We start from the raw sequence: 72089 nt of genomic DNA on the forward strand, positions 1-72089 counted from the left end.
CTGACCATTATGACCAGAGGACCGGCTGGTAGCTATGATGTGCACTGACCACTAGGGGGCAGATGCTCAATGCAGAAGCTGCCGCCAGTGTTCGGTATGCTCCCACAGCCAACCTGCTGCCGGCCAACCTCCCATAGTCCCTCCCTGCTGCCAGCCGGCCCCAATCTCCCCGGTCACCTGTCAGGCTGAGGGACCCCACCTGTGCACGAATTCGTGCACTGGGCCTCTAGTATATAAAAAGACTTGAGATTTAGGGGCTGTCTTAGGGGAGGATCTAAAAAAAAAATCATCAGCTTTCCAGGTGTGTCCTTTCAGGATTATGGTCTCCACTGATTGGTTGGTACCAGGGCAAGGGGTCTTTAGTCAATGTAGCTGGTCCTGATGTCAGCTATGGCATTGCTTGTCTGGTTTTACTGCTCCTCTGGGCCTGGAGCTGGAACACCACTGAGGCCTCGCTGTTATTCCTATTCCTGGGGGTTAATGCTTAAGGGAGTGTTGTGCAAGGGCCTGCATGGGCGTTGAAGTAGGCCACTCTTCAGCCCCTTGTTCCTCCTCCAAGGAGGTCTACCGCATGACTAGCAACATGCCAGGAGGAAAGGTCAGGGGAGAGTCCTAACCGCGTGACCAGCGATTTGCTAGGGAGGAATGATTATCTTGGGGTGAGGTCCTTGTTTTTTCAGTTTTTCCCATGCTGGACACCCAGGGCTTTCTGTCCTGGTGACCTTTCGTACCTGGCCGATCATCCTTCTCTGCCCATGTCTGTCTAACTGCCTACCACACAGCCACTCCCAAGGATGGATGAAGTTAAGGGAATAAATCTAATTTTAGGTCATCAGCATAAAGCTGATGAATATTCTATTGAGATCTTCCCCTAAGACAGTGGTTCTCAACCTTCTGGCCCTTTAAATACAGTTCCTCATGTTATGACCCGACCATAAAATTATTTTCGTTGCTACTTCATAACTGTAATATTGCTGCTGTTATGAATTGTAATGTAAATATCTGATATGCAGGATGGTCTTAGGCAACCCCTGTGAAAGGGTCGTTCGACCGCCAAAGGGGTCGCGACCCACAGGTTGAGAACTGCTGCCCTAAGACCTTCCCTAAACTCCCAGCCTTTAAAAACCCCCAAAATGAAGGAGCGTTCCCATTCTTTTCCATCCTCCTCTTCTTCACTCTCAGGTGTGCATCTCCTAAACTCTAAGGCAGTGGTTCCCAACCTTGCCTGGACATTTGAATCACCTGGGAATCTTTTTAAAATCCTGATTTCTGGGCCCCATCCTCCGGAAATTCTGTTTCTTTGTTATGAGGCGAGGCCATAACATTAGTAACAAAGAAACAGAATTTCCGGAGGATGAGGTCCAGAAATTAGGATTTTAAAAAGATTCCCAGGTGATTCTAATGTGCAGCCAAGGTTGAGAACCACTGCTCTAAGGTAACCCATGAGACTTGCAACAGGGGAGCAATGGGCAGATGCAGCTCGTCCAGGGCTGACCCCTGAACTTTTCTTTGACTTCTCAGTGAGGCAGAACAGCCCCATCTAGTCTCTCTCCCATAGCTTCTTCTATCCTAAGCCCTTCCTGTTTCACTGTCCCCAGCTTTAATAAATATACTCTCAAAATCTCCTGGACTCAAGTTGTGAAATCTTTCCAATACCAAATCAAGAACCCACACACTGCAGGCTGGCCAGAGGCAGACCCACTCCAGGCCATAAGACAACACTATCAATGTGCTCAAGCCAGGCCCAAGAGATGGCCAAGGGGCAATTGTTTGCATAGGATGTGATGGAGCTTGGAAGCATGGGCTAGGGCTTATGTGTGTGGGGGTGAGAAGGGTAGAGGTGGCCAGGGATAGAGGGCCAGGGATGGCTTCTTCTATTTGGCTATATTAGGCATAGAATTCTAAATTTAAACCTAGCTAGACAGGTAGTTGTGAAGGTATATTTGTCATGTCATGTCAGCATGAAACAGACAACCAATGGATCTGTGCTGCCTGTCACTAGTGAGCCAATTCAGCAGAGACAGGGTTGAATCATATGAGCGTTTATTCCAATACAGCTGACAGTATGGGAGAGCAGCAGGTCATCCACAAAAATCTACTCTGCAGCCCCCCCAAACCAGCTGCTTGTATAGGGTAAGACAAAAATTACATGGGGAAGGAGGGATTATAGGCATGGGGAAGCAGACTATGCAAGCTGGGGTGGGACTCTGTTGTTTGGGCAACAAGGTTGTTAAACTTTCCATGATAATAGGCAATTCTTGAATGAACATGGACCGCATTCTAAGGTTGACTCCCAGACAGGTTAGAATGTCCCAGGGAGAGGGGGATGGAACTCCTAGCCAGGTTAGAATGTCCTTTCTTTAACCAGAACAAGGCAGTCACAGTTGACAGAGCATGATGGATTTTGATCAGCTCTAGCAAGACATGAACATTGCCATTCTCACACCTTATGTTTGCAGAATACTTCTAAATTCTAAACAGGTAAAATGATTTTCATTGTCAATCCCTGGATTCCTTTCCTGGAAAGCACCCGTGGTAGCAAAAGCTGTGGTTTTTCTCCTCTTCTTTTCCATGCCTGCCCTCTGATGGTCAATCAAGAGAAATACAGTCAGATTCTTCTCAGTGTCCCATTCTGGCAGAGGCGGTGGCAAACTCAGCCACCTGCTGGGCCCAACAGGAACTGTAGAAGAATGAAGCCAGCAGGATGTGAGACTGGGGAGTAGTGAGGTATAGTGGAGAACTCAGGCCTCTTCTAAGAGGGAATGACCTATTCACTCAGGGTGGAAGGCTGCTTCTATAGGACTGTGAGTCTAGAACAGAGGTCATAGCCTGGCAGCCTGTACAGCTAGATGTCCTTTGTGTGGCCTTCACAGTGTTGATGCGTACAGTGACTCAAAATAGTTTCACTCATCAAAATGTTTTTATTTCCAGCTCTTTTCTAAATATCTGAATATTTGGCAACTCCAAGTTTACCTGGCGATAATCTGGCAACATAATGGTTGTTAGAGGACTTTTGAAAATGACACATGACATTCAAGAGCACGTTAGGATTTTCTCAGTCAAAGAAAGAATTATCTCTGTGATATCCCCAACAGATGTGGCCATATGCTTTATACTTTAGAAATTCCAGAAAATAGGAAATAAATTAATTTTACTTGCTTTTATTTTTTTATTAACTTTATTTGCTTTTAATTATTTATTATGTAATATTTCATATGAACAAAATCACACAAATACACACGTATTATAGGACATGTGAAATAATAAATGACCTTTGCTCCACCATCCATCATAAAAAATTGGACATTGCCAGAACTTTGAATGCTACCTGTGTCCTTTTCCCATGGAATCCTCTCTCTACCCTTTGAGGGTAAATACCATTTTGTTTTCTTTATCATTCGTTTGCTAAACTCTTAGTTATTCTGAGAATTATTCTAATAATTTATTGTTACTTTGAGATTTCTATGTATTCAGTCATTTCATTTGAGAAAATTAACTCCTATTTTTTTTTCTTTCCAATCATATCGCTTATTTGTTTTTCTTATTATACTGATTCTTCTCGAACTAATGTTGTTGAGAAGTGGTAACAGTAGGGAAATCCTTATTGTTGTTGTTATTATTTATGTAAATCCTCACCTGAGAATATTTTTCCATTGATTTTTAGAGAGAGTGGAAAGGAGGGAGAGAGACACACAGAGAGAAACATGGATGTGAGAGCGACACATCGACTGGTTGCCTTCTGCAAGCAGTCAGGGATCGAGCCTGCACCCAGTTATGTGCCTTTGAATGGGAATTGAACCCGAGACCCTTCGGTTCTCGGGCCAACGCTGTAACCACTGAGCCAAACCAACCAGGCTGTTGTCTTGTTTCTAATACCATAAAACAAGGTACATTTAGTGAAGTCTAGCTTCTGTACTATTCCAGACCATCTTTTTTTCTTCCTCCCTGCCCCCGCTTCCTTTTTTCCTTTTTTTTTTTTTTATTATATGACCATTTACTGTTAGGTTTTGGTTTATTTGTTAATTGCTGCAACGACTTCTGACACTAGCTACCGAGAGTTAGGCCAGACTTCATAGGTTAAGAGTACTGTGCTCCAAAAAAAGAAAAAGAAAAACAATAGTACAATGCTCCACAGACTGTCCCCACTTCAGACACCAGCCATAGGCTAGGGCAGTGGTTGGCAAACTGTGGCTCGCGAGCCACATGCGGCTCTTTGGCCCCTTGAGTGTGGCTCTTCCACAAAATACCATGTGCGGGCGCGCATGTACAGTGCGATTGAAACTTCGTGGCCCATGCGCAGAAGTCAGTATTTTGTGGAAGAGCCACACTGAAGGGGCCAAAGAGCTGCATGTGGCTCGCGAGCCACAGTTTGCCGACCATTGGGCTAGGGCATTTCCAGGGCCACCCTCACTTCTGAATAACTGGCTACAGATTTGAGGGTTCTAACATTAAATACTAGGGGCCCAGTGCATGAATTCGTGCACCTTGAAAGGAACTGTGGGCCAAGAGGCTGTGGTGGGCACAGGGGCGGGTCTCAGCCCATCCTTTGCCTCCTGCCTGTCCCCTCCTGTCATAGCCCCTTGACTCCCTGTCTGCAGGCAGCCCTGTTCCCACCACTGCCACTCCCATGTGCTGACAGCACCAGCCCCACTCACACTTGCTGCCGGCACCAGCAGCACGTGTGAGCAGGACTGGTGCTGTCAGTGAGTGTGAGCGGCGGAAGATGCCCCGATCACCCCTCAGGAGCAGGGGGAGGTGGAGAAGCCCTCAGGGGCGATCAGGGTTGGCAGCCGCCACTCGCACCCATTGACAGTGCCAAGTGATTGGGACCGGTGCCGGGCACCAGCAGTGGGTGCGAGCGGCAGCTCTGGCGCCGGCAGTGGGTGTGAGCGGGGCCATTGCTGACAGTGGGTGTGAGCGGCGGCACCTCAGGAGGTGGAGAAGTCCTGAGGGGCGATTGGGCCTGGCAGCCGCTGCTCGCACTCCCTGATGGCGCTGAGTGATTGGGGCCAGTGTCGGCAGCGGGTGTGAGCGGGGCTGGTGCTGGCATCAGGTGTGAGCACCTGGTGGGACCACGGCGCACGGGAGCAAAGCATTTTCAGTAAACACCAGAGGCTTGCCCGATGACAGCTACCAGTGCCCTGCCTTGGTCTGGCGCCCCCGCTCACCTGTTTCACCATCCTGCCACTGCTGAGGCTTGCCATGTGCCATGCTCTGCCACCTGCTGCAGGCTCCTGCCATGATCTGTGCGCACCCCCTAGTGGTCAGCGCATGTCATAGCGACTGGTTGTTTGGTTGTTCCACTGTTTGGTCTATTTGCATATTAGGGTTTTATATATATAGATACTTTGAATTCCTAGGATAAACTCAATTTGGTAATGAATATATTATCTTTTTCATAAATTGCTAGATTCAGAGGTTGCCAATATTTAGTTTATGATTTTTTTTTTAAAAATATATTTTATTGATTTTTTACAGAGAGGAAGGGAGAGAGATAGAGAGTTAGAAACATCGATGAGCGAGAAACATCGATCAGCTGCCTCCTGCACACTCCCCACTGGGAGATGTGCCCGCAACCCAGGTACATGCCCTTGACCGGAATCGAACCTGGGACCTTTCAGTCCGCAGGCCGACGCTCTATCCACTGAGCCAAACCGGTTTTGGCAAGTTTATGATTTTTGTATGTATGTGAATGAGTGCGATGGGTCCTTGGTTATCTTATCTATCTATGCTTTTGATATCAGTTACAATAATTTCAAAGAATAATGGTGGGGAGTTTAAAATATCTGTTCCCTGAAAGTTAGGTAGAACTCACCTTTACTTAAAAAATTTTTTTAAGATATATTTTTATTAATTTCAGAGAGAAAGGGAGAGGGAGAGAGAGATAAAAACATCAATGATGAGAGGGAATCATTGATGGGCTGCCTCCTACACACTCCAACCAACTGAGCCACACTGGCCAGGACTCTTTCTTGCAGTTTTATAACTTTATTTGATAATCAGCATTTAGTTCTCATCCACTTTAACTGTCAATTTTTGGAAGTGGTAAAAGGTACACAAGTGACCAACACACAGAACTTGTTTAGTGAATCTTCATCCTCATTATGTTTTCTGGACAACTGCACCTGGATACACTGTGGCCATTGCTATTCCTTTGGCCCAGACAGCTTTGCTCAACCTGGTGTCCATGCACACATCTGGAGTTCCCATCTCCTTCCTGGAAGGTTTCTGGATCTCTTTAAGTGCCCGAGGGGCCACACTTCGTGAAACCTGCTTCATGAATGTGCTTGTGAACATCGATGGTGTATTCTCTGCTCACTACCACGTTGATGGCAGAACGGCCCTTCTTCTTCTCGCTACCCTTCTTTGCAGGAGCCATTATGCTGGGCCCAAGTTGGAAAAAGTCTTTCTTTTTAAATCTTTTCCCCTTTGAATCATTTGAGAGTAAGTTTCAGGTATCATGCCCCTTCTAACCTCAGTACTTAGTATTTGTTTCTTAAGAATAAGGGCCCTCTCTTACATAACCAGAGGGAATTTAATAATTCAAGAAATTTAATATTTATCTAACGGTTAGACTCTTTGGCACAGTTCACATTCCACTTTTGCTAGCTGTCCCAATGTCTTCTATAGCATTATTTTTTTCTGGCCCATAACTGAATTCAAGCTGTATTTAGTTGTTATTGCTCTTAGATTTCCTTTAATCTGAAATAGTCCCTTAGAGATTCCTTTGTCTTTCATGACATTTACTAGTACATTTTGGAGACTATAGGATAGTTATTTTGTAGATGTCGCTCATGTTGAATTTGTCCTATGTTTCCTCATGGCTAGGCTTGAGTTATGCACTTTTAAAAAATATATATTTTATTGATTTCAGAGAGGAAGGGAGAGGGAGAGAGATAGACACATCAATGATGAGAGAGAATCAATGATCAGCTGCCTCCTGCATAACCCCTCCCCAGGGGATCGAGCCTGCAACCCAGGCATGTACCCTGACCGGGTACTGAAACATGACCTCCTGGTTCGTAAGTTGATGCTCAGGCACTGAGCCATGCCATCTGGGCCTGTTTGACGTTATGCACTTTTTTTGTAGGAGTACTACAAAGTATTGTCTGCATCTCAGTGTGTAACATCATGCGTCAACTGATGACAGTTTGTGATAATTATTTGATTAAGGTGATATCCAACAGTTTTCTCCACTGTAAAGTTACTATTTTACCATTTTTCACTTTAAAAATTTTTTCTTTATTTTACTATTTTAAGAAGGAATCCTGAGCCCTGTGTGGGAGTTGATGAGACGTGCACAGAAGCCAGCAGTCAGTCACCTTTACCTGGGGCCTTTGGGGATCACAGCCTGATGTCCTTCCTGAGTGTTTCTGCAGAGGCCTCCTGTCACCTGAGCCACTCTGCCAGGAACTCCCAGGGCCCCTAGATCATCCCTTTAGCCTTCCCTCTGGCGGGAACAGAACTGCCTTCTCTTCTTTCCATCTCCTCTTTCTGCCTTATCTGACCTGTATCACACGGACTTTCTGTCTATATGGGCAGGTGCCACAGCAGCTCCTAACCTGGACTCTACAGGTGCCTAGAGACTCCCAGGATGGGCTTTGGGAACCCTGGGGCCATACCCTGCACCAGTCCCTTTGCCCTGAGTGTCACTGATGCACAGCCCCTACATATTCCCTGTCCGAAGGAATGTCCCTGCTCTTTGATGCTCCATGACAAGAACTCTGTTCAAAATTCCTCCAAATGTCTGCCCCACACAATGGCAGGCTTGCTCTGACCAGACAAGCAACCCCAGGGAGAGATATCTGAGTAGGCCAGGCTGAGGGACCCCACCAGTGCATGAATCCATGCACTGGGCCTCTAGTATGCATATGAAATCTTTGGTTAATATCTCTTCCTGCCCTCCCCCCTCCTCCTTCCCTCTGAGATTCATCAGTCTGTTCCATGTTTCCATGCCTGTGGTTTCCACTCCTGCATTGAGCGTCTGCCCCCTGGTGGTCAGTGTGCATCATAGCTACTGGTTGAATGGTCGAACGGTTGCTTAGGCTTTTATATATACTGATGGGAGCATATTTATATATGTGGTCTCTCATTGACCAGAATGTCATTTTGCAGGGCCTGACTGTATATATGATGCACTCCTTTGTGTCTGCCTTTTTTCACTTAACATAATGTCTGTGAATTTTCAACCATGAATTGTAATGTAGATAGATATAGCCATAGTATGCTGTTTCTTATTGCTGTGGAGTATTCCATTGTGTGAATATACCTTAGTTTATTTTTTTATTGAAGGACGTTTGGATTGTTTCTAATTTGGAACTATTATAAATAAAGACACCTTGCACATTCTTGTAAAATCTTTTGGTGGATATGGCACTTACTTCCCTTGGTTTATGCCAGTCAAAATTAAGTACACAGCGCCATGAATTGTTGCCAAGTGCACACACCTGTTCAGCTCCCCAGCAGCCTCTGTCCTGTACTCTTCTGCCAGTACCTGCCCCAAAGGTAGCCACTGTTCTCACTTCTGTTACCACGGAGTGGTTTTCTCTGTGCTTTGATTTTATATACATGGAATCACATATTATGTACGAGGAGGAGGTGGAAGAGGTGGAGAGGAGGAGGTGGAAGTAGAGGATGGTGATGATGAGGTGGGGGTGGAGGTGGAGGAGTAAGAATTGAAGGAGGTGGGTGGAGAAAGAGGAGGAGGTGGAGGTTGAGGAGGATGAGGAGCATGAGGATGAGGAGGAGCAGAAGGAGGAGGAGGAGGAGCGGCAGGTGGAGGATGTGGCCGTATGTCACATGCTGGCTTTCCACCACCCTAACCTAGTATCTGTTGGATTTCTCTTTACACACCTGGTATCTTTTATTCCTGTCAACAATGGTGAGTTAGATATTATCTTTACGGATGTTAAAAACAAAGCTAAGAGAAGTGAAGTGATTTTCCACGTAATAAGTGGCAGAGCTGGGGTTTGAACCCACGGCTCTCATATGATGTTCTTTTCTTTGAATTTTGATTGAAACTCTAATAATGTTCTTTCTGTAATAAGTGTTACACTAATTTGGTCAAGGAAGTTCTCTGTGCCTGTTACTGTTTTTAAAAGATATTCATTCTCTCTTTGAACATTGATAGAACTGGCTGCATTGAAGAAATCTTGCCAGCAGATGGCGACCCAAAACCAGTAACTCAGGATACCCATCAAGGCTTTCTGCAGGGGGTCATGGATCCCTGCTGTGTCCTTGCCTGGGTCTGCCTTCACCTTGTGATTTCTGGGTTTCTGTATTCTCAGCCTCTGCTACCTGGAGGCTCACCCTAATTTCCTAAGGCTCTCAGGACGAAGTCCTCACGCTCTAGACCAGTGGTTCTCAACCTTGGCTGCACATTAGAATCACCTGGGAATCTTTTTAAAATCCTGATTTCTGGGCCTCATCCTCTGGAAATTCTGTTTCTTTGTTACTAATGTTGTGGCCTCACCCCATAACAAAGAAACAGAATTTCCGGAGGATGAGGCCCAGAAATCAGGATTTTAAAAAGATTCCCAAGTGATTCTAATGTGCAGCCAAGGTTGAGAACCACTACTCTAGACCCTTCTGGTCTGGTGAGTTTGAGTCCCTGCTTCTGTTGCCCTTTGTCTCACTCCCTGTCTGCTAATCTCAAAGAGCTCTGTGCGCTCCCACACTCCAAGCCCTTGTCCTTGCTGTTCACTCTGACAACCCACCCTAGAGGACCCCTTCCCCCTCCCCCAGTCTGGTTAATGCCTTCTCATTCTTGGGGACTCAGCTCAAGGATCACCCATTCTGCCCAGCCCCCTCCCCCCTCCTCTCACCCCCCCAACATGCCCAGGTTGGTGGAGCCCCTTCTCTGTGCTCCCATCTGCCACAGCACTGGTGGCCCTGGGTCCTACGCCTTTTGGCATGGCTGCCTTCTTCCTAGACAGTCCCCTTGAAGGTGGGCACTATGTCCTATTCATGAGGTTATTCCTAGTGCCAGGCATGGGGGAGGTGCAGAAAACAAACAAAAAAACCAGAACAAGCCTGTTGAGTGAATGAATGAACAAATGAGTGTTCACAGAGAGGGCAGTGGTCAGATCTGGGGAAATTCTGCCCAAGGGCCTCTGTGGAGCCCGGAGGGCTGAGCCTTTGTAGACACGGACAGGCATCACAGGGAGGGGGGCTCTTCCTGGCTTGCAGGGAACGGTATTTGTGTTTTCTGTTTGCAGCATTTCTTGCATCATCTCAACAGCCTCTTTGAATCTCCTTAAATACCTCCAAAGAAGGATGCATTTTCTGGAGATGTAAAAAAGAGTAATTTAAATAAGTGGAAGGAAAATGCATTTTAATTGCATTATTATACTAATTTATGTCTCGTGCCCCCCTTGAAAAAGCGCTTTTTCACAGTGTGGAAGCACATTAGGGTTGGGAGTTGAGACTAATTGTTTCAGATGGCTGCTGAGAGGAAATGGGCTTTGTTTCTACAGCTCTCAAAGCAGGTGGATAAACAGGTCTGTTTTATTCTCTCTTCAAGGCCAGACAGGGTTTCATGACCCTCAGGGATCACAGCTGCAATGTCTGTGCTCCAAGCACAGCATCTGGCATATAGTAGGCACGCAGGAAGAATTTGCTCCGTGGATACATGAATGGATAATAAAAAGAGGTGGGACTGAGTAACATTCAAGATGGTTGGGTCACTTCTGCAATGACATGCTGTGCCATCTGTTGTAGGGGGAGGAGGAAATGACTGAACATCTGCTGGACTCCTCTGGGCTGCTAGGTATGAGGTGGCCACTGGACACGTCTTCTTGCTTAATCTTCACAACCACCAAGTGAGGTAAGGCCAGTTTTCAGAAGAGCAAGTTGAGGTGCCCAAGGTTTCAGTTTGCAGAAGGCCAGAGTCCATATGAAGAATGGATTCCAATACTCCTCCCCAGTGAGGCTCTTTTAAGCAATAACCGTCACACATTGAACACCTACTATGTGCAGGCAATAAACTAGGCGCTCTCTATATTATCTCAGTATCTGGCACACAGAGGGTTACTATTAATAAGGATTCTCACAAAACCCTCTTGAAGAAGGTGTTGTTAACTTCCACGGTGTAAGCCAGTGCTTGCTAGACTTTAACAGAACACAGATTCTGGTTCGGTAGTTCCGGGACATGACCTGAGATTCTGCCTGTCTGACAGGCTTGATCATCTGGTTGCACATTGAGAGGGGAATGTAGGTAATAGAGCTGAGGCTCAGAGAGAGCAGCTGATTTGCTGAGGAAACCCAGTGGGATGCAGGAGAAAGCTCTCATCTTCTGCATCTTCGTTTCTGGTACAGGTGTCCACAGCCCTGAGGGTACACCTCCAGGGCCGTGCTGTCCACATGGTCAGGTCACTCTGCATGGGGGGCAGGCACAATTCCAGGCCAGAGCTGTCCATCTGCAGAACTGCTTCTCTGTTTTTGTCTGGTTGTTGTCTTCTATTATGTCACCATTTTTTTTTGGTTTTTCTTTCTGTTAACAGCTTTATTGGGACATAATTGACACACCACATCATTTACCTATTTATAGTGTAGGAGTGAATAATTCTTACAGAATTGTTCAACCACCACCTCTATCATTTTTAGAACATTTCATCACCCTGAAAAGAAACCCTGCATCCTGTCGCTGTTACCTTCCAACTCCTCTAGTTCTAGGGAACCAATAGTATACTTTCGATCTCTACTGATTTATACATTCTGGACATTTTCTATAAATGGAATGATATAATATGTGACGTATTGTGACTGGCTTCTTGCACTTAGCTTAAAGTTTTCAAGTTTCACCCATGCTTAGCACCAGTATGTCATTCCTTTTAATGATTGAGTAATATTCCATTATATGGATCTAACAACTTTATCCATTCATCTGTTAATGGACATTTCGGTTGTTTTCACTTTTTAACTATTATGAGTAATAATACTATGAATATTTGCATTCAAGTTTTTGTGTGGACATGTTTTCATGCTTTTGGGCATAATACACCTAGGAGTGAAATTTGTGTGTGAAATGATAACTGTATGTTTAACTTTTTGACGAACTTCCACACTGTTCTCCAAAGTGGCTACCCATTTACATTCCCACCAATAAGGAATGAGGGTTCTGATTTGTCCACATCCTTGTCAACACTTACTATGATTTTTTTTTAGTTGTAATCATCCTAGTGAGTGTGAAGTGGACATCACAGGATCTCAACTTTGAAATGTAAAAATTACTTTTTATAATAGCTGCCTTCAGGCTGCGCTCTCTTGACCTCCCCTTCTTTGCGGGTGTCATTCGCTGTCCCCTCATCAACATCTGAACTAGGTTATACAACTTTTCAGCTACTTGTACATACTAGAAGTATCTCACTTCAGTATTAAAGACTCAATCCTGTTCCCTTAAAAAATGCAAATTCATGTCTGATTCTAAACTCGCCTTCCCTCTCAGAGCTATGTTATTAGGCATAATGAGGGCAGGATAGTAAGAAGCTAGGAAAATTCCTTGGCAAATGGAGTGGGGAAACTGAGACAATAGGGAATTCAAACTGGCCTCATCCAGCACCCTGACTCACCTGCCTCCTTCTTCCTTGCACAGCCACCCCTTTACACATTAAGCCCTCAGGACAACCAGGTTCTGATCAGCATCAAATAATCTTAGGAACAAAGCCTCAGGTCTGTTGACCACAGAGACAAAGTTTTGGTCAAACTAGAGATAACATGTAGGCCTCACTTGTGTTTTCAGATCCAGCCCCAGAAAAGCAGCAAAACCAGATAGTGACACCATGGCTGACATCAGGACCAGTTTAATGGCCAATGACCCACTACCCTAGCACCAACCAATCAGTAGAGACCTCGACCCTGACCCTATATGCTCATTTTGATGCATCAGCCTATGAAAGGACACTTGGAAAACTGATGAATATTCTATTGAGTTACTCTCCTGAGACCTCCCCTAAAATTCCCATCTTGAGAACACAGATAAAAACCCTCAAGACAAATGACCCAGTGCTCGCTCTCCCTGGAGCATGCCCCTGCCTTCTTTTTTCATGCATGTATCTGCTTTCTTTCTCCTAATCTTTAAGGGTTCAGATGAAACTTGCAGTGGCAACTTATCCTGGGCTAACTTGTTGAACTTCTCTTCAAGGGCCCTTCTTTTGCCTCTATAACTTGTTTTCTGAGTCCATGCAGCCTAGCTGGCTCACTTCTTCTGACTCTGACTTTCTTTCTAAAAGGCCAAGGCAGCTCTCTGAGCAACCTGCTTGAATCTCCTCTTCAAATGTACTTAAACTTTGCATGCTAAATAAACTTTCCCTTGCACAGGAGTTCTTGGCCCTGAATTATTTTTTGGCTGATCTCAAGAACCAAGGTCCAACATTGCCTCTAACAATAACCCCCTCTTCTTTTCTATTCTAAGTTCTGGCTTGTCTGGTGGGGCATGAGAGGGCACCTGTCTCCTCACTTGGCAGGAAGACTGCAGGCCTTTCTGTTGGTCAGTGCTGGTTTGTCCATCCACACAACTGCTGTTAAGGCTTCTCTATGGAGAACACCCAAATGCAGGCTTTCTTGGGGGTGCATCACTGAGTCCTTTTGAGGACCTGAGGGATCTACTCACTGTACACTCCCTGGTGTTGGAGACCTGGCTCCACCTGATGGTTTCTGCCACCAACCCGGAGACCCTGCCCAGGCAACCCACCTCATAGCCCCTTCCTGTAGAGGCCTGCAGCTTTGGTCACTCCTAATAGAGTCTCCTCCCTTGGTCTCGAAGGGGTTCAGAGCATGTCTCCCCAAGATGTGCTACTTTGACGTGGATTATTTTGAGCTGAAAGCAATGGAGACCCTGCATGCCCTGATTAAATTTATTTATTTTTTTTAGTTTGTTAATCTTCACCTGAGGATATTTTTTCCATTGATTTTTGGGGAAAGTGGAAGGGAGAGAGGGAGGGAGGTAAGGAAGGGGGGGGGAGAGAGAGAGAGAGAGAGAGAGAGAGAGAGAGAGAGAGAGAGAGAGAGAGATATTGATTGAGATTGGTTGCCTGGTTGCCTCCTGCTTGAGCCCTGACTGGGGACTGGGATCGAACCTGAAATCTAAGTATGTGCCTTTGACCAGGAATCGAACTTGAGATCCTTTGGTCCACAGGCTGACGCTCTAATCACTTAACCACACCGGCCAGGCCAGATTAAACTTTTACCTCTCCCTTAAAGATTTTAAATTGGAGGCCTTGCCCATAATGAGTAATTACAAGAACTAACTTTTTATGACCTACCTATAGGGCAGGGAAAACTTCTAATTACTGAACATCTGCTCTTCTTATCATCCTGTGAATAACCTTCCTCCCTTCTGAAACCTCAGGTGCCTTCCCTCATATTTAGCTCAGCATGTCATACACAGCAGTGGGAAAAAGTAGGTTTACAGTTGTTTGACTGGAAAACAATACAATAATTAATAAATAGTAATACAAGAACATGCTGTGTTTCATGTTCACGCAGCTGTAAACCTACTTTTGCCAACCCCTATATAACTCATTTTACCTTTCTGTCTCTGAACCTCTCGTGTATGTGGGGTCTCCATCTATGTATGTGGGTTTCCCAAATGCATGTATGTAATTAAACTTGGTTATTTTCTCTTGTTAATTTGTCTCATGTAGATTTAACAGTTAGACCAGCTGAAAGAAGTTAGCAAGGTAGAGTAAAATCCTTCCTCTTCCCCAGTCTCAGCGCAGGAGATAAACGCAGAAGCTGGGGATGGATCGGCCTCTCTCTGTGATCACTGTGCATGTCCCAAAGCTGAGGACCCCACAGGTTGCATTCATTTCTCTTCTTCCACTGACTGGGTGTGGGTGCGGGTGGCAAGGGTGAGGTGAGTAGTGGAACCCTGGAACTGAAGGCCCGGTGAGGAATGCTGCCCCCACTGCCGAGACTTCCTGAACTGAGAACACGGGGAAATTTATTGTGTTTCCCATCTCAGTTTTGGATTTCAATGGTGAAACCAAGAGAAAAGAAAGAATCCCACCTTAACCTCATCACTTCCTCTTTGTGGGTCAGGGAGGAGGCCTTCCAGGGCAGCTGGGTGGGTGAGGAAGCTCTGTTTTCAGGAGACTCAGGCTAGGCCAGGGGTCGGCAAACCGCGGCTCGCGAGCCACATGCGGCTCTTTGGCCCCTTCAGTGTGGCTCTTCCACAAAATACCGACTTCTGCGCATGGGCCACGAAGTTTCAACCGTACTGTACGCGCGTGCCCGCACGTGGTAATTTGTGGAAGAGCCACACTGAAGGGGCCAAAGAGCCACATGTGGCTCGCGAGCCGCGGTTTGCTGACCACGGGGCTAGGCAAACAAAGTAATCAGTGACCTCCATCGTTGCAACTTTGAATGACATTCAAATGAAAATGCATGAAAAGCATTTCTTAATCGGGTATCATGAGTATGGAAGCAGACACAGAATGTTGGTACAACCACTCATCTTGTACCTTCTCAGAGCTTGCACACCCAGCCTGGACAGGATCTGTTTGCATTTGCTATTTCCTATACCATTTCTCAGGGTCCGAGCATGGGGCTAAGAGCAAATCCCTACTCTTTCTTTACTTGCTCTGGGACCTGGAGAGAGTTGCTGAATATTTCTAAGCTTTGGGGTCCTTGTCTGTAAAATGAGAATATTAATACTGCTGACCTAATAGGCTTGTGGGGACTAGAAAAAGACCATGTGTGTATGTTGTACCAAAATACCATATAAACAACAGAAATTTATTTTTCATAGTTCTGGAGCTAAAAGCCCCAGATCAGGGTGTTGGCAGATTTGGTGTCTGGGGAGGGCCTGCTTACTGGTTCATAGATGGCTACCTTCTCACTGTGTCCTCCCGTTGTTGAGTGGGGGAAGGAGCTCTCTGGGATCCTTTTTACAAAAGCACTAATCCCATTCATGAGGGCTCCATTCTCATGATCTAACAACCCCCAAAGGCCCCAACTCCTAATAACATCACATTGTGGGTTAAGATTTAACATTTGAATTTTGGAAGGATACAACATTCAGTGGCAATCTACCTTATTTGGAATTTATACAAGTTGAGTGTTGAATTCTTTCTCCCCTAACTTCATCAAAATTTTCTTTAAATGAATAATTTAAATCACTGCCTTCTCTAATTGCAGAATAAAAACTTATTTCCTGGTGTAGAGGAAGCCAGTCAGCAGTTGGGGAGAGAGACTGTGTGGAGAGGTGTGATGGGTACCCTCAGAAGCTTCTTGCCCTGGCAACCTATCTTCCTCTCCCACCATCACAGAGTCAGCCTTCCACCCAGGACCTCCACCCGACCACAGACCACACGGAAGGGGTAGAGATGCAGGAAGAGATCGCATGTTTAAAGCTGCCTGGTTTAGCGCTACATTAAAGCATTCAAATATAGCTCGAATCAGGCAGTAGAATAGTAACAAGAAGGACCTTTTTAACAAGCTCTGCGTTGTGTTTAGATCTAAAAAGTAGTGGAAGCACTCTTAATTTTGTTTAAATGTATGTAAACTTCTTCAGAAGGAAAGTCACAAATTATAATTACCCATTGCAGAAACGAAGACTGCTGGGATTTTATGGTTTGGAAAACCCAGAGAGTCAGGAAAAGAATTTTTAAATGTTCATTTTGAGTTAACATCTCAACATCTCAATTTATGATAAGTCATAAATGCAATTAATGAACTATGAGTATCTCCTACTCTTACAAATTTTATGGCATTCCACAACTTTCTTAAACAAGTTTCACACTTAGACATCTATACAGATAACGGCTGCCACTTAGGTGAGTAAAGATAAGCTCTGAAACACTCAAAAGGGAATCAGGCACCTCAGTACAGAGCAGGGTGTGGTCTGTCTCCTCTTACTGAGGACCTTCACCTCTGTTTGTCAATCAGCTGAACAAAAGCTCTTTGCTTAGTTAAAAAACTCGAATATTCACTTTTCTTATTATTTTACAGACAGCATCTTAATTTAAAAAGTGCTTTTGGGTCCTAGAAATGCTTCCATAGTTTCCTCCTCATTAGATATGATTTTCTTATTAGAGGGAGAGAGAGGTTCTCCTCATTGAATCAGCCTGAGTTCATCCCAGCAGGCTCTCAGCAACCAGCATGTGGCCTGTCCTCTTTTCTGGAATCCAGGAGAGGGCATGAGGTCCAGTTATCAAGGATTCTGGCTGCTTTTCAATTTAGGATTGGAGTCTCAGATGCCCCAGTGACAACATAGACAGTGCCTCCTCCAGCCCCATTGCTGTGTGGTATATTCAGCTGCCCACCTGCCTGTATCACTCAGGGTAGCAGGTTTCTTTGTCATCTTCATTCTACGAGAGGGGAGGGAGTTGATGAATTATGCTCTATTCTGTTGACTTCTCCCACCATGGCTTGTGGAGGGAACTGGCATGGTAACAGCATCACCTCTGAAGAGCACAAGGGTCAATTGATTGTGTGGGACCAGTTGTTAACAGCAACCCCACAAGGCAGCCACACAGTGACAAGTGAAAATTTGGGCTTTCTTGTGGACAGGTCAGACATTTCAGTTCTCACCCCACCTGGCCTTCAGAAGTGGAAAGGAAGCCCTTAAGTTGAGTAAACTCCAGTGATGTGGTAGACTTGGGGGCTTGCATACCTAAAAACCACTCACAACTTGCTTTTCTCTACCATAGAAAGTAAAAAGTGAACTTTCCAGCTTCCCTTGCAGCTAGAGGTGGTCATGTGATCTAGTGCTAGCCATTAGGATATACGTAGGTAGAATTCCCATTTCAAGTGACAAGACAAAACCCTTTGCTCTTTGCTCTTCCCCCTCCTTGCCTGGAGAGGAAGCAGATTTTCTGTGACCACAAGGATGAATCACAAACTAAGGTTGCTGAGCCAGGAGCCTGGATCCTTGAGGATATCTCTGAGCAGCATTTTAGCCCCGGACTGCTTAACTTTGGGTTTCTTATTATAGGAGGAAAATATACCTCATTCGTGTAAGGCATTGTTGGTTGAATTTCCTGTTGCTTGTAGTGGAACCCATTCATTTAAAAAATATATTTTTAGGTTATAGTTGACATACAATATTACGTTAGTTTCTGGTATACAACATAGTGATTAGGTGTTTATAGATATTATATAGTGATCACCATGGTAAGTCTGGTAGCCATCTGTGACCATATATAGTTATTACGATATTATGGACTCTGTTTCCTATGCTGTTCATCACATCCCTGTGACTTATTTGGATTATTCTATAACCAGCAATTTATACCTCTATTCCCCTTTATCTTTTTTGCCCATCCTCCTACGCACTTTGACATGGCAACAATCAGCTCTGCAGCTATGAGTTTGTTTCTATTTGTTTTGTTTCTTAGAATGGGCAGTGAAGCCCATTCTTAGCCACAAAGGAGAGGCCTAAGAGTGCAGGCACTGTGTTGCTTAACAACAAGGCTTGCAGCTGCTCAAGTGATTAATTGGGAAAATGAAAGAAACGTGCTGGTGTTTGTAACCTCAGCTGGTGATGTGGATCAGGCAGATTCGGGCATTATCTCATCATTCTAAAAGTAGCACTATGACAGAGCATGGCAGGTGCGATCCACTCTGATACCCAGAGATATTCAGGGAGGGATTTTCTAATTATAAAAGTAATGCGGCTCTTTGTACAAACAGTGGAAAGCACAGCAAAGTCTAAAGAAGAAATTACTGGAATTCCCTTCTATGGAACATTGTGATGCATTTAAACGTGGCCTTTATCCTTTGTGCAAGCACACGTCCACGTGCACACTTCTTGACTTTTATTTTTCTTCTTTTTCTTTTTTCTTTTCTTTTTTTTCTGCCAACACCAGACAGTTTATTGTGAAAAGCCATGGCATGGGAGGGGGAGGTTGGGATGGACAGGACCAGGGCCCATCTGGGGGCATTTAGCTGGACATCAGGCATTCCTCCGTGTAGGTTTAGAGGCAACACCTTCATAGATAAGCCCCCAGATGGCCGGGTGGGTTGGGTGGGGGTGCCCTAGGCATTGCTGGGCCCCTTGGGCAGCAGGGCTTCTATGCAGGCTTGATGTCAATGGTGGGAAAGCAGTGGCTGTACCTGTGCACAGGCACGCCGTTCTGGCCCACCAAGAACTTCTTGAAGTTCCAGGCCACGTCGTTGTGGCACACACATGGGAGACCAGGTGATGAACTTGGGGTCTGTCATGAGTGCAGTGGCGTCGTCACTGGGTGCGGGCAGAGCTTCCTGTAGGAAGACAAAGAGGGGGTGCACCTGCGCGCCATTCACCTCGCACGTCTCAAAGAGCGTGAAGTGGGGCTTGAACCCACCACCAGGTCTGACATACTGGTACTTGAGAGAGTTCCGGATCTCTTCGTTCTTGTTGTTCTCTTGATGCCCGAACTGGTTGCAGGGGAAGCGGAGCACAACCAGGTCCCCCAGCCCGAGGCGCTGCTGCAGCTCGTTCATCTGGGTGTAGTCCAGGGGTTCTCAACCTTCCTAAGGCCGCGACCCTTTAATACAGTTCCTCATGTTGTGGTGACCCCCAACCATAAAATTATTTGTGTTGCTATTTCATAACTGTAATTTGGCTACTGTTATGAATCGTAATGTAAATATCTGATATGCAGGATGTATTTTCATTGTTACAAATTGAACATAATTAAAGCATAGTGATTAATCACAAAAACAATATGTAATTATCTATGTGTTTTCCGATGGTCTTAGGCGACCCCTGTGAAAGGGTCGTTCGACCCCCAAAGGGGTCGCGACCCACAGGTTGAGAACCGCTGGTGTAGTTGGACCCCTTGTGCCTCAGAGCCAGGCCATCTTCTCAATGAGCAGCACCTGGCCCCTCAGGGAGCCCAGGTTCACCGGCTCCCCGCCACCCAGCAGGCACAGAGCTCAGCATGCACATGGCGTGGGGATTGCAGAAGAATAGGGAGTGCTGGGGACAGGAACACCTGTTTTTCCCACTGAGGAAGCAGGGTGGGAGCTGGGATTATGGTGTGCAGGACTAAGAACAAACATTTTGTTTAATAGATAGTAGGCTGTGGGGTAACTTTCACTTTTTAAGAAACGAGAAGAGAGAGGACCCAAGGAGGCCAGGGAAGGCCATTCATGGACTGCGGAGAGCAAAGTGCTGCCCTCTGCCCAGGCCCCTTTGTTTCTCACTCAGAATTTTCTCTGTGGTGACCTGTCCTTAGGGGAGCACAGTGACCTCTGCACAAGATTGTCTTGTTCCTCAGGATGAGCCAGTGGTCAGGGTCTCCTGACAGGCCTTGGAGGGATGGTCAGCACTCAGAGTGGGGACACCTGGGTCCCTTCCTGCTGATTGGGGCCCCAGAAGCCTTGGAGGAGGAGGAGGAAGAAAGGGATGGTAAGAGGAGAGAAAAGAAGGAGGGGAGAAAGGAATAACAATACTGGAAGAGGCAGAGCACTGTAGTCCCCTAATGGATGGGTTTCTTCCAGCCCCACACCCAGCCCTGCTCTCCTGGGTCTGCATTTCTGGGCCAACAGCGTGTTAGTGAAACACACACAGGGATCAACTTCTGCTTCTGCTTCTTACTGGTTGCGACTTTGGAAAGGCCTTTACATTTCTGGAGACTCTGTTTCCTTTTGTGTTTCATGGATGATGGATAAGGCCATCACAGCAGCTACCTGGGTGCAGGGTGGTGGTAGGAACCGGACACCGGACCCTCCCGGGGGCTGTGCCTTTGCTTTACTCAGAATTTGGCAGGGTGGTCTGTGCTTGCCTAGTTCTTCACCCAGAGTGAGCTCATTCTGTCTTCAAACATGATGGGCATAAATCAATTGGGGAGGGGGATACAGTTGTCTATTGCTGTCATTATGTGCAAGTCTGGTGGAGGAGAGAAGCAACACCTGCTCTCCACATCCTTTCAGTTCCTGCAGCCAGAAGGCAAGAGCCCTGGAGATAGGATTGATGAACAGGAATGCAGTTGGGCTCCAGGAGCTTCCAGACCAGCCTCTTGGAAATCTGCATGATTGTCTCTCTCTCTCCCCCTTCATCTTGTGGTGTGGCTCCTTTTTTTGTATATATGCTTCATTTTCTTCCTGCAAAGTGGCTTTCTTCATGGTCTAAAACATGGCAGCCAGCCTTTTGAAAGTTATGTTACAGCCTCTGTGACCAGAGGAGGGATGACTTGATTGCTTCTCTGTTCAGAATTCCAAAACTCCCAGGGAAAGGTCTCATTGGATGAACAGGAATTAGCCACACCTTGACCAATCACCTGCAATCACGTAAGAACTCTGCACCTCCCATAGCTCTAGGATCCATATGAATGGCTAAGGGGATGGGGATTTAGAATAAGGGGTGCTAGTCGGCATGATGGAAAGGCTGGAGCCTCCAGAAACAGGTGGGCAGTGAGAAGCCCCTAGAAGCCCCTGAACAAAGGACATGATGAGCAGGGATGTCTGATAGTCTTAAGTTGTCTGCTTTGCTGCGATGTCCCACTACTCTGTCTCCCAACCATACTGCGAAGCCCACCACATGTTTTTAATGCCTGTCTTAGTGATTTGGGTGAAATAAAAGGGTCTGATCTTATGTCTGGACTGGTGCCCAGCAGAGTGGGGAGAGAAGCTGCAGGTGGTGAGTGGCTTTGCGTGAACTCACGGGGAATTTTTAAAAATCTTGAAAAGACTGTAGGATTTTTCCATAGAATGAGAGGAAATCCTTGAGCCAATGTTAGGTAAACATCAGTGGACTGGGGACTTCAGCTGACATTTGTGTTAGTGTGAAAAATGGGGTAGACACTGTATCACAAATAGAATTGATGTAACACACAGGGTTTAGTGTTCAATAAATATGCAGTAAACAATCATTTCTCCTCCCTCACCCACCCCATTCCCAGTTTTCAGGGACATGACTTTGAATGCTTCCCAGGATTTACTTTTATGTGAAAGAAAATATTTTTGAAAGGTTAGGGTTTGGAAAACAAACCCTAGCTTTTCATCCATTTTTGACTCTTAACTATCTGACTAGAATTCTGCAATTTAACCTCTCAAACACCAGTCTCTGCATCTTTATAGTGGGAGTGATGATGCCTACATCAAGGGTGTGGGTGTGACAGCTGAGAGAAGACATGTGCAGCACCCTGTGCCTGATGCCCACTATGGTGATTCCACCCCTGTGGTGGATTCCACCCCTATGGTGAAGCACCTCCTGTGCTTCTTTCTCATTCCCTCAATTTCATTACAAGCAGCTGAGGGCATTTTAGCTTTCTTAGGTACTCTAGTATTTGCAAAGGTTTTCTTAGCCCGTATTTTCCATTTGAGTCTCCTAATAATGATCTTGTGAGGAAGGGTGAACAGAGTCTTATCTCTCCCACTTTAAGGAGGAGCTGACTGAGGTGTGCTTAGCATAGAGCCTGGCAGGTGCCAGATGCTTCATGTCTAGTGAGTGGATATTGAATGAGAACTACATGTGTAGGTGCTGCATGGCTGCTTAGTACAGAGAGTAATTCAGCACAAGTTACACTGTGGCCACGGTCAACTGGGACCTTAAAAGAAGAATCAGGAAGGTCCCTGGAGTTCCCATCATGTACATTTATAACTATAGGTACAACATTGTGCAGATACCAGATGACTATGGAGCCCTTCAGTTCTAATTCTTAAATGACAAAGTTTCTCCACTTTCCTTCAACCAACTTTCTCTGTTGCCAACTTAATAAACATGGTACAGCATGAATTATTATTTCAAGCACCCATTTACTCTGTTATGAGCTGAGTATGATTAAATACACTCGCTTTTTGATATTGTTTCAGAAAAAAGAGACTCCAGAGAGCTTTTTGCTTCTTCTGTCACATGAGGACACAATGAGAAATGGTCATCTATGAACTAGGAAGCAGGCTCTCACCAGCTACCAAATCTACTGGTCCCTTGATCTCGACTGCCCAGCCTGCAGAACTGTGAGAAATAAATGTTGGTTGTTTAAGCCCCCGATCTATGGCATTTTGATATGGCAGCCCAAGCAGGCTAAGGCACCAGTCTTGGATAATTGCTTCCTGACTTTTGAAAAAGGATCTCTTGTAGAAATTTAGAATGACACATATGGAAGGGACCTTGGGGAACATCTAGTTTCATGGGTACACATTTTAAAGCCCGAGAACATTGTGTTCAAATGAGAACTCACCACAGACAGCCAATGTATAAAGCAGATAAATTGAATCTACCTCCAATTCACTGAAATGTTCATTGACTTTGAATCTCTTCCAGGTCTCAATCACAGCTTCATGGCTCCCCCTCTGAGAACCTTCTTAAAACATCCTATCAGAACAGCTCCCCAATGTCCTATGTCACTTCACCCTGTTTGTTTCCTGTTTGTCACAATTTGCAATTATTTATCTGTTTACCTTTTTATTGTCTGCCCCTATCCCTAGATTGTGTGCCCATTTGGACAGGGACCAGATGTGTCTTGGTTACTGAAACCTACTTAAAGCAACATATACTTGTTGAATTGATAACAATGGATGAAGTCCAGCCTGGAGGTTGCTTTCTGGCCTTGGGGTGTTATAGCGTTCCTGTCAGTGGCTGTAGATGCTACTGTTCTTGGTTGCCCAGCAACTGTTCTTATTTAGTCTAGAAACACACCCGGGAGGGAGTGGGTGAAGCATGTTGACCTGGCTGGGCAGACGATGGTTCTCCCCGGCATGGCCTCAGATGTGACCCAGGAATGGGCATGTGACTCAAGCTTGGTCAGCCAGAGTGCTTTCCCAAGGTTCTGCTAACTGAGGCTGGCAACAAGGACTTTTTTCCCTCACTAGTCATGAGGCTGTAAGGATGCTGGCTTGGAGCTGCTGGGAAGCTGGCCCAAGAAAACGAAGCCAGAGAGGCAGAGGTATGAGGCAGAGAGTGGGGGAGTCCTGATGGTGTTGGGAGCCCTGGGTCCAGGCATTCAGGCCAGGTACCCTGCCTTTCCTGGCCACGCCTGTCATGTTTTGGTTTTCTTTCACTGGCAATGGCTGAATAATGAGCCTAAGTTTTCTCACCCGTCAAATCTAGTTAATGGTGTTTAACCAGGTTGATTGAGGGAGTTCTTGCGAGGCTCAAAGGAGAGAATGTCTACAGAAGTTCTTTGAGATCTTTCTTTGTGATCAGGGGACTGTGCATTTTCTACTTCCGTTCTCCCCAAGGATGATATCTGGAGTTAGCCTGAGCGCCTGGGCTGGGTGACTTAGGAGGTTACCGGACTGAGTCCAAAGGCCACAGCCCCTGTCCGAGGCAGCTCCCCGAGCATGCTCTGATCCTGGAATGACCACAGACTGTTAACTCATTACCCCTGACATTTCTCATCCTTGACACACATGCACACGGAAATTGCAAATATCGAGAAGCAAGCTTCTTCAAGGCGAGTGTCAAAACCTTTTATTTTCATTATTTCTTTTGAGCTGCAGGGAGACTTTCTTCTTCATTACCAGTGTCACAGAGCTTATATGCCACTGGGTTTGATCTAAAACTATTTAACATGAAAGCAGCTGCTTTTGCTAAGCAGCCTCACCCCAGGTATCCTGAGAAGTGGGTAATGAATGCAAACGGTTCCAGGGCTCTGCTGGTGGAAGAGGCCCTGCATGCAGCAGCAGCAGCCAGCTGCCTAGTCTGCTCCTCATTCTCCAGCTCATCTGTCCTGTCTCCCAACCATTCTGAGCATCTGAGACCTCAGTGTCCACATGAACTTGAATTTTTTCTTTCATTGTTACATGTGTTGAAGCCTTCACTGTCACCTCACTTCTTTACTGTGACTGCTTCCCTCCCAGTGGCTCAGGAGTGCCGGGCGCCTCCCAGCTACCTGGTGCCTCACATTTTCTGAGCCCCAGTTCCCTAAATCACTGGTCTCAGAAGCCTCCTGTCATAGTTGAACACAGATGTACAGTGAGAGTCATTCTGCCACTCTCCAGTTTCTCATCCAGCCTCTTTATTTCTCCTAGCACCTCGTCCTGCTGCCCCAATTCCAGGCTCTGACCTTCAGACGTATCAGTTGTTTATTGAGACCCAGGGGCTGATGGGAAGGGATCTGTGGCATGGCTCTGTGTGGCTAATTTCCTCTAGAAATCCAAGGAGGAATTCCTGATTTCGGTGGACCACGGTGGCTCCAGGATTTGCTCAGGGAGCCTTTCAAGGCTGTTTCCCTTTCCTCTGTTTCCCTTTTCCCTTTTATTTAACTTGCTCTACAGACCCAGGCAGCTGTCCATTTTAGCGATTTGTTGATCGATTGTTTCATCCAACCCAATAACCAACGACTCTGACAGGCTCTGCGTAAGTGGCAAGGAGACAGAAAATAGAGATGCTGTCTCTTGGTCTATTGCTTGGACCACTGAGGCAGAACAGCTGCACCCCTACCCCAAGGCCGGATTAAAGCTCCCTAAACTGCTTTTTGTGTGGGTATGCACTTCACTCCTCTGGCAAAAATCCATCATAGCTCTGCCTTGTCCATAGAGTGAAGTCCAACTTTAGACTAGAGCTGTGCTGTCCAGGTGTAGCATTTAATGGCCACATGTAGCGATTGAGCACCCAAAAAGCATCAGACTGGATTGAGATGTATGATAAGTATATGATAATTACAGAATTTTAAAGAAAACAATACGAAATGCCTCATTAGGTTTTTAATTAATTACATGTTGAAATTACCAACATGTTGGATATACTGGGTTAAATAAAATATTAACATTAATTTTTACTTAATTTTTTAATGGAGCTAAAATAAAATCTAAAATTAATATGTGGCTTGCATTATATTCCTATTTTCAGCACTGGCCTGGACACATTATCTCATATTTTCCTTACAGTAGGCTGATATGGTTTGTATTATGAAACTATGTTACTGATGAAGAATCGGAGGTTCAGAGAGGTACGAGGGGCTAGGTAAATGGATGGGAAGGTCAGCACCATGAACTGAAGCCTCAGGAAAGTCCTGCAGTAGGGCCACATTCCTGACTCCTGCCTGCCATTGTCCTGTTCCTCCCTCCTGCCATTCCCCAGGGAATAAGATATGGAAGAGGGGCAATAAAATCATGAAATCCCTGACTGAACAGACCTGATGCAATGCTGGCAAGCCTGCTTCTGTTGAGTTAACTGGCAGATGCCCTATGAGGGATGGCCGGCAGACGCCTGGTGGATGTGAGAGGGGCAGCAGTGGCATCTGCCAGTAGTCAACTACCTCTGGTGTTGGGAGCATATCTGATAGAGGTCTGGTCAAGGTAACTTTGCAGGGGGCTGGAGTTCCTGTATGAGCAGGCTGGGGGTGATGGGAGCTGAGAAGGTGTAGTAATTTCTGTTCATTTGGCTCTATCTGGCCCCAGAGGCCACAGCATTTGGTGATTTTGAGTTTTCTGCATTAGAGCACCCTCAGTTGTTTATTGAGACCCAGGGGCTGATGGGAAGGGATCTGTGGCATGGCTCTGTGTGGCTAATTTCCTCTAGAAATCCAAGGAGGAATTCCTGATTTCGGTGGACCACGGTGGCTCCAGGATTTGCTCAGGGAGCCTTTCAAGGCTGTTTCCCTTTCCTCTGATTTTAGGGCAGCTTCTCAGATTTGACTGATCTGTGTTCAAAAACTGCCTATTCAGAACTAACCTTCAAATTTGCCTCTGTTCTCTTTGTTGAGGAGGCTCCTGTTCAATCTCTTACGCACCCACCTACACACTCCAAATACTTTGACTCATCTATAGGGCCTAATGGGGAGATGACAATGCTGATTATAGCCATTCTTCGTTAGTCAGTCTCTGTACTGGAAAAATTTAGAGCAGACGGAAATCTCTGAGGTGCTCTGGTCTTATATTTATGTTGTACAGACGGGGGAACTCAGGTTCAGGGTGGGGATGTGACTTGTATCATGGAGAGCTCCTAGCAGTGAAGCTGGGCCCAGGGCCCAGATGGGTGTTTGTTGGCACTTGGCTCATGGAGGGATATCTTGGTGGCCTCTGAGGTGCAGTAGTGAGTCCTGTGCCTGCATTCCATTTGACCCTTGTCACCCAGGCAAGCAGCACTGTGGCATGGGAAAGGCTCTAACCTGGTCATCAGGAGAGCTGGGCTCCTGACCTTTCTTTCTCCATCTTACCAGACTGGGTGGCTTTGGGTGCACTGCCTGAATAGCCTTGTACTTTTGCTACAACTCACTGAGGTCTGACATGATGCCTCTTGAGGGTAAAATACAAAAACTCTCAAATGATCCAAAGCCTTCATGCATTAATCAATACATGGTGTCTTAGTCATTGTGGGTGACTATAATAAAGTACCACACAATGGGTTGCTTAACAACAAACACTTATTTCTCAGTCTGGAGACCTCTAGATAAAAGTATTACATCAGCATATAAATGACCTAAATAACCTAAATACTCAGTAGACCCGATTGATATATGATGAGCACTATATCCTGAAATGCCCTTGCCATAAACATGAGAACCAACAATCATTTAGGTCACACACAAAGAGAGCACTAAGTTCTAACACAGACAATACTCTGGTCCAAGATGGTGCTGGCAGATGTGGTTCCTGATGAGAGCCCTCTTCCTGGCCTGCAGACAGCTGTGTCCTCACCTGGTGGAGAGAGTGAGAGCTCTGGTCTCTCTTCTTATAAAGGTGCTAATGCCATCATGGGGCTCTACCCTCATAACCTCATTTAAGTCTAATTACCTTGCAAAAGCACCACCTCCAAATACCTTTCCATTGATGAGATTTCAACTTGTGCATTTTGGGGGTCACAAACATTCAGTTTATAACACATGCATTCATTAGGCGATTGCTAAGACCCACTGTGTGCTCAGCACTAGGAATATACAGGTGAAAGACATGCTTCTTCTCAGGGAGTTTCCAGATGAGCAGTTGAGAGCCATGGGTACAGCATCACTTAACTTGGCCCAATTTGTGAGTTTCTTGAGCTTAGCTGGGGGACAGGGTAGAAGGCACTGTCATGCCTCTAGTCACGAGATCTGCAGGGCAAGAGACATAGACTCAGAAACCCTCTCCTCTTGCCTGTTGGCCAAGGCACCTGAAATGTACTGGCAATGATTTGATGATGTCCAGTGTATCTATCTCTTCTTTGTTGTTTGTGCTTTTGTTGTCTTTTCCAAGAAACCATTGCATTATCTAAGGTCCTAAAGATTTATGTCTCTGTTTTTTTCTAAAACTTTTAATAGCTGTAGCTCTTACGTTTAGGTCTGTGATACAAATTTAATTTTTGTATATGATGTGAAGTAAAATAACTAACTTTGAAATATTATTTTGATCTGTTTTCCTCTTTAAAAAATTCATTTCAGCTTTTTATCTTTGATAATGTCACTTTTTTTACTCTCTTCAAATTTAAATTTTTATTTTTAAGTTATTTAATTAAGATGCTTAATTCATTCACTTTGATTTTTATGTTCTATTTGTATAATAATTTAACTATTTGAATTTTTTTCTGAGTAGTATTCTAGTTCTATCCCATAGGTGCTGGTATGTAAATATTTTATACATTTTTTTTCTTTTTTAGAAATTATAAAAATGTAGTTTTTAGAACCAGGGATTAGGAATAAAAAATTTTGTTAAATCTCTTTTCTGTTACTGTTCTTTTTTTTTTTTTTTTTTTAAATATATTTTATTGATTTTTTACAGAGAGAAGGGAGAGAGATAGAGAGTTAGAAACATAGATCAGCTGCCTCCTGCACATACCCCACCGGGGAAGTGCCCGCAACCCAGGTACATGCCCTTGACCGGAATCGAACCTGGGACCCTTCAGTCCGCAGGCCAACGCTCTATCCACTGAGCCAAACCGGTTTCGGCTCTGTTACTGTTCTTAATTTCTCATTTTATATTGTGACCAGAGTATTGTCTGTGTTAGAATCTAGTGCTTTCTTTGTGTGTGACCTAAATGATTGTTGGTTTTCATGTTTATGGCAAGGGCATTTCAGGATATAGTGCTCATCATATATCAATCGGGTCTACTGAGGATTTAGGTTATTTAGGTCATTTATATGCTGATTTAATACTTTTATCTACTTGATCTATCATAGATGGAGAGAGGAATTAAAATCTCCCTACCACCAGCCGTTTTTTAAAACCCATTTCTCCTTGAAGGTGCTATAATTACTGTTTTTTGACTCTTGCTTCTAATGTCTCTTGTTGCATAGATATTCATAACTATTATGTATTCAATGTAAGTTGCACCCTTTGGCCTTATAAACAGTGCCTTTCTTTGTATCATTTAATTCCTTATGCCCTGAATTTAACCTTGTCTGATACTTACATTATGCATTATGCCCTCTGCTTCTTTGTTTGTTTGCATTTTCGTGTTTTACCTTTGCCCTTACTCTTATTTTCAACTTTTCTGAATCACTGTGTTTTTTGTGTATCTTTTATATATAACTTAGGGCTTTTGCTTTGTGATTTATCTGAAATATATTTTTAAATAGATAAGTTAAGCCCACTTATTTGATCCAGATATATTTGATCTTAGTATGTCATTTTATGCAATGTTTCTCTTTTACTGTTTATCAGCATGTTGTTACAAAACGAGTTTTCTTTGCTTTTAAAACAATTGCAGTTTTGATATTTGGCAGGATTTATATTTTTGTTCTCATGACTACCTTTATAATTATAACTTTACATAAAATTGTTAGTGCTCTATTTCTCTAGACAGGATTAATTAATTATTTTGTATGACTAATGATGAAATTGATATGTTTCATTTTCCTACCCTCTCTCTCACCCCACACTTTTAGTTAATGTTAGTGTTCCCCACCGTCTTGTTAAAGATGTTTATTACTTGGCTTGTCAGCTTTGAATCATATCTTTGACTCCCACTATTACAAATGCAACAACTTGCAAGCTACTCTACTTTTTATATTGTCTACTCCTTACCCGTTCCATTTTTATTAATTTATACATTGTCCAACTATATATCATTTACATTCTACCTCTCACCTCAATCTTCAGCTTTGCTTAATGTTTTAATTAATTACTTTTACTTTTTTTTTTTTTTAAATAGATTTTATTGATTTTTTTACAGAGAGGAAGAGAGAGGGATAGAGAGTTAGAAACATCGATGAGAGAGAAACATCGATCAGCCGCCTCCTGCACACCCCCCACTGGGGATGTACCCGCAACCAAGGTACATGCCCTTGACAGGAATCGAACCTGGGACCTTTCAGTCCGCAGGCCGACGCTCCATCCATTGAGCCAAACCGGTTAGGGCTACTTTTACTTTTTAAGGTGTAATGGACATATAGCAATATATTAATTTCAGATGTATAACATAATGACTTGTTATTTGTATATGTAGAAAACTGATCACCACAGTAAGTCTGGTTAACACCGGATGTTCCTTAACTTTGCAGTTGTGGTATATAGTGCCCTTCACCCATCTTTTTGCTGTAATTCATCTCCTGTTATCTCTTGGTGGATGAATATTTAACCTTTTGTAAATTCCTCAAGAAAGATTCATGGGACAAGATTACACAAATTCAGAGATTTAACAACTGTTAACTTTGTTTGCTTCTGGAAGGACATTCTTTGCTGGATAGAAAAGCCTTAGCTCTCTTTCTTGTAGTTGTTTAACTACATCGTCTTCCTGTTTTGGATGTCGCTCTGGAGAAGTCTGAGGCCTGTCTGAATTTCCCCCCTATTTAGGGCTTATCTCTTTGCCTGGGAGCCCAGAAGATTCTTTCCCGCTTCCCCTTCCTTTATTTCGCCCTCCCTTGTCTTCCCTTCTGCTTTCCCTGCCTCTCCTCTCCCTTCTTTGTCTTCCTATTTCTCTCTCCAGCCTTGCAGGATATGTCTCCTGGCTGCCGTTCTGATTCGGTTTTCCCTGGTTCATGGTATGCCCTTACTGAGTAGAGTCAAGTCTTCCTTTGTTTATTCAACATCATTGCTCCTACTTCCTTCCTATGGACGTTGATTTTGTGTGTGTTGGTTCTCCTTTGCTTGTTGTGGCTAATATTTTCTCTCTAGACCCTTGAATTCTTCCTTTATTTTATGTAATCTTGGTTGCATTTCTTTCTTTTTAAAAAATATTTTTTATTGATTTCAGAGAGGAAGAAAGAGATAGAAACATCAATGAAGAGAGAGAATCATGGATTGGCTGCCTCCTGCATGCCCCCCACTGGGGATTGAGCCCACAACCTGGACATGTGCCCTTAACCGGAATCGAACCCGGGACCCTTCAGTCCGCAGGCCGATGCTCTATCCACTGAGCCAAACCAGTTAGGACGGTTGCATTTCTTGTATCTGCCCTTTATATGCTTTAATGTCTTTTCTGCAGTGTATAATCTCTTATAAACTTTCCAATTTTGTCTTCGTTTTTCTGATGGCTTTTAAACTGTTTTGTCAATTACTTTCTGTAGTTCTGCTAGCTCACAGTTCATATCCTCCTATATTCTTGCTACAACTTCCCTGAATTCCGGCATTTCTATTTAAAGAGGTAGTTGCTTTATTAATTTTTAAAAAGTCATGTGAAATATTTATATACCTTTTTTTTTTTTTTTGCTTCATAGCAACATGTTTTGTCTTTTTTTGGTGGATGATGTTCACCTGTTGGTAAATTTTGCTACTCTTTTCAAACTTTTACCTTACAGTAACCTTGTATAGATGCTATGCCAGTTCACCTTGAAAAATTACTTATTAAATGTGTTGAGTTTTATAGTACTAGCTATTTACATAAGGTTTCTGATGCAATACTTCACAAATCAAAACTTTCTCTTTCTTTGCTGTTCCCCCAAAAGACTGATTGCTAGAATTATGGTTTGACTGTGCTTTTCTTTGTGTAGCCTTACTTCTTCTGTTTCTACAAACTCCATGGGGACGCCTCCTGTGATTTCTGCTTCCCTCACTTCCTGCACCCTGCTGCAAATAGGGTATGTAGCTTACATACTTCATGGTGAGTTGCGTGCCTCTGGGAGTTATTTCTGCTGGCACTTTTAAGATGTGCCATCAAGTTCTCTTTCAACTCAATTTTTCTTCTTTCCTCTTTTTTCCCCATGTGGTTTCTGTCTGATTTCAGTTATTTTTGTCCACCCACAAGCATATTTTGGAGAGTGCAGATTATAATTGGCTTCTGGTTTCAATGAAAATGGAGGTTGTGGACATTTTTCTATTCTCCTTGCTCCTTTCACTTGATTTTTATGAAGAGGATGGACACATAAGCTGAACTCTGCTGCTATGTTCATATAAGAAGCTCCTAAGATGATTTTAAGGTTATTTATCATTAACGCATTGCGTACCGCATAGAAATCTCTAAGACATACGCCAGGGACCGCACGTTTTTGGGTAAACTGCACGTTATTTAAATCATCATAATGCACTTTGAGTGTTGTTTTTCAATAATTATAACATTTTTATTTACAAAAACAATTAAACAATTAAACAATTAAAGTTCCTAGTACTTTTTTAATGTATGGCACTGCGTAAAACATTTTCCTCTATGAAGAGGGACCAAACAAAATTTATATAAGTATCTAGATTCGCTCCTTTTTCCCTGGGCGTGAAAAACGCGAACACTCGTGAGCAGTCCTAACAGATGGCGCACGAAACGCGAGAAAAGTCCTGAGCGGTACGAAATGTGTTAAGGGCTTTTCTTGTGAAACATTGAAGAACTGTGGTTTGAGAGTCCTTGGAAGACTGCCCCCCACCCCAGACTTAATAATAAAGGCGATTACAGATTTTTAAAAATGCTCATGACTTTGGCTATCTGGAAAGTAAAGGAATAATGCATTATTTTAGGTAAATCTGAGTTAAAACTTTAAGCACTAATTTTTTCTACTTGAATCTTTTAGGAAGGAAATCTTTCTAAACACTAACATATTTCTTGCTTTTTTGGGAGCTGGAAGAATCTACTCTGTGTGGACAATTGGATACGAGGGGGTATTAGGATATTTTGTGCTAAAACATGGCTATTTTATTAAAGGAGTGAAGGTGTTGCCTTCCATAAGAAGGGGCTCTGAAGTTTATGTTTGAGTGTTTTTGTCAAACATAGTTTTCCCTCTTTTATCTTGTGAGTACGTTTTCTTTATGGGGTCCTTTCTTGCTGCTGCTGTATATAGTATTTGCCTATCCTCTTTGAATTTGATGGAGGCTCATGATTCAGACAACAAAGATTGCTGGAATACATATGAAGTAAAAGTGAGTATACTTTGGGCATGATCCGAGGGACTCTCCCATGAATAAAGTGACACTCACTGCCCAGACTGCTTCAGTTGCCTGGGAATCTGTTGTTTCTTGGATCTCAGCAGCCCCATCCCTCTTTGAGGCGCTCCACCTAGAAGAAGAGAATTCATGAGGAACCACCTCATCAAATGGCGGGTGGAAAAGTGAATAATGCAATACAGCTAGATGGACAGGTGCTGTAGGCTCCACAGAGAAAGCCAGTTTACCAGATTACACCAGCTGGGTTGTGCCATCAAGTAAGGTCACGAGTAAGGTCAAAGTCAGCTTGCTGACATTTAGCAGGGACATATCACGAAAGGGAAAGGTGGTTGAATAGTTACATTTCTGACACATGAGGTGTTTTCCTGGTTTTGATCACATATACGCTTAATGATATTATTGTGATGAACATTGTAACTCTAGTTTAAAATTCCATCATATTGTCTCCTCCCCTTGGAAATACTATGGAAAGGCCCAAAGAAAACATTTGCAGTAGCATTCTCCTGCCTTGCAGAGAGGGGCGTTTTGTGTTCTCAGTGCCCAGTTGTCCCAGCGTCTGGGGGAGGCACGGGTGTTTGCTATGCAGGCCAAGTACACAAAGAAGGTTCTAACATTGTTAAGTGCAAGCTGCAAGATTCTAAGATTAATTGTGCTTCACTCTCCAGTGAGATTAGTGTGTTATAAATCATAGAGGCATAGCCCATCAATCTGGAGCCTGGATCCAGGGAACATGATAACCCCTGACTCAGCAGAAATGTACCTTCCATCTATTACGGCTTCTCTCCCGGAGTAAACCGTGTGCTCCTCAGAAAGGACCAGGGCAACACACAGCATTTTAAAGACGTCTATGAGATAACATCCCATCTCTTACAACAGGGAAGCCATTTTTATGCTCCTTGGTTTTATTCTATAATAACTTTAAATAGGACAGGTTTAAAAAACTATTTTCTGGGTACTTAATTTTGCTTAGCCCTGGGGTAAGTTCTCTGAGGGAGTCAAAAGAAAGAAAATACATGATCTCTACCCTTGATAAGCCTAATGGTTTAGTTGGGGACAAAAGCCACATTAATTCTAATTATGTGATGTTGATGCTAATTGCTTTTGTTTATCTACTACTTACTATGTGCATACTGATAGAATACACTAAGAAATTACTCAGAACATATTTCGAAATAAACAATTAGAGGTCAGAGAAGAGAGAAATGTATTGGCTGGATCAGTCTGGAAGTTCCCTCTAGGGCTGTGCTGGGCCTCGTTGGTGGGAAGGCTTTAGTGAGGCGAGACAGGCTGCATTTCCCAGTGTGAGGGTAGAGACTGCAGGAGAGAAATGAGGTTAGATAGGCAGTGGAGGAACCTGGAGGTGCATGCAGGTGGCCAGCAGAACCATAAAACGTGCAAGGGTATCTTGCTCTGTACCTCTGCTTTCAGAATCAATTCCATTCCACTTTGGGGCACCCTGCCAAGAGGAAGAGAATTCCCATAGGAACACCTCATCAGAATGGCAGGTGGAAAACTGGAGGCAGAACAGCCAGCCAGGCAGGGCTGTGGCTGCATGGAGGACATTTGACCAGATTACGCCAGCTTGTGTGTATAGACACTGAGGGAGCCAAAGTTAGTTTGCTGACATTTGGCAAGAATATAAAATAATCTTTCCTCTCCTTCTTCCTCTCTCCTCTCTTCTTTCTCCCTTTACCTTTGTCCTTCCCTCCTTCCTTTATTATTATGAAATATTTCAAGCTTAACACCCCTCTCCTTTCAGTTCATGCTCTTCCTCGATGCCAAGCTCAGTTCCCTTAGCTACAACTTCATGGCCACACAATACTTATTCAACTTCATTCATCTACTCATTCAATAAGTATTCATTGGGAATTCCACATGTATCTTCAGAAAATATACAGTCTTATAAGGAAGACAGTGAAGACACGATTACAAGGTGCTGTGATAAGTATCTTGGAATGAGAAACAGAATATTATGGGAGCAGACAGCAAGAGCACTTAAATCTTACTGAGGGGAGGAGGGGGTCAGAAAAGCTGAGACCTAAAGGTGTGACTGGGGATGTTCAAACCCTCCCTAAGGCTGCTGAGAGGTACCTCACCTGACCTGGAAAGCCCCCAGGCACTTAGTGTGCTGGGTTGCCTTTGGCTGCCATCGTACAGAGGATATCAATTTATCTGTTTAATCAACAATGATTTTTTGAGCAGGTCTACGGTCTAAACAGTGTTCCAGGCTCTGTAAGCCAAACAGCTGTAAACCAAATGAGCATACATTCTATAGGGATGAGTGGACAATGAATAAATAAATAAAAATAGATAATATATTAGATGTGATTGAAAAAACGAAAGTAAGATGTTAGAGTTTGTGTTCTTGTATGTGTGTGTGCATATGATTTTAAATAGAGTGGTGTGGGCCTCTCGGTTAAGGTGATACTTGAGTGAGAACTGATCCATTAAAGGAATTTGTCATGTGGCTTTCTGGGTGGCAGGTTGAGGGGGAACATTTTAGGCAGAAGGAACAACTAGAGCAAAGTCTCCCTGGAGGACGTATGCTAGGAGTGTTTGGGGAACTATAGAAAGGTCAGGTGCCTAGAGCTCTAGGAAGAGAGAAGTGATGGGTGAGGTTGTAGAGGTACCTGTGGGCTTGATAAAGTCAGTCTTGTCTCACACAAGATTTGCATTTAAGAGGATCTCTTTGTCAGTGGTGTGGAGGTCTGATATGGGCAAGAGTGGGTGCAGAGAGACCGATTAGGAGACTATTGCAATGGTCCAGGCAACGTAGCTTGTCATGTTGAGAGTGGGAGAGATGGTTGGATTCTGAGGATACTTAAAAGCTAGAATGGCCAGGTTTGCTGCTGAATAGGTGAGGGTGTGAGAGGAGAAAGGGATCAATGATGACTCAAAGGATTTTGTTAAACCGGATTTGCCACTGACTGAGTTGGACAGACTGAAAGAAGAACAGTTTCTGAGAAGCAAAGATAGAAGTTTATTATGTCTGGCAATCATCCACCTGGAGATTCTATGTAGGCAGATCATTACATAATAAGTAAGGATGCAAGGGAGAGTTTGGGGAGTTGTCATTTAAAGCCACGAGCCTGGTTGAGACCACCAATTGGGTAAGCCTGCAGAGAAAAGAAATGGGGTCTGACCTTTTGGGGAGCTCTATTATTTAGAGGTTGGGGAAATAAGAAAGATCTAGCGAAGGAGATGGAGCAGCCGGTGAGGTGGAGACAAGAAGTGTGCGCTGCCCTGTAATCCAAGTAAAAAGGGGGTTTCGAAGGGACTAGCCAGCTCCGTTAGATGCTGCTGAGAGGCCAATGGAGATGAGGCCTAGAGGTCATTGTGGACCCACCACAGCAGATGTGGTGGAGTAGTGGGGCAAAGGCCTGACAGAGTGGGCTTAAGAGAGGGTGAGCAGAGGAAAGTGGAGATAGCAATTAGCGTCACCTCTTCTATGGAGTTTTGCTGCAAAAGGCTACGGGTGGGGCAGGTAAGTGAAGCTCCAGCTGGTGGAGGAAGTGGGGTGAAGGGAGGATATTTCCAAGTGGGTGAGGAGCAGCATGTTTGTGTGCTGGTGGGAATGATCCAGTAGACAAGGGAAATGATGATGAAGGGCAGAGTGATAACTGCAGGAGTGATGTCCTTGAGCAGGTGAGAGAGCATGGGATCCAGTAACCAAGTGGACAGGAGGGGGGCAGCTCATTCCTGCAGAAGGTGAGAAGGTGGGTGGGCCTGGGGAGTGGGCGATGCAGAAATTCTTTTCTGATGTTTCCTACTTTTTTAGTGAAATGAGACGCTGGGTTTTAAGATGGGCATAAGGATGGGGAGGAGGTGTTGGAGTGTGAGGTGGCTGACTAGGAGACTGGGGGAGCATGGTCTGGGATGTGAGACGTGACTGTGGGGCAGCACTAAGGTCCCCCTCTATAGAAGTGGTCATGAATTTAAAAATAACCCAGTCAGAATGGTTCAGGGAAACGTTTAACCAGGTAAACCAGATCTTGGGCTTATTAAACCCTTGCATTTTTGAAGTAGGATTCTCAAGATGGTACTAACGCCCATTGCTGTCAGCCTCATGGAGGCTGGGCTATACACTCAATAGGTGACCTGCAGCCGGGGCCCCACCAGCAGGCACAGGCTCGGGGGACTTCATCTGGGCAGGCAAGACCTCAGATGATGGCCACATATGGTCACTGCACGATTCATCCTCTCCTTCCTTTAACATTTGTTGGAGGTATGCTGGAAGGTTATAGGAAAGCCATTCGAGCATTGGGAAGTTTGTTAAGATCCACACATAGGATTCGGGGCAGAGGTGAGCCAACTGATACACCGAAGCTCATTAGCGCACAAGGAGGTGATCAGGCAGAGAGGAAGGGAAGGAGTCCAGGCAGAGGGACTGCAAGGTCAAAGGCTTGATGGCGGGGGGTTGGGGGTGGGGGCGCACAGAGGAAAATAGGCAATGGGGAAATGGAAGTTGTTTGGAAATGCTGGATTGTAGGTGCTCCAGGCAGCTGCCTCCACCCTGCCATGCTCACTTCAACCTCTAGGCCTTCCATCATGCCGGTTTCTCTGCCAGGAATGTCCTCCATCTCTCAGGGTCACTGGGTTGCACAACTCCAGGAGGTGCCATCAACACTGGGTTTTACGTTTCCTTCTTGAATCAGCTCAACCTCTGTTCTTCCATGACAGCCTCTGCTTTGGCTCCAAGCCGCGCTTAACTTTCCCTTTTCTGAATTCCTCTTATACCGAGAGGGTAGGATTGCAAGATTTAGCTAACAAAAATATAGGATGCCAGTTAAACATTACATGGGACACACTTATACTAAAAAGTTATTGTTTATCTAAATTTTCAAGTTTAACTAGGTAGCCCACATTTAATCTGGCCACCCAACTAGATAGGGAAACACAGTCAAGCATTCATTCAACAAACCTTCCCAGAGAAGGAATGTGTGAGGCCTTCTACTGGACACAGGACACAGAAGCACCAGGCCTGGACCCTGCCCTCAGGGCCCAAAGATACCAAACATATACTAGTATTTAGGCCATCAGCCAAGTAGGGTCATGGAAAGTACATCACAAAATGCTCAGCTTGGTGAACTTCAGAATATTTCAGTCGTATCTAGAGAAAAGCTATTTCAATTTCAGGATACATGGGCATTTTGTGACTATTTTCACTGAGCGCTCTAATTTTTAATTTTAATGGTATTTGGGGATAGGAGCCTCATTATCTTTTCATTGCTTTGAACATTTAAAAGTCTTCATCCAGTCTCATCTGCCTGTGAGAAGTTTGTCATTTATTACTATCTTCCTCCTCCTCAGCGTTGATCAGAGCAGCAGCTGCTAGGCAGAGGCAGGACCGCCTGGTCGGGAGTTTGGGTCTCTGCTCTGCCATGTTCTGTGGGATCTTGATAAGTGACGTCATCTCTCTGTGCTACCGTTTCCCCAATTCTATAATAAAATATCTACTTTGGTTTCAAGCTTTTTGGTAAAAATTCTCCCCTTTCTCCAGTGCAGGCTAGAGCTGTGGCCCTGCCTTCTTAGACTGAGGAGGGTGTGTGTGGTCTGGTTTAGAGATGACCCCCTTTCCCAGTGTATCTCATCAGGGGTTTGGGGGTAGGGAAGAGAGATGGGGAGGTGAAGGCTCCCTCTTTAGCCTCCTTCATGTTGGCCAGGGGAAGTGTTGCAGACCCTACCCTGCTTCAGGCTGGCTCCAGCCATCGCTGAGGGCCTTTGCTGGTTGTCTCCATGATGGTGCTGTGTGGGGTTTAGGCCCAATGCTCGAGGTGGCTTCTCCACCTCTAGGGAATCTGCCCGAGGGGCAGCCCTGCCACCCTTTGGCTCCTAGAGGCATATCCCAGGGACCCTTTCTCCAGGCTAGGCATCCTCTCCTGAGGTCCTGGAATCATCGCTTATTCCCATGGAACTAGCTTCTGAGTCTGGTGCTGGGTCCTGGCTGTGGAGATGATTTAGGGGAGTGGCTGTGCCCACTTCTCCCACTCATACAGAAGTCCCTTTGTGGGGGTACAATGCTTGGGTCTTGGCTCCTGGCTAGCAGGCATCCCATAGCAGCCTTCCAGGGCTGGTGTGAAGTGGGCTGAGGGTCCTCCTAAAGCTCTCTCCACCTGTCCCACTCCATCCTGCAAGCCAGTCTCTTCCCTCCTATTTCCAGGAACTACCACCCTTAGAATTCAGTCAACATCTGGCTTAAGGCTCATGTTTCTCTTTATTGCTCCTCCCACCCCACCCCCCTCAGGTGAACCAGTCTCAGAGAAAAGAGGGGAAGGAAGAGGTAAGTCTTACAATACAGCCCTTGCTAAGTTGGTGCTGATGACCTCCTCTTGCAGGGGTCCACAGGGGTGGGGTATTTGAACATAAATCTCTCAGTCTAATTCATTGCATAGCATGACATAGCCATGCTCCCTCTCTTTCCCCCTGAACAGAACTCTGACTGCGGGGCAGAGCTCTCACTGAGGGATGCATTCCTGGCATCCCCTTGTGTTTTGGGCTGTCAGCTGTCCTCCTTCTACAGGATCTGGCATCATGCTTGTCACCATTGTCCCTCAACAGCAAACTCTCAAACATTCATTTGGGAGATGGCAAACCCGAGCCATTAAAAAGCAGGCAGATCTTTGTATTTGTGAAAGTTTGCAATTAATATTTCATGGAGAGAGGATTAATAAAACATCATGCAATTAGCTGCTTCCCTTCAGCAATCACATCTTATTAAGGGTGGCAGGAGGCAGGAGACAGGTCCTGAGCCAGCAGCTGGCCTGGTGCTGGCTTATAGGACAGGACTGCTGTTTTACGGGAGGAGAACATTTTCTGGTAAATGGTGTGACAAATGGGGCTGGCTCTCAGCAGGATAGCTTTCTGCAGCCACACCTTTCTCTGTATCTCCAGAATTTCCCCTTTATTTACTCATTTATTGTATTCTGTGAGCTGGGTGACATGCTGCGTGATGAGGACAGAGCAGTGGTCAGTATCCTCACTTCCAAAGCCCCTGTGGGCTCCTAGCAATGACTTCTGTCTTTCCTTCAGGCCCCTTACCATCTGGCTCCCCCTCACATTCCTTCTGCTACTGGTCACCCACTCTGCTCCATCTCCCCGCGGTGAATACACCAATAGGCTCCTTCCCACTTTGTGCCTTTGAACTCCTCCTGTGGTTGGCCCCCTTCCCAAAGCAGTACAAAGGGAACCCCCTCTCCCCCCTGCTTCATGAAGAACAACATGGAAAAAGCAGTGTTGAGGGTCATTAGAACCCTATGTCAACACCTCCTTCTTGCCTGGGCTGAAAGGAATTACATGGACTTAGTCTTGCTCGTCTGAGCCTTTCTGTTTTCAGTTCTGTTTTCTTCTCTCTGGGGTAGAATGGTTGGGAGAAGGAAATAGGTTTGAATGTGAATCTCTGGCCCTAGGGGGGCTAGCAGGTGGCTGTCTTGAAGCCTCGGGTTCCCATCCTGTGAAAAGGGCAGAACAGCACCTACCGCACGGTGGGCAGAAGGACTCATGAGCCACACTCTGTGACAGGGATGCTGTAATTGTTAAACTTGGGTAGAGCAATGTAGGGATCTGATCCAGAGGTCCTGGGTTGAGTGGCCAGATCTGCTGGCCCCTCAGGGACAAGGCTTTCCTCCCTGAGGAGGGGCACTGGCACTTAGCTGCATGGCACATTGTCATCTTTACTTTTTATTTATTTTTCTAAAGATTTTAGAATTGATTTTTAGCCCTAGCTGGTTTTGCTCAGTGGATAGAGCACCAGCCTGTGGACCAAAGGGTCATGGGTTTGATTCAGGTCAAGGGCACATGCCTGAATTGTGGGCTTGGTCCCCAGTAGGGGGCGTGCAGGAGGCAGCTGATCAATTGATTCTCTCTCATCATTGATATTTCTATCTCTCCCTCTCCCTTCCTCTCTGAAATTAATAAAAATATATTTAAAAAATTGATTTTTTAGAAAGAGAGGAGGGAAGGGAGAGGGAGAGAGAGAAACATCGATCTGAGAATGAAATATCTATTGGCTGCCTCCTGCACACCCCTACCCAGAATTGCATTTGCTATCCAGCATGTGCCCTCACCCAGAATCAAACCAGGACGATGCCCAACTAATTGAGCCACCAGCCTGGGCCATATTGTCATCTCTAAGCGATGGCTGTGCTTGGTTGACACAGCCTCTGCTGCCAGCCCGATGCCCCTGTGTGAGGCTGTGGCTGTGTTCTGCCATCACCATGTTGACATGGTCCTGCGGCCCCAGAGACAGCAACTGACGGTGCCTTGTGATTCCTATCAGACTGCATTAGCTCCCGTCCTCCTGAGAAGTCTGTGATCGCGATGAAGCCCAATTAGACATGTGGGATAAAAGCTCACTGGCTGGGATGTCACACCTGGCAGCCTGATGGTCCATTCACATGTCAAGCCACCTTCCCCGAGCCCTTCATGGCTGGAGGCAAGAAAACAGGATCTCGGTGACAGAATCTTCAGGGCTAAAGTAACAGAGGAGGAGATGCCCTTGTTGGCTTTGTTTGATCAACCGGTAGAGGAAGTTTGGATCACTGTAAAGTGAATGGATTAGGAAGTGGAATTTTCTGGATGAGGTGATTGCTTCCACTCACTAGCCTACTTCACCTCTGTAAATGAAGGGGGGGGGGTGGGGAGAGAGAGAGAGAGAGAGAGAGAGAGAGAGAGAGAGAGAGAGAGAGAGAGAGAGAAGAGAGAAGAGAGAATTTAATTTGGACTAGATTGTGATAGTTTTACATGAAGATGGAGAGAGTTTGGGCTAGATGCCCCCAGCCTAGCCCAGTGCAGTTGGAATCATCTGACAGTTTTAATCAAAGACATGATGAAATTAGATAAGTTTGTTGGAAAGGCCATTATAGTGGATGCTGATGGGGCCCTGTCCAAATCTCTCTTTCATTGTGGTACCACCTCCCAGCTTCTGAGTGTTTGGTGCTGTACCCTTTTCTGAGCGCTGTCCTTGGCTCAGGTGCACCCTGAACAGCCGTATCCGTCCCTCGTGTGTGCATATCTCTCCACCAGGTGGTCATCTCCGTGGGTTCATTGCTCCTCTGGGTTCTGTCCTGCAGAGAATTCCTTGTGTAATTTTCATGTGAATAGGGAATAAAAAGATGTTTGTTGATTACTAGTAATTACTGGGTTGGCTCTTAAAACTTTCTCAGAACCTTGGTGACTCCTCCCTGCTTGGGCCCAGGCTTTCAGTTATAATATCATGACCTGTAGACCTTAATTTCCAGACCATTAACTTACCTCTATTTCTTATCAACCTTATTGCAAAAACAATTCATTTAAGATAAATCACATTCATTTAAAGTGTGCAATTCAATGAGTTTTATCAGTTATTTACATTCACAAAACCACTACCACATCAGGACAAAAAACATTTTTATCGCCTTTTGCCTATTGCATTCCTTCCCCCCTTACCCCTGGCCCCATGTGACCACTGATCTATTTTTGGCCACGTATAGAATAGTTTGTATGTTACAAAAATGGAATAATAATGCTGCGTTTCCGTAGTGTAGTGGTTATCACGTTCGCCTCGCAAAAATGGAATAATATAGTATGATTTCTTTTGTGTTTGGCCTCTTTCACTGAGCATAATGTTTTAAAATTTATCCATGTTGTTGAGTATATTAACAAGCCATTCTTTTTTTAAATTAATATTTTTGAGAAATTGTAGATTCACGTGCATTGTAAGAAATAATACAGAGAGATCCTGTATACCCTGTACCCAGTTTCCCCCAGGGGCAACAGCTGGCAAAAATACAGTGTACTGTCACAAACCGGATATTGACATTGAGAGGCAATCATCACAAGGTGGGAATCCCTGTTGTTGCCCTTTTCTAGCTACATTCCCTTTCCTCACACCCCCCTCCTTTTAAACCCCTGGAAACAGCTAATCTGTTCTCCGAATCTATACTTTTGTCATTCCCGGAATGTTATATTAATGGAACCATTTATATAACAGTATATAACCTTTAGGGAGTGCATTTTAAAAAAAGACTTAATTTTTAGAGCAAGTTTAGTTCACAGCAAAATTGAGTGGAAGGTAAGAGATTTCATATATACCATCTACTCCCACACATGAATAGCCTCCCTCATTGTAAACATCCTCACCAGAGTGGTACATTTGTTATAATCGATGAACTTACATTGACACATATTTATCACCCAAAGTCCATAGTTTATGTTGGAGTTCACTCTTGGTGGTGTACATTCCTGGGTTTGAACAAGCGTATAATGACAAGTGTTCACCATTATATTATTATGCAAGGTGGTTTCACTTTTCTAAAAATCCTCTGTCCTCCGACGAGTCATGTCTACCTCTCCTCTACCCTTTGGCAACCGCTGATATTTTTATTCTCTCCATAGATTTGCCTTTTCCAGAATGTCATATAGTTGGAATCATACAGGTTGGCTCCCCCCGCCACACACACCTTAGTAATATTCATTTAAGTTTCCTCCATGTCTTTTTATGACTTGATAAGCTCATTTCTTTTAGAAGTGAATAATATTCTGTTGTCTGGATGCACCTCTGTATATTTATCCATTCACCCACTGAAGGGTATTTTGTTTGCTTCCAAGTTTTGGCAGTCCTATATAATAAAGAGCTAATAGGCAAATGGTCGTTATGCCCTCAGGCCGTCATGCTATAATGGCTCAGACACTCAACACTGGGCAGAGAGGAATGGGGACCAGCCAGGCACAAATGAGCTTGCGAGAGAGGAATGGGGACCAGCCAGGCACAAATGAGCCCGCGAGAGAGGAATGGGGACCAGCCAGGCTGCGGCCCAGGAGAGAGACAATCCGCACGCCCCACGGTCCCTGCGGTCCCCGGGTGCCAGCGGCTGTGGCCCTGTCGAAGCCGCTGACCACGGTCCCCTGCGGCTGTGGCCGGCCTGGGCAAAGCCAGCCCAGGTCCTGGGTGCCTGCTGCCAGCCAGAGGGAGGGAATCCAGGGTCCCGGGTGTGGGGTGAGGCAGAAGTGGTTAGGGGTGATCAGGCCAGCAGGGGAGCAGTTAGGGGCGATCACGCCGGTAGGGGAGTAGTTAGGGGTGATCACGCAGGCAGGCAGGTGAACAGTTAGGAGCCAGCAGTCCCAGATTGCGAGAGGCAGTTGGACATCCCCTGAAGGGTCCCAGATTGAAGAGGGTGCAGGCCGGACTGAGGGACCCCCCCACCTCTGCCTGTGCACGAATTTCATGCACCCAGCCTCTATTTAGAAATAAAGCTGTTACAAACTATGTGCAGGTTTTTACTAGTATGTGGACATCAGTTTTCACCTCTTCTGTGTAAATACCAAGGAGTGCAATTGCTGAATTGTATGGTAAGAGTATGTTTCATTTTGTGAGGAATGTCAGATTGGCAGAAGCATCACAGTTAGAGAAGACATTCATACCCAAATACATAGCTAGTCTAGTGAGAGCATATTGTTGCCCCCTCCATGATGAAATGGGTGCAGTGTTATCAACTTACCACTAGGTGGCTGGCTTGTCCCCTACAGCAGTGGTTCTCAACCTTCCTAATGCCGTGACCCTTTAATACAGTTCCTCATGTTGTGGTGATCCCCAATTTCATTGTTACAAATTGAACATAATTAAAGCATAGTGATTAATCACAAAAACAATATGTAATTATATATGTGTTTTCCGATGGTCATAGGCGACCCCTGTGAAAGGGTTGTTCGACCCCCAGGTTGAGAACCGCTGCCTTAGGGAATTGTGCCATACAAAGGGCTCAGAGTTGGGCCCCCTGTTGGCAAATAAGACCCTTGGTAGTAGCAGTAGCTAATGCAGCCTTGGTGCTGAGCCTGTGGGTAGCTGCCATCCCTGCCAACATGCCCACTTTGTACACCATATATTGAGCAAACATTAGGGTAACATTTCATCTTGTCCATGTTATGAAGAGTCTCCTCTATAGTGGTTGTCCTTGCAACATAAGCATCTTTCTTTTCTGGGCCCATTCGTACAGAGGTTCGTTCTCATATCCTTAAAAAAAAAAATTTAGTAAGGTTTTGGTCATTGTTTCCTTAAATATTTTTTTTCTGCACCAATCTCTTTCTCTTCTAATTCTGGGACTCCAGTGTTACAAGGTTAGACCTCTGGTATTGTCTCATAGGTTCCTGGGGCTGTATTCATTTTTTCATCTTTTATTTTCTTTGTTGTTTAGATCAGATAATTTCTACTGATCTATTTTTAAGTTTGCTGACTCTTTCCCTCTGTCATCTCCATTCTGCTTTTGAGCTCATTTGGTGACCTTTAAATTTCACATACTCATATTCTCTTTTTCAGCTCTAAAATTTCCGTTTTAAAAATAGCTTTTATTTTTCTGCTGAGAATGTCTACATTTTTGTTCATTTCAAGAGTGTTTACCTGTACCTCGTGGAGCATGTTTACAAATAGCTATTTTAAAGTATCTGATGATTCCAACATCTGAATCATCTCAGAATTGGCATCTGTTGATGGTACTTTCTCTTGAGAATTCGTCACATTGTCCTGCTTCTTTGTAAGTTGAGTGCTTTTTCATTATAATAATTTTGGGAATTTGGAACACTGTGTGGTGAATCTTCGGTTACTGTTACATTCTCTGCAAAATGTTGATTCTATTGTTTTAGCAGGCAATCAATCTGATTTGGTTCAAACTGCAAGTTTACCTCTTGCCAACACATGGGCAGTGATTTCAATGTTAATCTGGTTTTCAAGCCTTCATTATGCTCTTTGGGTTGATTCCAGGCACGTGCCTCCCTGGGATATAGACAGTGGATGATACTGTATTTCAGATTTCAAGGTCTTGGCTATGTGCTTTTTTTCCCTTTAATTAAAAAAAATTTGATATTTCGATAGAGAGGAAGGGAGAAGGGAGACAGAGAGAGAAGTGAGTGAAACATCAATCAGCTGCTTCCTACACCCCGCCCTGCTGGGAATCGAGTCAGCAACCCAGGCATGTGCCCTGATCAGTAATCAAACCAGCAACCTTTTGGTGTACAGGACGACGCCCAACCAACTGAGACACACTGGCCAGGGCCTTGGCTATGTGCTTTGGGTTGATCTTATGCACAAACAGCTTAGAGGTGGTCCTGGGACTTGTGACAGAATAAAGGATCCCTTTCTCCAGCTCTCCCCTCTCTAAGATTTCTTACATACTCTTTTAACTCCCAGCAGCCCTTTCCCACATCTTGTGCTTTTTTTTTTCCTCTGTGTTTTAGGACCCTTGACTACTGTGTAGTTCTGCAGTGACACAATCCATTGGTCAAAGTCAGAAGAAAAAAGAGTCCCTAACCGGTTTGGCTCAGTGGGTAGAGCAGGGGTCCTCAAACTACGGCCCGCGGGCCACATGCAAATACAAATATTGTATTTGTTCCCATTTTGTTTTTTTACTTCAAAATAAGATATGTGCAGTGTGCATAGGAATTTGTTCATAGTTTTTTTTAAAACTATAGTCCGGTCCTCCAACGGTCTGAGGGACAGTGAACTGGCCCCCTGTTTAAAAAGTTTGAGGACCCCTGGGATAGAGCATAGGCCTTCGGACTCAAGGGTCCCAGGTTCAATTCCGGTCAAGGGCATATACCTTGGTTGCAGGCACATACCCATTAGGGAGTGTGCAGGAGGCAGCTGATTAATGTTTCTCTCTCATCGATGTTTCTAACTCTCTATCCCTCTACCTTCCTCTCTGTAAAAAGTCAATAAAATATATTTAAAAATTAAAAAAAAAGAAAAAACTAGGAATCTCACTCACTGGTATGGATCACTCTTTAAGTGTCGGTTCCCTTCTCTAATCTAATTACTTTTGTTAACTTTTCAGAGGCTGCGAGTAGTTGCTTTTTGCATTTTACCTAAATTTTTAGTTGTAACCAGTGGGCGAGAGGGTTAAGGTGGACTTCATTCATTTTGGCTGCCACTAAAATTTCCAGAAAACTGGGGTTTTAGAGGTATTGCTAGGGCATTGGAGTGTGCTGCCTGAGAGTTCATGCTTTTGCACTGATGAACAGAACATGCTGGTGAGTGGGACCTTGAGTAGAGTATGTCACAGAGAAATAGAAGGGCTTGATTTCCACAAAAAGGGCTAGAAGTGACTTTCTTGATCTATTTATAATGAAATTACTTCTTAAAAATTTTTTTTTTATTGATTTCAGAGAGGAAGAGAGAGGAGAGAGAGATAGACATCAATGATGTGAGAGAATGACTGCCTGCCTCCTGCACGCCCCACACTGGGAATAGAGCCTGCAACCTAGGCATGTGCTTTGACTGGGAATGAAACCATGACCTCTTGGGTCATAGGTTGATGCTCAACCACTGAGCCATGCCGGCCGGGCTCTATTTCTTTTTGGAACATGCTATGCATGTCATTTGCCGCCAAGTACTTTTGGAAATACGAGATTTTTGCCTAAATCATGATGTCTGCTGGGGTGTAAGTGACAGTTGGTGCCTGCAGTAGCTGAAGGCTGTGTTAGTATTATATGGGCTCTTTAGTTGGGTCCTTCAATGGGGCCCGAAACTCCTGGGATGGCCATATATGATTTTTCCTTCTTATAAGAACACAGATCATTAATAATTTTAGACCCTTGTCTTTAACTAAGAGAGGTCCAAACCACTGCACCCTGGCTTGGGATGTTTGCTGGTATCCACACTGGGGAAGGGAGAACATTGTGCTCATTCTCCTGTGTCAAGCTGCTATGTTTAGAAATCCCACTTGTTTTACCTTTTGATATGTCTGTAGTTTATAGCAAAAGGAATTTGTATTTGGTTTTTACAGCCCTACAGAAAAGAATAAATGAATGAAAGAGAAATGGGTTCCTTTGACTCCCAATTAAAGTGAAAGGAAGTTTCAGTTGGAGTTTGCCTTGAACTCACAATTTTTGCCCAGGAAAAGGAATACAAAAGCTCATGAAGTTCTCCTTTTTTCTGGACAACTTGCGTGGGCCTGTGAATTTCAGCTCAAAGTTGCAGGCAATCCCTTTGTTACTGGCTCCAGTCACTGAGGAAGAGAGGTCAGAGCTGGGGTCAGGGACTTCCACAGAAGGGAGCATTCTGCAGGACTTAGGGAAATGGTTGGTTGAAATACAGGCTATAGCAAGGTATTGCTTGGATTTTGCATTTGACAGAATTTAATAGACGCGTGAGACCTGTTAGTCAGTCTCGGTCACCTTGGGTTTTGAAAACTTTCATTTTATCCTAATTAAAAATAACTGAAGTATCACTTAGTCCAGGGAGAGGGGCAGCCGCAGGGTTGGTGGATGCTAAAGCATTAGACATGTCTAACCCTCACAAACTTTTCTTTCTCCCCCTGGGGTCCCTCCGGAGGCAACACTTTCTTGTTGGTAATCCTTCTCACTGAGGCCTCAAGCTTCAAGAAGAGCTATAATGAGTGTTTGGAGGAGGAAGTTAAGAAAAGCTGCATTCATGCCTTTTTTCGGAGTAAGCAGCTCACTAATTAGGGTCCCAGGGCAGCCTGGCTCAAGCCATTTGGCACAATCTCACCTATGGATTAAATCAGCCCTTTCCTACAAGAGCCAGGGTGCCCACCAGGGGGGCCAGTACTGGGAGGGGCTTCTTGAGGTGGTCTGGGTGGAAGTGATCAGAAACCAGTGTCTGAGTCAAAGCCGAAATCAACAGCGAGACATGGCACAGGGGGAAGGATGTAAAAGGGGCCTGGACAGACAGTCAGGAGTCAGGTTGGGCATGGGAGACATGGGAGTGGCTCTGGAACACAGTGCTGTGGTCTGGGTGGTTGCTGCTGGCACTGGGGCACTCTAAGTTTGTGTTTGCTGATTAGAGTACAGAGGGGAGGCGGGTAGAAGGGGCACTGATGTAGTTAGGCTTGTTAGGTGGCCCTGAAGGTATAGGATCCAGTCAGACACTATAAAGGGGCCTCTCATTGTTTATTTCCCTTTCCCTTTGTCACGGTTGTGGCTATAGAATAAGTTGTAAATAAACCACACTTACTATTTGCTTATTTTCCTCTTCTATAGTATTATTTTAAAATATTTTATTATAAAAATAAAATGTACCGAATGGTTAAAAAACAACAACTTGGAGAACATGAAAACAAAGGGAGAAGAAAAGAAAAAACACACCAATAATCAAACCATCCATAGTAACTAGCATTGGTATTTTGGTGAATTTTCTTTATGCTATTTTGGTTGTAAATAGGCAATTCTTGACCTTGTATTTTCAACCACGTGATCTGGCCAGGTGAAGCACATTGGCCAGGTGAGCCACACCATCTAGAGCAGGGGCTACGTGCTGAGGTGTTGGTTGGAGAAACCTGCAGGCACATTGCCCTCAGGAGATGCTCTCTGTTAGTGGTCCGACATTATTTTTGTCGACATCTTTGTCATGGTTCACCTTGTGGCACATCTGATACCATTTAGGACAGAAGACCTGGGAAAGTAAAGCCCAGGAAGTTCCAATGAAGGGAGGAGGATGGCTGTGCTTCTAGTGCAAGTCTAGGGAGGCCCGTTTTCAAGTCAATGTCATTACAGCCATTCAGTGGGGAGCATAATTCTCCAAGCGTCTTCTGCACTAAGACCTTCTTACGGTGATGGGTGTAAAGAAATATCCACGAGACGTGCACATTAGAGGATAACGAGAACCCCAAACCATGACGTGTCCAACGAACTGTTTAATTGGAAAGAATTTTATTGGAGATGGCGGCCGCCCTCCTGACTCTCCAGCTACGATAGGAAGTTATGGAGTGTCGATCATCATCAACGCTGCCCACAATATGGCAGGATAAAATCATATAAATGCAAATTGTGCTGTAATTAAAGAGGAAAAGGCAAGAAGCAAAAACATTTAGCTGAGCATGGCCTTCGGAGGCCTCTGTTGCCTTTGAGAGTCCAGCAGGCTCTGAGGGTTTGCTTTGAAGTCATCCTCTAATGCTGTTGATGGGGGCAGAAGGTTAATGAGGAGGAGATGCAACCATGGTTCGAGGGAGCCGGCACATCACTGTTTCAGACTGCAAGTCGCTCAGGGGGTGTCAGATTGATGGGGATCTGATCTCCCATACCATGGACCCTAACATTATTTTTCGATACTTTTCTACTACACAAGTGCCATTAATTGGCATGTCTGCCCCCTGCCCCCTGCCCTGGGTTTTGAGCTCCATGAGGACTATGACCCAGGCCTTATTCATAACACATAGTGCAGCATCTAACCATAGTGGATGCTCAGTAAATGCAGATGTGGTTCAGTTAAATTGAACATCAAAGAATCTCATAGGCAGCCATGGGGAACACAGCCATCAGCCTGCCCACGTGGACAGTAGGCCTTGGAAGACCTTTATTCCCTCCCCCACTTAACTCCAAATCTTTTCAGACTTCCTGGATCAAACCTGAAATCCCTCTATTCCTTTTATCCATTTAGCTTCCTGCTCTCACTTGTTAAAGAGCAAAAACTCTACGCTGGTGTTTGCCAGTTACTCACCTCTCAGTGGGGGTCTTCACGCCTCCCCTCTCCTGGACACATCATACATTCTGACTGATCAGGAGGTGAAGGGACAGACACCAACAACCAAGTCAAGTCAAAACTGGCTCTCATTTATGTTGCCAGGTGATCACTTACCTGTTTGGTCGGTCCAGGGCCTCAGAGTAGAGGCTCTGGGCTCAAATCTCAGCTCTGCCATTTGCTAGTGTGTGGCATTGGGCAAATCACTTAATCTCAGTGTCTCCATTTCTTTGTCTGTAAACTAGAGACGCTTACACTTATCCCCACCTCACAGGGCTGTTGAAGGGTTTCAATAAGCTCACTCATGTGGAGTATGTAAAACAGTACCTGGCACAGCGAGTGTTTTGTAAGGGTTTGCCCTTATTGTTGTTGGTGCTCAGGGCAGGCAGCGGAGTGGGTGCCTGCTATCTGCTCTGAGTCTGCCAGCACTCCTGAGCAACCATTTCAAAGCTGGAAGGGGATGGCACTCTCCTGATGACTTTCCTGGGGCAGAAATGTTGGGTCACTGGTGGTATCCAATTGACATTCTCCCGCTTTCTTCAACACTAGACAAAGGGGCATGGCTCGCATAGACCTGGCCAACATTACACGCTCCTTTCCTATGTTGCATTTGCCTTGTTAGTGTCCCGGGAATCAGCACACAGATCTTTGATGAGTTTTACTTAAGAGTTGTAAAAAGTAGCCAGAGCCTGTTATTCCCATCAATTTTCGAGTTAGAAGGAGAGACCATGCCAGGGTGATAGCTCAGGGTCCCATAAGAAGATTTGATTGAGGGTTTCCTGTGGCAATGGTTTCTTGAGACAGGAAAGGGAGTGAGAGACAGGGCCTGGTCGAGGGTGGGGAGGCAGGAATGGTGAGGCCTGTTCCCACCAACTTCATATGAAACTGGTGGTGGGAGAGAAAAAAGATGTAAAAGATACAGGTCATGTTTCACAGGCGTTATGAAACCAAGGCCAGTGGCCCTTCAGGCCTGGACCCCACCTCTGTCTCCACCAGGTTTCTGGCTACTTAACCATATGTGTGCCTGGAACATAGGGTCCCCTGCACATAGAAGCACATTCCTATGCCTCTACCTTTGCCAGTGCTGTGAGTTTGACCAGAGATGCCTTTGCCTCCTTTGCTGGATAACTTCTGTAATTCTTTATTTTATTTATTTATTTATTTATTTATTTATTTATTTATTTATTTATTTTAAGGAGAGAGAAATGGAGAGGTAGAGAGAAAGAAACATGGATCCATTGCCTTCTGCACGCACCCCAGGGATCAAGCCTTTAACCTGGGCTTGTGCCCTGACCAGCAATCGAACTGGGACTTTTTGGTGCACAGGATGACACCCAACCAACTGAGCCACACTGGCCAGGGCTGCAGTCATTTTGAGATTCGGCTCATGCACTGCTTCTTCTGGGAATCTCTCCCTGTGAGCTGAGTGTCCCTCCTCTGTCCTCCCAGAATGCCCACGCTTAGCTCTATAGATGAAGGGAAAACATTTTACAGAATTAACTATGCATGTACCTATCTGGTTTTCCATGAGCTGTCATTAGCACACATTGTTTTAACAAATAGGAGATGGCTGTCCTTAGTGGAAGTTGTACAGTGCATATGGGTAGAGCTTATCCAGTGCCTCCAAGACTGTCTAGTAAGAGTCACCCAGGGCCCTTGGTAAAATACAGATTTCTTGGCCCTACCCCAGAGATGATTTAGTGTGTCTGGGGTTAGGTCTGGGAATCTGTGATATTACTCTGTGCTGCAGGGGATTCTTACACTCTGGTAAGTCTTGGGAACATTTGCAGAATATTTAAGAGATTAGATTCTAGTTAGATTTGGGTTTGAAAGCAGACTCTTTCACCTACTAGCCATATAATGACATTAGGTAAGTTACTTCACCTGACTAAACCTCATTTTTCTCATCAGCCAAACAGGAATTATCATAGCACCCACTTCAAAGTCTAACTGGGTTGGTAATGATTAGCACATCCCCTGACACGTAACACATTCTACAAATAACTGGTGTAATCCTGAGAACCGCTCAAAGGGGTAGGTGTTATTATGTTTATACTGAGTTTGCAGACGAGAAAACTGACACACAGACAGGATAAGAAGCTAGCCAAGATCACCTGGCCAGTCCATGGCAGCGCGAGGTTCCACACCCAAGCAGTTTCTGCTGCAGTGACCCAGGGCAGACTTGGGGCCGCCAGCCTTGGAAAGGGATGGAGTGAGACTTGGGGATGCATGTCTTGTACATGTGTTGACATGTAGAATCTAAACTTTCAACTTTCCTATATGTTTGAAAGCCTTTATAGTAAAAAGTTGGTAAAAAAATGTAAGGTGAAATAAAACATTTTCAGATAAAAGCTGTGAGAATTTGCTTCCAGCAGACCTATGCTACACAAAATGCTAAGGAAGTTTTTTGGGTGGCATGGAGATGATACCAGATGGAAATTTGAATCTATAAGAAGGATAGAAGACCACTAGAAATGGAGAATAGAAAATGCTGTTTTTATTTATTTTCTATTTTCCTTAAAGTCAATTGACTGTTTGTTTAAAGCAAAAATAATGACAATATATTGTGGAATTTAAAATATATGTAGAAGTGAAATATACAATAGTGCAAGGGTAGGAAAGGGTGTAAAGAGAATTATACTTTGTAAGTTTGCTCATTATAAAGAAAGTGATGTAATATTAATTCCAGATAGACTGTATAAGGATGCATATTTTAATTATGAGAGCAATCACAAAACATAAACAAAAATGTTAGTTATATAGCCAATGGAGGAGATAGAATAGAACTAAAAAGTGCTTGATTAACTCAAATGAAAGGAGGAACAAAGGAAAAGAGAACAGAGGAGATAAGTAGAAAATAAGAATTACATTAACTATAAATGTATTAAACATGCTATTTAAAAGGCAGAGATTCTAAAACTGCATAAAAAAGCAAGGCTCAAACCTAGAGTACAAGGGTTTAAGAGATACACACTTAAATACTATGTAAATACTAAGCATTAAAAAAAAACTGAGGTAGCTATATTAATCTCACATAAGGAGCATTACCAGAGATAAATGGATCATTTCATAGTGAGGAGCTGCATTTTTGTTCAAACATCTCTATAAAGGATTTTGAACTTCAGTCAGGTTGGTGAACTATTTGCCTAACTCAGCTGTTTTTTTTTGAGTTCTTTACTTTTTCTTTCTTTTTCTTTCATCCTGTCATCTATCTCCTTCCTCTTCAATATTATTCATTTACCATAAAGTACTTTGTCCATTTCTATTTCTTGAAACACTGCTTTGCAAAAATAAAATTTAAATACTTGCCCATAGTTTCACCCTCCAAACAACACACCCTCTTTCTTTTTATCTTGTCTCTCTGTGGTCCTGGTGCATATGCATACACAGTTTTTATAGCTGAAGTTATAGCATGGATAAATTTTGTGCCCTTGTGGTTCACTTATATCAGTAAAGCACCTTGTTTATGGTGTATGTAATGACGGCAAACTTTATTAACCTTGGCACTATTGCCGTTTTGCACCTGATCATAGTTTGTTGTGGGAAGTTTTCCCGTGTGTTATAGGATACTTAGCAACACTTCTGATATCTACTCACTGGATTCCAGTAGACTCCAGCCCCCCAGTGCGACAATAAAAAATGCCTGCAGGCATTGCCGAATGTTCCCTGGGAGGCAAAATCTTCCCTGATTGAGAACCACTGAATTCTGGAAATCATTTTTATACGCTTCCCAGCAATATATACATTTAGTTGAAGACTCTTTGTCAAATTATTTTCTATTACTGGACATCTAACATTTTGCCATTCTAAATTGCACTGCAGGAGGCATGCTGATGGCCATTTCTTCTCAACTGTTTATTTGCTTTAGAGTAAATTGCTGGGAGTGGGGTGTGTGGGTACAAGGGCATTTGATCACCCCTCATTTTGGGACCTTTTGGAGGAGGGATCCTCAGCGTGATTGCAAGCGAGGGCTTCCCATGGTTTCATGCCCGGCCATTATAAATCATCCGAATCATTTAGGACCCATCTGTGCCACTGAGAAAAGTACTAGGTGACTTACACATTTTGGTGCAGAGTAGACAAATTAGTTATCTGAGCTATAAATTACTGCAATGATCCATAAATTAGATCTGTATTATATAAATCAAAAGACATGGATGCACGATGGGAATTTAAGAATACTAATTTATAAAACGCATTATGATGGATTGGGCCACGCAATAAAGGAAAACACTGGCACATCCATCAATGCCTCCTCACTTGAGGAGATAGGAGATACCCAGACTTGCAGGGAGGGTGCTGTTCCGTAATTTAAAGTCGGTAGGCTCTGCATGGAAGGAAAATGTTAGTGGTTCCTGCAAAACACTAAGATTGTCTATATATATTTTAACTTTCAAGAGACTTCTGAAGTGCAGTTTTCCCTTTGAGTATTTTTTTTCCCCTCCTTAGTGTCTGATGGTGCCACTGGTTTTAGGGGCTGAAACACACATTTGGAAAGTAGCCAAGCTTTTCCCTGCCTCTTGGGCATGCTGCTTCTCCAGCATGGAATTCCCTCCGGTTCTCTCTCTCCTCCACTACCTTCTACCCATCCTCCAGTTCTCGGCCTGAATGCCCCTTCCTCAGCGACCCGGTCCCTGACACCTCTGCCTGCCTCAAGTCTCCTGTTATGGGCTCCATGGCCCCCAGCTGTTCTCAGTGCTGTGTCCCCTTCCCATTGATGGTGCACGTGCACTATGACTCTCCCTCACTGGAGCGTAAACTCCAGAAGGAAAACAGCAGCATCTGTCTGGTCCTCCGCTGTGTCTCCAGCATCCAGAACATTGCTGCAGAGTACACATGCTAAATGTTTCTGGACTAAATGAAAGAACAGGAGAGAGGAGGGTTGCATGGCTGGGGGCTGGGAGACACTGTCCCTGGCAGATGCTGAGTCAGTGATGCGTAGGACAGCATTTTCTAACCTTCCTCAGCTGGTTTATGAGAACTTACTAAAGATTCTAACAGGGAATGTTGGTGGGTAAATAAGTTTCAAAAAGTGGCATATTTCGTTCCCCTCTAGGAGCTGAGGTGCACATCACCACGGTAAAGGTTCTGCCAGATCTGCTTAAAAATGGTAACTATTGTTTAACTGAGGCCAAGGTTTCCAAACGGGGCCAGGGGAGGCTATTTGGGTCGTGAGTTTTACTGAATCCAAGCATCTCTCTCTCCTCCCCCCCCTTTCACCCGACCAACATGGATTTCTTGGGCGTTTCAAGGGCTCCCTGTGCTGGACAAGGTGATGTCAGCTGCATAGGAGACACAACCCTTCCCTGTCAAAAGACTCATCGTGTTGGGGATACAGATACTTATCTGCAACTGGGATCTTAGGTAGTCCAAATTCAAACTTACTTCCCAGCCACGGCCTTCAAACATGCTGTGCTGTGCTTTCCTTCCTGACCCTTTGACAGCGGCTCTGTAGATCTGTAATTTCATGGTCCCTTTAGCTGCAGGAATGGCCATCTTCACTGCTGACACATTCAGGCAGCAGCAGTCCTTGGCGATTGAATTACCACTTTGGCCTGCCCCCCATCCAGTGCTTCTTCCTCCCCCAGCTTAGCGGTGGCCTGTGACCCTTTCTTTTTCTTTAAAAAAATTTTTCCCCCTATATATTTTCATTGATTTCAGGGATGAAGGGAGAGAGAGAGAGAGAGAGAGAGAGAGAGAGAGAGAGAGAGAGAAAGAGAAAGAGAAACAGCAATTCTGAGAATCATTGATCAGCTGCCTCCTGCACGCCCCCTAGTGGGGATCGAGCCCACAACCCAAGCATGGGCCCTTGACCAGAATCGAACCTGGGACCATTCAGTCTGTAGGCCGAGGCCCTATCCACTTAACCAAACCAGCTAGGGCACTTCTTTCATTTTCTCTTTATTGTCAGTTCTTCTGATGGGCAGGAGGGGGAGAATAACATTAAAGGGCCAAAGCCTTTTTGCTTAATGGGCTCTTTGCTCCTGGGCTGGCGATAGAGTCTCCAGGGACAGGCAGGGACCGGCTGGCTGGCTTGCAGGTACACCTGTGAGCTCTTCAAAGCCCATCAGGAGAGGGCTGCCATGTCCCTGACCCTTTGTGACATGCCCCTCCCACACAGGTGTTCCTGCTGGGGCCCCTTGCCCTGCAGGCTGTCCCCTGCAGTGTTGCCAGTCTGTTTCCTCCCCTGGCACTGGCTGCGGCCTCCACTCAGTGGCTCTCTCACCTCATGGGGCTGTCGTGGGCTGCTCTGCCCAGACTCTCGCCTTCAGATGTCTCCAGGTAGCACCCAAAAGACTGTGGCCCCTCTCCTCCAACGTCCTGAAGACCCATGGCCAGGCCTCCCCAAATCAGGCCTCCCAGCCTTTTGCACTGGGGCAGCCTTGACGCGGGCTCCTTTTGGGCAGCATCCCCCACCTTTCCGAGTGGCGCCCCAAGAGCCCTCCTCACCTGTCTCCATTGGACAGACACCCACCTCCCTTTCCCAGGCATCTCCCGCAAGGGCTGCCTCTCCCCTCCATGACTATTTCGGCTGTGTACAAGGAAGGTTGAGGTGGTGGGGTCAGTGTTACAGGACACTAATTTGTTTCTTCTTTTTTTAATAGTTTAGCATCAGTGTGCTAATTTTAAAAACATATTTTTATTGATTTCAGAGAGGAAGGGAGAGGGAAAGAGAGCCCTAATACATTGTTGTAGAGTACAGATGCTGAAATGTTTCTGGAACAAATGAAAGAAGGAAGGTCGCATGGCTGGGGGCTGGGAGAAGCTGCCCTGGCATATGCTGGGTCAGTGATGCGTAGGACAGTATTTTCTAAATGTCCTCAGGTGTTTTATGAGAACAGGGTTGACACCAGGATCACTAATTTGTTTCTTAACAAGAATCTTGGTGCTTGCTTTATAATTTGGGGCACTTAATACTGAAGACCCTTCACCATGAGGCTGCGATTTTGGGCCCCATTCACCCTCTGTTCATGCACAGACAAGTGGGCAGCATCAGATCACATGTGGCAATGAACTTGACTGGGGACTTGGGTCTGCTCGAGGGGGTGTTCAGTGATAGGACAGGACACCAGATCTGGGAGTCTGCGGAGGTTTCCTGTGGAGGCTGGGACCTAAACTTATGCCTTGAAGAATTTTTTTAACTTAAAAGATTACATTATAATAGATATATATATATATATACACACACACACACATATATATATACTTTGTATAAAAAACAACTACGGAATAAAATAAAACTCCCGTCTGGTCTCACTTCGGCAGGATAACCTCTCATAGCAGTTAGCTCTTTATCCTTCCAGATATTTTTTAAATCTATTTATATAAAAGGCTAACATGCAAAGTGTCCCCTTGCAAGTTTGACTGGGAGATCGGGAGTTCGATTGCTCACTATGATGTGCACTGACCACCAGGGGTGGCGCGGAACGAAGGAAGGCCCCGGCCTGCAGCTGGAAGGCCCCTATCGGCCCTGATCGCCAGCCAGGCCTAGGGACCCTACCTGTGCACTGGGCCTCTAGTGTATATAAGCACACACATATCCAAGCCACAAATAAAGCACAAGGATCCCCCTGCCCCAGTTCATCCCATGGATTTGAGTAGTTATTTATGAAACATTTGTGTGTGCCTGTGGCTTGGTGTGACAGTGCATAGTCCCCGAGGGTAGGGAGATGAGGCATGATGGAGCAAAGGGGATTGGTGGGTGTGGCTGCACAGGCTGTGCTCTGTGCTATTGCCCAAGTTCATGGCCCCCCTACCCCCCAGCTTCATTCATCCAGGGAAGGGGCCCTGGAAGGAGGGATGGCTTTTCCTAATTACAACAAAGGCATTGGTTCCTTGAGAAAGTTCCAGGCTACTGGTGTAACTAGAGAACAGACCAAACTAGTGTAACGTTGGAGCAGGGCAGGAGGGTGACCCAAGGCCATGTGTGCAAGGAGCTAGGAGAACTCCACACCCTGGGAGCGTGAGCTGTGAGGCAGGACCTTGGGACCTTGAAGAACACCTGGCTCCTGCCTCTGGCAGCTGACAGTCCACCTGGGGAGAAAGTCACACACCGGAGATAAGTGTAAGCAAATGACCAAATGCAGTGATGATGTACTGTACCGGCAATGTAGCTGGTAGTTTAGATGTTGGGCTTCTGTCTGGGGACATGCTCTACCAGGTTTCCTGATGGTCAGGGCTGCTCCTCTGCTCAAAGCCCTTCACTGGTATGCCTCTCGTCACCTTCAGGAGAAAGAAATCCCCAGCTTCTTTGCAGGACACACAAGGAGGCCCTTTGAGACCTGATCCCTGCCATCACCAGCCCCTTGGGTGCTCCAGGACTACTATCCACAGGGTCCTGCCCTTGGGGCTCTGCAGTCTCTCAGCCTTGGCCATGCTGCTCTCTCTGTCTAGATGCCCTTATGTGCCCTCCTGCTGACCTGACCCCTGCTACCCTTCTCCATCTGGCTCTTACTTGGTTCCTACCCATCGCTACACCCATGGGGCCTGGGAATTTCCTCCCAAAGAGCACTTAAAAAAAAATTATACACACACACACACACACACACACACACACACTCACTAGAGGCCCGGTGCATGAAAATTCATGCACTGGAGGGGAGCACCCTCAGTTCAGCCTGCCCCCTCTCACAGTCTGGGAGCCCTCAGGGGCGGGAGGCAACCTGGCAATCAGGGGAAGGCAACACCCCCATCACACCTCTGCTGTTGCCACTGCCGGCAGCTGGCCCTGGTTACCTGAGCCTCAGGTGGCCTTGGGCGGCTGGGCAGCCGCCATCTGAGGCTTGCCTGCACCTCAGGCTGGCCCTGGGCGGCTGGGGGGCTGAGGGAATTGGGGGACTCCAGAGGCAGGCGGGGCTGAGGGGACTGGGCACCGCCATCTTGTGGCTGTGGGTGCCACCATCTTCGCAACGGTGTGAGGATCAATGAGCACATTCCCTCTTTATTAGATAGGATTTTTATTGATTTCAGAGAGGAAGGGAGAGGGAGAGTGGGATAGAAACATCAATGTTGAGAGAGAGTCATCAATCGGCTGCCTCCTGCATGCCCCCTACTGGGGATGGAGCCTGCAACCCGTGCATGTGCCCTGAGCGGGAATTGAACATGACCTCCTGATTCATAGCTTGACACTCAACCACTGAGCCACGCCGGCCGGGCCCAAACAGCACCTTTGATCTTTCTTTTAGTTTAAGTGGAACAGCCCAGCTGATGACACACTTTCTCCTATTTTGTCATTCTCTTCTAAAACTTCACAGGCAGACAGAGAGGAGAAAGAAGGTCCAGATAACCCAGCGTGAGTCTCAGAGAGGGAGGCCTGCAGGAAGGCATATTGAGCCTTTGTACAAATTAAACTTTACGTGCAGTGACAAACCATTACATGCTCTGCTGAGGTAGAAAATGGTATTTTTCTTTAAGCCCCGTTATGTTTGAAAGTTATTTGAATAATAGTATACTTGTACATCCAAATCAATTCCTTGTTAGAATAACTCCACACTTCTGAAACAGCCTTTCAGGACACACATATGTAATCTGGGTGGACTTTCTTTCCGTTTGCTGAAACCATTCGGTTTGAGTGTTCACTTGAGCCGGAATTAACGTGAATGAGCTTCTAATTGTGCTTTGTGAATCAAAACCTAGAGAAAAAATTTTTAAAATTGCCTCAAAAAGAGAATAGAATTCTTATATACGGTGCCTTCTGGGTACCCTGCAAAACCTGACATTGCTTCAATCAGCCAAGCTGGTGAGGCCATTTGTGCCAGTGTTTGCAATGAGTGATGGATGAATTTCCCTTCCTGGGCATGGCAGAAGGTGGCTGATGGAAAGTGGTGACCCCACTGCTTTGCCCAGGACCCTTCCACCTGCCCCTGCCCCCGCCTCCCGCTGTGTGAAATTCATCAGGTGTGCGCTGCTCTATGGCAGTTCCGACCACAACAGTAAAAACCTATCAAGTCAGACCACGGGAGCTGCCTACTTGTTTGTATCCAATTGTGTGAACTTCCCACAACGCGCCTTTCTGCCCTGCTGTAGGCTTCCTCTGATAGATGATGCGAGGAACTGATGGGTGAAACCCTCTACGATATTTATCGCAGCTTGTTGCGGAGGATATTGTCCACTAAATCAGTGGAGCCTGTTTGGAGAGTCACATGAAAAATTTAAGGCTTGAGTACAAGAAGGGCATTGTTTCATTTGAAAAACTGCTATGCTTTATTTTCTGTGGACAGATTCAATTTCGTAATTGATCGTCTTGCTTTGGCTGCCAGGAAACTCAGGGTCATGTTTGCAGTCCAACTTTTTACCAGTGGATGACCTTGGGAGCCCATATTTATATTTGCTGTCCCTTGATTCATCTTTCTATTTATTAACACCTCATCTTTTCTGATTTTACTTGATGTATATTTATATGCATGTCTCTAGCTCTAGCTCCTTCTATCAAGCATACAGAATGAGTAGATCCCAATTGAGTGCTAGCAGAAGACAAGTGTTTTTTGTTTTTTGTATTTCTTTTTTTCCATCATTGTCCCAGCAGACCCACTCATGGACCATTCTACCTGCACCTTAGATGAAATTGCTATTAAGTCCCATAACGTTTTTTTGTCACTCTTAGGGAAAATCATTCTTTGTTCATTTTCAATCATAAGATTGGTCTCATCTTAATAATGACAATGTCCAGTCCAGAGCTTTAACCAAAATTCAGAACTTCCTTCCACGTTAAACGTCTTCAGCTCCAAGCCTACTTTGGATGGGAACTTTGTTAAAGGTGGTTGGGGGGTGGGACTGGGGGTTCCCAGCATCTACAGTCAACATTGCTCTTTCCCTAAATTGCTCTTCTAACCACTCCCAGCCTCTTCTCCAGACTGCTTCCTGCTGCTCCTGAGCTGGATGGAAGATCCAGCTTACCTGGAAGCTTCCACCTCCAGAGGTTGCCTTGTCCTGGTTTAGAAAACAGTCTTGGTTTTTTAAAACATTCAGCTTCCATGATGTTGCCTTGGGTAAAATACAACACGCCTCTTTGCACCACTGTTGGTGGAGGGCAACTTCCCCCAGGCCATTCAAGCCAAGTCTCTCATACACTTCTTCTTCTTTTTTTTTTTCATGTTTATTTTTCTTTCTACTTTATTTTTTTTTATTTTTATTTTTTATTTTAATTAAATCTTTATTGTTCAGATTATTACATTTGTTCCTCTTTTTTCCCCCCCATAACTCCCCTCCTCCCAGTTCCCACCCCACCCTCCGCCCTCACTCCCCACCCACTGTCCTCATCCATAGGTGCACGATTTTTGTCCAGTCTCTTCCCTCATCTCCCACACCCCTTTCCCCCCCAAGAATAGTCAGTCCATTCCCTTTCTATGTCCCTGATTCTATTATAATCACCAGTTCATTCTGTTCATCAGATTATTTATTCACTTGATTCTTAGATTCACTTGTTGATAGATGCATATTTGTTGTTCATAATTTGTATCTTTACCTTTTTCTTCCTCTTCCTCTTCTTAAAGGATACCTTTCAGCATTTCATATAATCCTGGTTTGGTGGTGATGAACTCCTTTAGCTTTTCCTTATCTGTGAAGCTCTTTATCTGCCCTTCAATTCTGAATGATAGCTTTGCTGGATAAAGTAATCTTGGTTGTAGGTTCTTGGTATTCATCACTTTGAATATTTCTTGCCACTCCCTTCTGGCCTGCAAAGTTTCTGTTGAGAAATCAGCTGACAGTCGTATGGGTATTCCCTTGTAGGTAACTGAGTTTCTTTCTCTTGCTGTTTTTAAGAGTCTCTCTTTATCTTTTGCTCTTGGCATTTTAATTATGATGTGTCTTGGTGTGGTCCTCTTTGGATTCCTTTTGTTTGGGGTTCTCCGCGCTTCTTGGACCTGTAAGTCCATTTCTTTCACCAGGTGGGGGAAGTTTTCTGTCATTATTTCTTCAAATAGGTTTCCAATATCTTGCTCTCTCTCATCTTCTGGCACCCCTATAATTCTGATGTTGGTACGCTTGAAGCTGTCCCAGAGGCTCCTTACACTATTCTCGCATTTTTGGATTCTTTTTTCATTTTGCTTTTCCGGTTGGGTGTTTTTTGCTTCCTTGCATTTCAAATCATTGACTTGATTCTTGCGCTCCTCTGGTCTGCTGTCGGGAGTCTGTATAATATTCTTTATTTCAGTCCGTGTATGCTTAATTTCTAGTTGGTTCCCCAATATAACATCGAGGGTCTCATTAGTTTTCTTGTAGATCTCATTAAGTTTATCGGCGGCTTCTAAACAGTTCTTGAGAGACCTTAAAAGTGTGGTTCTGAACTCTATATCTTCCATTGACAATTTTGTCCTGTTTCTTTGTCTCCGCATTTTGTTATGCTTCCTTGGTGCACCCCCTAGTGGTCTTTGTGCGCAGTCTTATAGTTAAACCTTGTTGTAGCTAATACCAGGGAGGGTTTGACCTCCAGGCCAAGTGGCTATGAGAATCAGCTGTGTCAGCAGTGAGAGAACTTCTGTCCTCTAGGGAGGTGCTACTCTAGCCTTTGCCTGCGGCTATCCGGCAAATGCCTCTGTGCAGGGCTTGGGCGGGGCGGGTCGCACAGGATCAACAGGGTGGGCCGGAGAGAGCAGTTATGGCGGCTCTCAGTCCTGTCCCCAGGGGCTCTGCCTCTCCGAGTCCCAGCACCCGCTGCAAACCTCGGAGAGAAAGCTGCACTCGCTCTGACCGAAGCCAGACAGTCCCGCTTCTCCCGTTTGAGTCAGGGTCCCTAGAGACTCGCCCGTATCTGGAGCTCAGAGTCTGCGACTCCCTCCCGATTGAAAACGCCAACCGCGCCCTCCCTGGCGCCAACCGCCGCCAGCCCGCTCCGCGCACTCCGCACCTCAGAATTTGACTTCAGCACTGCGCCTCCTCTGAGTGTCCGTATGCATTTCTCTTTCCTCCTAGTTGTAGGACTTCCACTCAGCCAGCGTTCCTGTGGTTCTTGGTGATGTCCATTCTGTCTTTTAGTTTCACTTTTGAAGTAGTTGTTCAAAGCAGCAAACTCCGGCGTTAACCTATGCCGCCATCTTGGTTCTCCTGTCTCATACACTTCTTTAGACTGAAGTGTTGCACCTGTCTCTGTACCTGTCACACTCCAAAGGCACAAGGCAAACTCCCTAAGTGGTCCTTACGATGTCCTTTTTGGATTTTCTCGACTTCACAATTTGACTGTGGGCATTCAGAGTGAAATCAAGGAGGGTTTAATGAAAGGACTATGGATGGAGGTGTGGCAGGGTAAGGACAAAAGGCGGTGAGGCTCCCAGATCCTAGCACTGTGCCCCCAAAGGAATAGGAGAGGAAAGGGTCTACTTGAAAGACAGGCTACTGGACAGATGTGGTGGCTACAAGGAACCAGCTAGAGCTAGAGCAGTGGCCAGTTGGGGTGTATTATGATTTGAATTGTGTCCCCCCAAAAAAGATAAGTTGAAGGCCTAACCCCTGGTATCTGTGAGTGTGACCTTATTTGGAAATAGGTTCTTTGCAGATAAAATCAAATTAAGATGAGGCCATAAAAGTGGGCTCTAATCCAATGACTGGTGTCTTTATAAGAAGAGAAGACAGAGACACAGATACAGACCCATGGGGGTAATGTCATATGAAGATGGAGACAGAGATTGGAGATAGGTCAACAAGGCAAGGAGCACCAAGGATCGCAGGCAACCACCGAAGCACAGAACAGGTTTTCCTCAGACTCCAGTAGGAACCAGCTCTGCCGACACCTTGATTTTGGACTTCCATCCTCTAGCACTGTGAAAATACATATGTGTTGTTTTAAGCCATCCAAGGCTGTAGTAGTGTTATGGCAGCCCTAGGGAACCAAAACAGGCAGGAATGGAACAATTCCTTCATCTCTGCCCTCCTGCCTTCTCTCATGATGGTGCCTCTCACTGGCCACACCCATCTGGAAGCAGGAGAGGGAAGTGGCTATGTGGTCTCTAGAGGTCAGCCTCTGGGCACAGGGCAGGGCAGAGGGTGAGTGGAGGATGCCTATAAGTGGAGAATAAGCACAGCCAGCCCTGCCTCTGGCTTCCATATCCCTCAAGTTCAGAGTCTTGGGTAGCAGGGGATCCATTCCCAAAGGCACAGAGGAACTGCTGCCCTGACCCCTTTGTTCTGCCCTTTGACTTTGCTTCTCCTGTGAGCACAGCAGGCTTGGAACACAGCTGGCTCCTCCAGACTGCATCTCAGATCAGAGTCTGCTTTCCCAGGAGAACAATGTGAACAGGAGAAGGGAGGTATGTGCATGCTGAGGAAGGCAAAGATATACAGGCTAAAAGGCTGGGGAACAATAAACACAAAACGCTGCTCAACCTCATTTATAAGCAAACTCAAGCCCAAACGGCACTGAGATGAATCAGTTGTCACTTTCAGTTTGCCTGGCTCCCAGGGCTGGCTGCAGATTCAGTGAGGTGAAAAGACCCAGCACAGTGCTGGCACATAGTAGGTGCTCAGCAAATATGATTCCCTCTCTTCTTGCTCAGCCCCTGCCCCACCTCCCCCGATTGGCACTGTAAATAATACATTGAACACTCACGGCACAGAATCAGTGTATCAGTGTTGCACAGTGTTCTTCGCACAAACATTAACCTTTACTGATGGAAGTCCCCAGAGCTTTCACCCTGAACATTCTCAGCAGTACATACAGCTAGGGCAGAGTGGGCGCTATCATGAGAAAATCAACTAAACCAATCACACAGGTCTCAATGGAAGTGGAAGGGCAGGGCATGGGCTGAGAATGAAAAACAACATTTGCACCTTAGGACAACTGCATCAGCATTGTAACCCCAATGAGGAAGCCGATAAAAGCTTGACAAGTAGGTGCTCTGCTCATATGTCCTCAGGTGCTTTCACTGTTTCACCTGGATGCCAGCCTGATATCTGGGAGCCAACACCTGCATCTTTGTTGGATTTGCACTTAGGCTACTGGAACCCAGTGTGTCCCTGTGCACAGCTGGCTGCAGGTGCTTATGAGTTAACTTCCCCTGGGGTCAGTCCGCCATCACTGGCTGACGGATGATCAGATAAGAGTATTCCAGCCCCTAGGCACCTTGGCCTGGATAATACTGAGCCATGATTTTGTGCTATTTTTTAGTTTCCCCATGTGACTAAGCTTTAATCTTCCACTGTGGTAGTTGGCTTAATAACATGCCTTTACTGGTTGTCTTTGCCTCCCATACCCCTTGCCTTCTCTCCAACCCCTGTTCTTTGCACGTCCCCATAGATCAGCGGTTCTCAACCTGTGGGTTGTGACCCCTTTGGCGGTCGAACAACCCTTTCACAGGGGTCGCCGAAGACCATCCTGCATATCAGATATTTATATTACGATTCATAACAGTAGCAACATTACAGTTATGAAGTAGCAACGAAAATAATTTTATGGTTGGGTCACAACATGAGGAACTGTATTTAAAGGGCCAGAAGGTTGAGAACCACTGCCATAGATGGCTTATCTCAGGATCTGCTTCTGGGGCAACCAAGCTAAGACAGGTGGCCTCCTGAGCCCATGTTCTTCAGATATTGTCCCTTCTGTGAGTCTGGAATTGGGCTAAGCTTGGCTACTTCCTCCTTATTTGTGTTGATTCATCATCAATAGCATGGCTCACTTATCACCTCGTATAATGAAAACATAGAGCTAGCACTTATTATGTACCAGGGATTATTCTACCCACTTTACCTAAACTAATTCATTAAGTCCTCATAGAAACCCTTTGGGGTGAGTGTTATTCTCTTATCACAGGTGAGACAACAGGAACAGATTTATCCAAAGACACAGGGCAGGCTAGTGGCTGAGCGAGGCTCCAACCCAGTCTTGTGGCCTTAGATCCTGCTTTCCCCAATGTGCATTTTCACTCTCTGAGATGCACTTTCATATCTGTGCATTTTTGTTAACTTTCATGAGAATTTGGGGTTTAGTAACTGAGTATATTTGTGGCAGTTATTAGCTCCTCAAGGAAGAGTTGGGGGGGAAAAGGAAGCTAAAGGGAAGATGTTACGAAGTGAATGTTTGTGTCCCCCAAACTCAGATGTTGAAGCCCTAATCCCAAGTGATGCTATTTGGAGGTGGGGCCTTTGAGCGGTAACTAGGTTTAGATGAGATCCTGGGGTGGGGCCCCTATGATGGGATTGGTGTCCTTATAAGAAGAGGAAGAGAGACCAGAGCTCGCACTATCTCCACCATATGAGAACACAGCAAGAAGGCAGTCATCTGTTAGCCAGGAAGAGAGCCCTGACCAGGAATCAAATCTGCCAGCATCTCAATCTTGGACTTTCAGCCTCCAGAAATGTGAGAAACAAATGTCTGTTGTTTCAGCCACCCAGTCTGTGGTATTTTGTTATAGCAGCCTGAGCTGATAAAGACAGAAGAAAAGAGCCAGCCCTGAAATTACAAGAAAAACAAAGGATGCTGAAAGGAGAGTAAATTCTAGCCCTTGAACAGCAGTGAGTCTGTTAGTTGCCAGGATGGGTCATGGGGTGAGGTGATCAAAGTTTGACAGCCCTGGGCTTTGAGGAAGAGGGTCAGAGTAAAACCTCTCAAAAGGGTCAAGTGAAGGCTTCTCCAAGGTGGTTCTGGGTGTCTTGGTCTCTGAAGATTCCAGAGGGTAGGGTTAACCCCCTGAGCCACCACTGGGCACTGGAGGAGGACCACCAACCCAGGTCCTTCTCGGCATGCTCAGTCATCCTGCAGAGTTACCAGTGTCTTCTTGACACTGCTGGAAAGGGAGGCCTGAGAATTTTGTTGCAAGGGTTGGTAGGTGTAAGTTATTAACAACTATCAAGTACTGTTATTCTCATTGAACTATGGTGGGAAATGGGGAACTAAGAGATTAAGGATCACACAGTAAGTGAAGAAGCCAGATTTTAAGCCCAGCACCTATATCCTGAACCCCTGCTTGTAACTTCTGCGCTGTACTGTACCCTTAATAGAGCGGTACCCACTCTGCTATTTTGAGTCAGATTTTACTGCCATTCTTCTTATGTGGTCGTTGTTTTATGTATGTGGACATAAAAATAGGCATTAAGACTCATGGGGATGTGGAAGACCAAGTGAGGGGGAGGCTAAATGGGCAGGTCTCTAAAGTTCCCTTTTCAACCAAGAAATTCCAGATTGATGTGCTGTATATGTAAGTTCTCCATAACATGCCACTGGGGTGAGGGTTTGGGAACCACCACCATGGTAGGAGACGACCAGAGTTGCATTTTAAGACTAAGTGGACTAAAGTGCAGAGATCAATTTTGGGGGTGGGGGTGTGAGAAAAGAAGGACCAGTAAGAAGCTATTGGAAGAGCAGGGGAATAGGGATCAAGGGGCATGCAGAATGAGAGCAGCTAGTCTGTTTAAGACATATTTGGGAGTTAACATTTTAAACACAACACTTGCTTTTAAATTTTAGTTTCTAGCTCTAGCCGGTATGGCTTAGTTGGTTGGAGCATTGTCTCACACATCAAAGGTTGCGGGTTCCATTCCTAGTCCGGGCACATACCCAGGTTTTGGGTTTGATCCCTGGTTGGGATGCATGTGGGAGGCAACTGATTGATGTTTCTCTCTCTCTCTCCTTTCCCCTCTCTCTAAAATCAATAAACATATCCTTGGATGAGGACTAAAAAAAAAAAAAGAATAACTTTTAGTTCCTTAGCTTAAGGTCTACAGGTAATTCATAATACAGTTCATTGATCAAAGGGAGAAAGTTCTCTTATAAAAATGCTTGCTTGTTTTATGGGTAGGAGTAAAGTGGGTCCCAGTCTCTCAAAGTGATTGTCCCAAGATTCCACGAAGGCACAGGCAGAGTTTCTCCCCATGTCAAGTCCTGCTGTCATTCTTGGGGACTTCAAAGTCTTCATGGGTGGTCCATTCTATGCTCTGCTCCCTCAGAGTCTTGATCTCCATAACTCCAGAAGCCTTCATCTCCTCTCCACTTCAGCCATCTATTCTCATGGCCACACCAGGGGCCATAACCTTGTTATCACTTGGATCTCCTCCACTCTGACATCCCAAACTGTGGTTATTCTCTGACCACCCCTCCCATCTTTCTATCCCTCTCACTCTCTTCTGCTCTTTGTTCATATTAAGATTTCTATCCCCTATACTTCTAATTTTCACCCTTCATTTACTCACTTCCTTTCCTATCAACTCCCAATCTTGGGGTCCATCACTTCAATCTCTCTCTTATCATTCCTCCTCTTACCTAATTTGTCCTTCAGGACCACCCACACCACGAATATCCTGCACACTGGATCAGTCTGGCTCTCTACCTTCTCCGTTCCATCGCTGGGCAGTCAAGTGCTGCTGGGCACATTTACACAACTTTGCTGATTGGGCCACCAGAAACTCATGGCCCAGTACTTGTATTACTTGAGTTAGGTGCTCAACTCTGCATGAGAAGACATGTTTCCCTAGTGGTACTCTCCTCTGTTCCACTCAGAAGCTCATCCACAGTTTCTCCTCACTCTTCAAACCTTCTATTCCAGTACCTCTACCTGCACCATTGGGGATTGACCTGGCCTGTGACTGAGCTGAGAAAGTAGATGCTCAGAGGGGATTCTTCCTCCACTTTCCAAAACCACCTCTCCCCCCTAAGCTTTGTCTTTTTCTTTCTGGTCTCATAAGGAAAAAGATCTGGTGGAGGACCACTTGCTCCAACTGGGTTTCACTTTTCCTTTCCTCGTGTTTACACATTCTGTTCCTCTACCTGATCAACACCACTTATTCTTCTCATCTTGGAAGGGTTCTTTGATCACCTTTGGATTTCTCATCTCCTCATTAGCTGGGCAATTTCCCATCATTAAGTTCCCCAACCCCTATGTTATAGAACTTTGGAGCTCAAAGTGTGAGGCCAGTGGAGGGCAGGGGTGGGGTAGGAATTGGATCTTGCCAGCCCTCCATTTCACTCATATAGCAGCGTGGGCCTGCTCCAAATTTTTACCAGGTATGTCCTAGAAACCTTGGTACTTGAGGAGAAATTGAGTTTTCTGAATTGTCTCAACAGTGACCTTAAAAAAAAAAAAAGAGTTCGGTAAGAAGCACAGAGGATTTGTTTCTTGATTTCAACCCATGAACTTCAGCTGGAGGATTGCGTTTCGGAAGCTTGTTCTTTGTAAGCCTATTACAAAAATAATATAGCTACATAATTGCAGGGGAAAATGAAATTTTATTCTCTTTCTGTAATGGCCTTGAGGGAAAACAGAAGCACACAGAAAATTCTCCGCTTAGGAAAAATAACCAGAACCTCCCCCAAACGGTGTGTAATTTAGTTGTGAGGTGCTTTGGAAAAAAAAGTCTATTTATCTTAAGCCCCTAAAGAAATATCTTCATGCAGACATTATCTCATTGTAATTTATTCTAAGGAATTATTTAAAGAACACTGGTCTTTCCCACCATTAATCACATTTCATTTGATCTTACTGTGGTTTCTCTTTAGTTACGGGTAATTATTTTAAGACTGCTGATTGCTTGCTATAAAGGATTGGATTTTTATGTTATAAAAACATTCCAAATGATCTATCGGCCTGAAAACTGTTGAGGAGGACTGGGAGAGTTCTGGAAGGCAAATCGCTTTAAAGTCGATTGGGCTTGGTCCGGGCTGTGACAGAGAAGAATGAAAATGGTGCTGTCGGGAGGTTTGCTTTGGAGGAGGAATATTCCTCAAGCGTGGCAGAGGTTTTAAAGGCAGTGTAGGATTGGATTGAATCTTCGGAGATGGAGTGTGGGCCAGGCCCACTTTGGGGGAGTCTTGAAGCTACAGCTACACCTCCCACACCATGTACGTCTCGGGGCCTTTCTACAGCAGCCTTCCCACAGCCCCAGGAAGAGCCCGGACAGAAGTACACATCCTTACATGTCCCCAGTGTTTTCCTCTGGTGGGGACCATGCCCCTATTTTTTCCAGAGTGAAACATCAAGGCAGTCCAGAAGTGCAAGCGGACAAGAGGGCGGTGATGTATAGGGAGAGCCCCTATGGTGTGAGCAATTGGATGTAGTGTTGGGACGTTGATCAAATCACTCACGTGTTCCCAGCCTGTTTTTTCACCTCTACAAGGCGAGAAGTAAGAATGCTTGAACCTCATAAGGTTGTCAGAAGGAACCAATGAGATAACCCATGACACATTCAGCCCAGTACATGGTCCATAATTGGTATTCAGTGCATGTCATTATTGTTAGTATCTGTTAAATAGGCTAATAATCACCATCTCAGAGGGTTGTTGTGACGATTACATGACAGAGCTTATGTGAAAGACTTAGCATAGTGGTGGGCACACAACAGGCACAATACAGAGTAATCAATGTAGATATCAATAGCTGTGCCTGAGTAGGTATTTGATCAGGTCCCTATCCACTTGCCACCTCCACCCCCTCTCCTCTCATGGCTCAGTAAGGCTCCAGCCACACTGGCCTCAGCCTGTCCCGCCAGGTGTCCAAGCCCATTCCCTTCTCACCTGACCCTTGTATCTGCACTCATTAGTTCCTCCTCATCACTCAGGTCTCAAATCTAAGTCATCTCTGCAGAGACCACCTGGGCTCAAGAGTCTTCCTGCCCCCATCATGCAATCATGACCCATGATATCTGACATGATGCAGCACGTACTACCATTTAATTATTATTTCTCTCTTATCCGTCAGACTGGAAGTTCCATGAGAACTGGGATCTCTCTTGTCTACTGTTGTGACCCAGGGTGCAGGACAATGTCCAGCACAGATTAGGTGCTCAAAACATACCTTGCCCAGCGTCAGCCTGTTGGGTGTCCACTGGAAGGCCCCCTGAGGGGATTCATTTTGGAGTTAACTTCTTGGAGCTTTGAAAATGCTCAGTGTTCTTTGGAATAGGCTTCATAAGAAACAGAGCACTAGGCACTAAGAATGTCATGGAACAATAACTCCCCAAAGAAAAATGAAGCTGAAGTAGTGTTTGGGGAGATTGCATGCTGAATAGAGGAGGGTGTTCTGTATTCCAGGAGTGAGGTGATGGTAGCAAGATCTGTCTGGGGTACCTGCTGCCCAGGGAGATGGGAGAGGGAGACCCACTTACTTTCTGGGGTGAGTGCTGAGGACAGAGCTGTGCATAGCCATACCACAGGCACCCTCTGGCCAGGGGTCTGGCTCCAGGGCTGTGCTTCCTTGACAGGGGAGGGAGGTAGAAATAGGGGTAGAGTCCCAGGCCACACCTATGGAAGGGCCGTGCATGGACCCCAGCAGTGATTCAGTCTAGATGTGCTGGCTCAGGGATAGCCCAGAGGGTGAGAAGGAAGCAAGATACTGTATAAGGGGACGGTGGTGGGCATGACCTGAAATGGTCAAAACAGAAGGAGCGGGAGAGAGCAGGCTGTATCTCTGTGTCTAACGGGTACAGGAAATTCATCCACCCTTCCATCTATTCACCCACCATCTATCATCCATCATCCCTCCATCCACCTATTCAAATATTTATCTGTTCCTCCTCCTTTTATTTTCTTCCTTCCCTTCCTCTTTTCCATTTTTCCTTTTTTCCTCCTTCTTTCCATAAATCAGTCTAGGAGCCAGTCACCTGCTGGTTGCAGGGACACAGAGCAGTGCCCACA

General features: G+C 45.2%; 2 pseudogenes; both read right to left on the minus strand.

Annotated features, from left to right (window-relative positions):
* Window positions 1-6029: 6029 nt before the first annotated feature.
* On the minus strand, window positions 6030-6379 carry LOC118667865 (annotated as a pseudogene).
* Window positions 6380-18978: 12599 nt separating this feature from the next.
* On the minus strand, window positions 18979-25606 carry LOC118668596 (annotated as a pseudogene).
* Window positions 25607-72089: the final 46483 nt, after the last annotated feature.

The sequence above is a fragment of the Myotis myotis genome, unplaced genomic scaffold (assembly GCF_014108235.1).
Source record: "Myotis myotis isolate mMyoMyo1 unplaced genomic scaffold, mMyoMyo1.p scaffold_m19_p_13, whole genome shotgun sequence".
Taxonomy (NCBI): domain Eukaryota; kingdom Metazoa; phylum Chordata; class Mammalia; order Chiroptera; family Vespertilionidae; genus Myotis; species Myotis myotis.